The sequence below is a fragment of the Diabrotica virgifera genome, chromosome 9, assembly GCF_917563875.1.
Source record: "Diabrotica virgifera virgifera chromosome 9, PGI_DIABVI_V3a".
Lineage (NCBI taxonomy): Eukaryota > Metazoa > Arthropoda > Insecta > Coleoptera > Chrysomelidae > Diabrotica > Diabrotica virgifera.
The window spans coordinates 5,570,587-5,642,675 of NC_065451.1; positions in this window are offsets into that span (position 1 = coordinate 5,570,587).

The following is a 72,089-nucleotide window of genomic DNA, read 5'->3' on the forward strand; positions in this document are numbered from 1 at the left end:
TATCTGCGGACTTTACATACCTATATTAACAATATATAGGATCTTATAATTCGATTCCAGCAATAAAATTGCTGGTAAATAACCTTTTTTTGTACTTTACTAATTGGACCAGCGTATTATAACTATTTTTTTTTTTAAATTTAAAGATTATGCAAAAAAAAAGAAAAATTTATATTTTGTCGATAAAATATTAAATAAGCATCTCATCTTTATAATCTTTATAAGTTTGATCAATGTATCATTATTATTTTGGTTATTATTGCGATCGTAAATTGTTAATTAACAATTGAATTGTTGCTAAAATATTCGTTTAATTTTCACCAGATTCTGGAATTACAATCTATACCAAGAAAGCTTTGATGTCACTAAGTTATTTAATTATTGATTAATAATTACTTACCTAAAACTTTATTTGAAAATTAGAGTTTTTGTTAGGAAAACCCGCATTTTCCGAGGAAAATTTTCGTCGAAGCAAATCGTGAAAAACAGCTCACTATGCAAAATTCAATTGCGGTGAATTTTTATTTGGGTGTTTTTGTTGTAAAGTTAAAATCTTCGGAGTTATAGAGCAATATTTGAAAAAAATACGATTTGTCGGCGCTATTTTGTTTATAAAAAAACTAGCACACTATCTGCGGACTTTGCATATCTGTATTATTAATATATAGGATCTTGTAATTCAATTCCAGCAATAAAATTGCTGGTAAATAACTTTTCCATGAATTTTGCTAATTAGCCCGAGTGTTAGTACTTATGACCGAAGTAACTAAGGCTTCGAGGACGAGGTTTAAAACCAAAGGAGGGAGGAGAAATGAAATCGAAGGCGACTATAACGAATCAGCAGAAGCCAACAACTGAGAGTATAGAGGAAGATAAACTAATTATTAATTAATATTATTATTTTTTCATTAATCACTATAATGTTAAATATTATGTAGTTTGCGATACTGTAAACATTATTTTAAAAATAAAATTTTTTCTGGGAAATCAAATCGACACTTAAAAAGGGTACCATAAAAATCAAACTAAATTGAACATAGAAGGACTAAATATATAATATTTTTAACTGTTAACAAACTCATCTACTTTAACAGCCATATAAAAAAGTCTTAAAACTTACCTGTAATGCAAAATCTAAGTAGAACTGGATCTCCTATCCCACTGGTCTGTATCAACACCGATTGCTCGTAAACTGGCTCTTCTCTGCATCATCTCAAACCTCGTTCGCGTCAATCGCTCCGGACATCTTCTGACCCCAGCGGCGTCCAACTCATTCTAACATACGTACATACCATCACCAAACAGTTTCTATTAGTGAGCCATCCAGTTGTCTAAAAAAAGAATTTTGATGATTCCCAATCGTGTTGGATGTTTTTAGTGTACCACCAAACAAACCAAAAACGACTGGTGTAGCGTAGCTGGCGTAGCGTGTGGTAGTGAGCATATCGGAGGCTATTGAGATGCGGACGATGTTGATTCAGGGCCATCGAAATCAGAGAATAAAGAAGAAGTGAATGTTGGAAAATATGTTCTTTGACTCTGCAGTTCCTAGTAACCATTGTACTCATGTAAATATGTATGTAAGCATACATGCCAGTTATCGTTGGAATTCAGGAGACACCAAACACCAGATAAGTCACCAAACGGACGAAGAAGTATTGGCAGACCAAGAAATATATGGTGCGGTAATTTAAACAATTTAGGAGGCTAATATTGAAGAAGAAACAGGCTTTAAAGCCTTATATACAAGATAAAAGAGAAAGAGGAAGAAGAAGAGAGTGAGAAAACAGTGGCGACTATTTTCTCGAGACGAACAGCTATAATTGTGAAATGAAGTTGGAAAACCGCAAAAAACCAACCTCTCCCTGTTCAGGGTCTCGTGATGGATCAGTCTCGGAGGGTGAGGAAGGCTAACGGTACAGCCTCAAGGACGTCTTCGTACTCCCCCAAGAGTTCGTCAATGCATGTCTGCATTAGAACGGTCGGTTGATGTAATTTTTTGTTTTTGGGCTTGAGGGAGCATACGAAAGAGGTTACTCGATTGTAGACCAAGAGCCGATAAAAGAAGTAGAGGAAGACCACCCACGGGATGGACGGACGATATAAAAAGAATAACCACAAATTGGATTCAAAGCGATCAGAACAGAAAACAGTGGACGGAAATAGGGGAGGCCTATATCCAGCAGTGGCTGCAAAGGGCTGATCGATCATGATGATGATGGGAGCGTACGTAGCCGAAATATGAATAGGAACATTTAAGAGTTTGTTGAGTGTCGGAGGATGGGCCGTTGATGACTTTTAATGTGAAGGTCCTGTTCAGAGAGTTGATTCTTCACTTCTTCATATCCACATCCTTCTTCATATCAAAGTTCCTCTTTTAGACAACTTTTTGGCAGCACCCGGATCAGCCTTGAACAACTTACCCCGGCCTCGAAAGACTCACAGATTAGTTACGTTTATTGACCACTTAGAAACTGTCAATGATCCACTCTTATATCTCACTTATCAAAAGCTCGCTCTCACTATTACTCTGTGGAGTCCCTACCTCTAATAAATATTTGAATATTTGATCTTAAATAATTATATCAACAATTTTATATTTCATTATATATATTTGATCTTTGATCACAAGATTAAAACATATGGACAGAAAAATGGGTCAAATAAGTAATTTATATTTATTAAAATTGTATTGTTAAAATAAAAGTTTTGTATAATTATTAAAATGTATTGAAATGTAGATATTGAACTAGTTGTAAACAGCCCAACACCGAAAGGTACGAATGGGCTTAACTGATTAAATAAAATAAATATTTGATCTTAAATAAATATATCAGTAATTTGGTATTTCATTTTATATATTATTTAAACTTTTATTTATCTCATATCTCCACCAGATATAAATATACTCTTACCTTTACCCGATAATAACGACCCGACCACGTAAGCGACAGGGTGCGGGATGCTGTAAGAAAGAAAAAATTGTGTTAGTACAAGAAAAAAAGAGGATCACAAGACCTGCAACACCATCTGGACATACTCAGTGAATGGTACACAAAATGGCGAACAAAAGTAAACAAAAAAAATCATCTCAAATAACGTTTACCAACCGCCACAACACATGCCCACCTGTAAGAATGGAAAATGTACGAATACCAACAGTAACAGATGCTAAATACCTTGGCCTCCATCTTGACCAACGTCTCACTTGGAAGAAACATATCCACACCAAAAGAAGACAGCTAGACTTGAAATTCCGGCAAATGTGTTGGCTCCTTGGGCGCAGATCAAAACTCAACAAACCATATATCAAAGTTTGTCCGACTAGACACCCTTAAGCTATTAACAAATTTTCAGCTTGCTATTAGGGCGCAGATCCAAAACAAAATTCTTCTGTAAAAAGCAATACTCAAACCTATTTGGTACTACGGACTACACCTATGGGGCTGTGCAAAGTCAACATCACTGAATATCATCAAAAGATTTTAGTCTAAAGTTCTAAGATCAATAGTGAATGCACCATGGTACGTAAGTAATCAAACACTTCACGAAGACTTAAATATACCTTCCATCGGAGAAGAAAAGAAATCCATCGAGCCACGGAGTCACAAAATGAGCGTACCATTCACCATGAAAAAGAGTTAGTAAGGGAATTATTCCATAATGGCCCTGCAACAAGGAGACTAGATAGAACCTGGCCTCAGGACCTATTTTAAAACTTAAACATAAATAGAATAAGATGAGACATCATTGGAAGTCTCTTCTTCATGCCCAAAAACATGGAACAAATTTACTTAATACTCTTTTAATGATGTAGGTTGTAAATATTCATAATTACATAAAAAAAAGTACACAAAACAGCTGGAGATACGCATTCGTCGTACATACAAGAATTTAAAATTAAAAGATTAACATAACGAAAATAAAAACAAATGAATGAAATAAACAAAACATTCACCATCTTTTCGGTCAATATTAGGTATTTATCGCAACTGACTATAAAAAACAGCATGACTAAAGATAAAAGATATTTTCTCAAGAGTAGAGGAGAATGCGAAGAATAAGATGTTTTCGGGGAAATGCTTTTCGCCTATTAATGAATTATGCGCAGAGTGCAAATACAGATCACTATACGATCACAGTCACTATAAGACAAAATCTTAACATAAAAATGACACAGAAAAACCAACAGAAAAAAAGAAATAATGGAATGTTAAAAATTGCACTATGTAAATATTAGAAAAAGAATATGAAGAGGAAGTAACAGTGCAAATAAGAGAGAAATATAATGCAGGAGATATAAAAATTGAATAGACTATCAGATAGATCTGGATCCCGCGTATGAAAAAAAAGTTGATTAATAGCAAGCTGACAATTTGTTGATAGCTTATACCGGATTTATACTCAGCCCTGTTCGGCAGGGAATTGGACAGGGAAGTGGGCAGCGTGAATGTGTAAATAGCTCAATCGCGCTGCTGCTCGTCATGCTATTGCTATTGCACCTACATACCCCAAGAGTCGGTTTTCTGTGGCGGAAGTCAAAGGGAGGCAGCGCGAGGACGAGTGGGTATTCACATTCAACTACTCTCTCTCTCACTTGCAGCCGGCAAAGCGTCAAGTGAGTAAGGGAGCAAGACGATGCTGTCATCACATTCCTTTCTTGTAAGTCATTCGGTAATGAGTTGTGAGGACATTGACGAGGAACGGCGAGGAACTGATGTAAACACCTCACTCGCATCGATATCGTATTTCGGGCAATATTTCCGTCAACGACTGCAGCAGTGGCAATAGCTGAGTATAAATCCAGCATTAAGGGTGTCTAGTCGGACAAACTTTGATATATGGGAACACTGGAACAGGGGAAGTCTTAATTGTGGAACAGGTTAAAAATTTGGAATGGTCAGACCACGAAAACGTCACATGTATTTTGTCCGACAAAACTTCCAACTGATTTGTTACCCTTTCATTAAACTCTCATGCAAAAACCAGACTGCTATTTATCACCTGTCATAATTTTGCATGAGAGTTTAATGAAAGGGTAACAAATTAATTGGAAGTTCTGTCGGACAAAATACATGTGACATTTTCGTGGTCTGACCGTTCCAAATTTTTAACCTGTTCAACAATTAAAACTTCCCCTGTTCCAGTGTTCCCATATATCAAAGTTTGTCCGACTAGATACCCTTAAGCTATTAAAAAATTTTCAGCTTGCTATTAATCAACTTTTTTTTTCATACGCGGGATCCAGACCTAAAACCCTTAGCTACAATTCCTAAACTGCCTACAAATAAGAATAAAGTAGGCAAACACCGGGAAAAACAAAAACGACTTGTATAAACTTAAAAGTATAGAAAAAATCGCTGAAAGGTGCAAGCAAGAATTAAATACCTGAATACGGGTAAAGAGGAAGACAGGGAAATCTATGAACAATTAAGAAAGAACGCTAAGAAAATTATAAGACTAGAAAATTATGAAAGAAGATGGGTAGATGAAAAAATTCAAGAAATAGTACAGAAAGGAACGATAGAAGAAATAAAAGAGGGGAGACAATGGGAGTATTCAAGAAAAAGACAAAAATTTTACAATTAGGAAAAAAATCAATAAAAAATCAAAATAGGGAGTTCAGAATTTAAAGAAGTAGAATGTGAAGAAGAAGAAGGAGAAAAAGAAGAAAAAGTAGAAAAATATTTCCAGAAATAAAAGGTAAAATATTGTCAGCGAATAAAGCTTATTTTGCAAATAAAATATTAGTAAAAATACTGACTAAGAAAACTAAGATGAGCATATATCATAATAACACAAGAATTAGACCAAAAGTAAAAGTATAAGAACTATTTGACCCAATTGAAATTAGCAATGGAACCCTAAGTGCTCTATTGTTCAACCTGTATATTATAAAATAATAAAACATTTTAAAACGAAAAAAGGGTAGCAAATGGGAAAAAACAACTTAAAATAATCTGCCATGCGGACATAATACTAGTAGATAAATATGATTTACAACTGCATCAATGTTATACAGGGTGTTTCATTAATAATTGTCCATACAGTAACTGGAGAAACCTTAGCACAAAATACGAAGATTTAACATAAAACACTTAAATAAAATATGGTTCCTTACCGAGTTACAGGGTGATTTATCTAAAAATTTAAAAATTATTTTTGCTTAGCATTTTAAAACTATTCGACGTATCTTTTTCATACTTGGTAGAAAGAGCGACCACTATACACCCTACTAAATTATGATAAACAAACGTTTCTAGCTACTACCAGTGGCGTACGACAGGGGATGGTGAATTGTTGACGGTTCTCAAATTCTACGCCACTGGAGAAATTACTATTTTAGTGCCATTTTGAGATTCTGCAATACTTTCTACGTAAATAATATACCCTTCATTGGTAACGATAAAGTCATTAGTTTACGAGATATTTGAAGTTAAATATGAAATGGCACAGTTATTTTGATTAATTTATGATATGATTCATATGATGAAAATTTAAAAATTATTTGTACCCAGTACTTTAAAACTATTTCGCGTATCTTTATCATACTTGGCAGAAAGTGTAGGTACTGTACACCCTACTAAATTAAGATAAATAAACGTTTCTAGCTACTAGCAGAAGCGTACTACAGGGGATAGTGGCTTGGTGACCCTTCCCAAATTCTACGCCACTGGCGAAATTGCTATTTTAGTGTAATTTTTTTATTTTCCAATACTTTTTATGTAAATAATATACTCCTCATTCGTAACGATAAAATGATTAGTTTTCGAGATATTTGAAATTAAAAATGAAGCGACACAATACATTAATCAAAATGATCGTGTCGTTTAATTTTTAACTTCAAAGATCTCGAAAACTAATGACTTTATCGTTACGAATGAAGAGAATATTATTTTGAGAGAAAGTATTGGAAAATCCAACAATTGAACTAAAATAACAATTCCGCCAGTGGCGTAGAATTTGGAAAGGGTCAACCGTTCACTTTCCCCCGTCGTACGCCTCTGGTAATAGCCAGAAACGTTTATTTAACATAATTTAGTAGCTTGTACAGTACCTACACTTCCTGCCAAGTATGAAAAGGATACGTTGAATAGTTTTAAAATGCTGAGCAAAAATATTTTTTAAATTTTTAGATAAAACACCCTGTAACTCAATAAGTAACCACATTTTATTTAAGTGTTTTAGATTAAATCTTCGTATTTTGTGCTAAGGTTTCTCCAGTTACTATATGGACAATTATTAATGAAGCACCCTGTATACCACCAGAAAATTTAACAGTTTAATTTAGAAAGAATTTAGACCATGCACAGATTTTTATGAAGAATAACTTTTTTTTTAAATTATTAATAAAAGAGTTATTACATGTCTAATAAATAAAAATGATGTTCGGAATCGGTAATTTAGGAAAATTTCAGAATTTTTTTTTAAGTAGAAGGCTGTTATTGCATATTTAAATATGGTTTTTAATTACAAATAACTTTTCATAATAAATTTTTTTGATATTTTGAAATATAAAGATAGTTTGCTCTTGAGCGAAATTCATATTTTTGATATACCTCGTATACTGTTGTCAAAATTTGATATCTGATGATTGCATCTTCGGTTTTAGACTATGCAGAGCACTTTATAAAGAATAAATTTTTTTCGTAAAATTGATATTAAAAAAGTTTCCCATATGGTTCTAAGTTACGCAGACACTCTGTATAATATATAATATAATATTTCATATAATCATCAAGAGTACAATAAATAATAATATTTAGACAAGGAGACCCACTTTCAACAACTGCATTCAATCTGACATTGGAAGGAATAATCAGGAAAAGCAGAATAAACATGCAAGAAACGATATTAAAAAACAGCCACCAATGCATAGCATTTGCAGATGATCTGAAACTATTAGCAACAAGCAAGAAAAAACTACAAAAGTTAATAAAAAACATAATAGAAGTCAAAAAATTGGGACTTAAAATAAATGAAGAAAAGACAAAGTACATAATAATGACAGAGATCCAAAAAGAAAAAGAAAATAACATCATAATATAAATAGTTGGATAAAAAACTTACTCTTTAAAAAGAGCAGAAGAAATTCTTATTAATTCTTATTCTATCTGGGAGCCAAAATAAATGAAAATGGTCATGATGAAGGTGAGATAAAGGCAAGAATAGCTAAACGAAATAAAAAGTATGGAGCATTACGAACATTAATAAAATCCAAATACGTATCAATAAAAACAAAAAGCAGAATTTATAAGACTGCTATCAGATCTACAGTAAAATAAGCCTGTGAAACATGGGTGCTGAAAATGTCAGAAACAGATATTTTAGAAATATGGGAGAGAAAAAAGCAAAGAGAAATACATGGAGATGTGAAAATACAAGGTCAGTGGAGAAGAAGAACCAATAAATAATTGGAAGAATTGTATAAAGAGCCAACGATCACGACGACGATCAAAGCACAGAGAATACGATATTTGGGGCACATCAAGAGAATGGGAAGTAAAAAAATGCGAAAAATGGTACTCTCACGAAGACCAACACAAAAGAGAAGGAAAGGTAGGCCAAGCAAAAGATGGAAGGACAGTGTGGAAGAAGATCTGAAGAAAAGTAACATTGAGAGGTGGAAAGAACTAGAATTGGACAGAAGGAGATGGAGGGAGGTGGTAAAGAAATGTATAATAACACTGAAGTGTAATTAAATAAAATAAAATGTAATCAGAAAGGTAAACATTTTAGCCCCAGACCTACAAGGCCTGTTGAGCTTAATAAATAAATAAATAATGATATCAAAGTATTTATTAAACTTACCATGCTACCAGTTTCTCTGCTCTATTATCCAATAATACCCGAATTTTACATTTTCGAATCTGCGACGACACATGTCAAACTCTGCGCCTGCGTATATCTACTTCTTCGTCACGGCAATGACCCCGCACTAAAACACAAAGAAATCTATTATTCATCAATATCAAACAAAATTATTATCAAAGAGAAGAAGACGAATGAATTAACGAAAAGAAAGACAATGAATACATGTTATAGAAATTAAAATAGTCCGGAATATGTTTAATAAATATCAAACAGAAATAATAAAAGCATTTTCTAAGACTAAAAAACAAATATTTTTGATATTTGCCGATAAAATAAACAAAAACTACTAATTCTAACACGTAAAACCGGTTAATATGCCTGGAATTCACTACCATTTTATATTTAATTAGTTGCAATAACATAATACTTCAATATTTTAACAAGAAATATTCAATGGCATCAACAATATAACCGTCATAGCGTCTGTGCATTTTGTAATACTAAAAAACTAATATTTTGTTTATTTGCCGATGAAATACACAAAAACTATTCAGTCTAACATGAAAAACAGGTTAATATACCCCAAATTCACTATTTTCTTGTATTTAATTAGTCGTAAAAACATAATTATTTGATATTTTAACACGAATATATCAATGGATTACCTTTTTCACACATATCACTTATCAATCTAAGCGTATAATGACCATGTAATGACTGATTGTCTCTATCGAGAGTGCCAAAAATGCAGCCGAATAGACAACGACTATTGCCGAAGAAGGGTTTTTTGCATAAAAACCTTTTTCCTGGAATTGCTCATACACGGAGAATGATACGATTTGAGTTAAAAAGTATTTAGCTAATTTATTTTATAAATGGACGGAGAGGATATAATTTTTGCTATAACTTTTGAACGAAAAATCGTAGAGTTTTGAAAATTGGTTTCGTGTTGAATCTGCTATGAATAAAACTCCCGATTCTTCTTCTTTTCATGTTTTCAAGCTGATTATTATTTTTAAGAGAAAACCCAAAATATTTTAGTTAAATACTTGCAAAATAAGTTATTTTTGTGTAATAACGAACCTGCTACATTTAACATCAACGGGTCATCTTCTTCTTTTCATATTATCACTCTTTTTACTTTTCATGTCATGGAGTTGGATTAATTTTTGCTATAATCTTTTAAGGAAAAATCGTAAAGTTTTGAAATTTTTTATGTAGGTTTTTGTTGCTGTAAAGAAAGGCACTGTTGAATTTGAGACGAATAAATCATTTTCTTCTTCTACTTTTCGAGTTTTCATGCTATTTAATATTATTTTTAAGAAAAACCCTAAATGAATTTAGTTATGAGTGTTAAATACTTGATAAATACGTTTTTTTATGGCAGAACGAATCCTGATACATTTCAGATCAACAGATCTTCTTCTTTTTTCATATTCTCACTCTTTTTACTTTTCTTGAAGGAATTGATCTAAAGTGCTGTAATTTGTTACAAAGGTTCCTCTTGAAGTAAATAATAATTCTATTGAATCTAAGATCTCTTCTTCTTTTCATATTTTCATGCTTTTTGTATATTTTATAAGGAAAACCCCAAAAGGAATATACTTATGAGTCTTAAAATCTTGGCAAATAATTTTTTTGTTATGTAAGAATGATATGTAAGAATGATTACACTTGATACCAACAGAACTTCTTCTTCTTTTCTTATTCTCACCATTCATATTTTTTTTTGCAGATAAAGATCTATAGGGTGAAAACTTATTACAGTGGGTTCCTCTTGAAGTAAGGAAGAACACTATCAAATCTGGGATCAATACATCTTCTTTTCATAATTTCATGCTTTTTATTTATTTTAACTCAGGAAAAAACTCAGAGGACAATACTAAGGACTCTTAAACATTTGTTAAATCAGTTCTTTTTTGTGTATGAAGGAACCCCGTACATTTGAGATCAACAGGTCGTCTTATTTTTATGTTCCCCGTCTTTTGTTTTTCTTGGAGGAATATATCTATATTATCTTGAAACTTGGTGCATTGGTTCTTCTTGGAATAGGGAAGTATAATATTGGATCTGGACTTAATAGGTTTTTCATATAATGTATGCCTTATATCCTGCTTAAACTTCTTCTTCTTCCAGTACCGTCTCCTATCGGAGGTTGGCTACCATCACAGCAATCTTAACTTTGTTGGCTGCAGCTCTGAACAACTGTATTGAACTGCACCCATACCACTCCCGTAAATTTCGCAACCAGGAAATCCTCCTACGTCCCCCATTTCTCTTTCCCGAGATTTTTCCTTGAATTATGAGTCTTAGCAGAGAGTACTTTTCTCCTCTCATTATGTGGCCTAGATATTCCAGTTTTTTCGTTTGTATGGTTTTTATAACTTCGCATTCCTTCCCCATCTTCAGCAAAACATCTCGATTTGTTACTCTTTCTGTCCATGGTATTTTCCACATTCTCCTGTAGCATCACATCTCGAATGCCTCAATGTTTTTGATGTTTATCTTTTTCAGTGTCCAAGCTTCCATGCTGTATAGCAGAACGGAGAAAATATAGCACCTTAACATTCTCGTTCTTAAGTTTATATTTATGTCCCAGCTGCATAGGAACTTTTTCATTTTGACAAACGATTGTCTCGTTATCTCTATTCGCCTCTTGATTTCTCTTGTCTGGTCATTAGTATCAGTGAACCAAACCCCTAAATATTTGTAGGATGTAACTCTTTCAACTGGCTGATTATTTATGGTTAAATTCATATTGGTAGCTTCTTTGTTACAATCATAAATTTAGTCTCTTTGATGTTCGATTTTAGACCATACTTATTGTTAACCTGCTTAAACGAAAACACCTAAATCAAAAGACCTAAAGTCTTGGAACTTGGTACATAGGTTCCTTGGTGAAAAAAGGCACTCTATTGAATCGGGTATTAATAAGTCGTCTTCTTCTGTTTCTATTCTCATGTGTTTCCGTTTTCTAAAGCAAAAAAAACCAAGAGTCTTGCAACTGGAGTGGATAGGTGTCTCCTGATATAAAGAGACCTCTTACATTTCGGGGTAAACAGATCTTCCTCTTGTCATTTTCCTATAATGTTAATTTTTCTTGTTATCTTGTCTTTTTACCAATAGAGGTGTTTTTGCACAAAAGAATTTTCCTGGAATTGCTCATACACAGAGAATGACACGATTTGAGTTAAAAGTTATACTCCTAATAATTTATTTATTATTTAGGTCATGGAGGGATGTGATAGATTAATTTGTGCTATAACTTTTAAAGGAAGAATCATAGAGACTTGAAATTTGGTATATATATTTATGTTGATGTAAGGAAAGACACTGTTGAATTTGAGATGAATCAATCTTGTTTTTCTTCTTCTGTTCCTGTTTTCATACTGTTTATTATTATTTTTAAGAAAAGCCTAAAGGAAATTAGTTTTAAATAATTGATAAATAAGTTTGTTTTTTTGTGAGAACGAACCCTGATATGTTTGAGATCAACAAGTTTTCTTCTTCTTTTCATATTCTCACTCGTTTTAGTTTTCTTAGAGGAAAAGGTCTATAGAATTATTGAAGGGGTGTTAAAACTTGATACAATGGTTGCTCTTGGAATTAGGAGGAATACTACTGAATCTGGGATCAATACATCTTCTTCTTTTCATATTTTTATTCTTTTTATACGGTTTTTAAAAAAAAAACTTAAAAGAATTTAGTTGTGAGTCTTATAAACTTGATAAATAAGTCCTTTTTTTATATAAGAACGAACACTAGCATATTTCAGACCAACAGGTCTTCTTCTTTTCATATTCTCACTCCTTTTATTTTTTTTGAAGGAAAAGATCTGTAGTGTTGAAACTTGTTACTACAGCGGTTTCTCTTAAATTAAGGAATGATACTATTGAATCTAGGATCAATAAATCTTCTTCTTATTTTCATATTTTCATGTTTGTATACATTTTTTAAGGAAAAACTCAAAGTGAGATACTTATTAGTCTTAAAAACTTTCATTCTTATCATTTCATCATTTCTTAGTTATTTAAGAACGAACGCTGTTACATTTGAGATCAACGCAGGTCTTCTTCTTTTCATGTTCTCAACTTTTTATTTATTTTTTTTGGGAAAAGATCCACATTGTCTTGAAACTTGGTACATCGGTTCTTCTTTACGGGCGTAATGACGGTGAAATTTTATATGGGAAAACCTAGCGACCGGGCGCATGCGCATTATAACTTTGTTCTGATTGGATGTTCAAATGACATGACAAAAATTATCCAATATGGCAGCTGTGGCACAGCTGTGGGACTGTGCATGGTTTGGTTATAATGTATGCTTGTTGCGTTTTAAAATTTGTAGGAAGAGAAACAACAAACAAAAAGTTAGTTAATGGTTATACTGCCTTTTTAAATAGTTTTCATATTATATTTTTGGACTTATTTACATAGAAGAGATGATTGTTGCATGCCAATGTGAAAGCTCATCAAACTGTGCCTAGTATGAGTGCCGCAGATCTCGCTTATTCAAAGCTAAAGAATCTTTCACTGGTAAGTGTTTTATAAATAGTTGATCAAATTTTGTTATGATATTTGAACATAGCCACTTTGCACGACGCAAGTGATTGCGAAATTTATTAGTCGTTATACGGGCTCCGATACCTACCTTGAACCTACCAAAATACATAAGTAGTATGTAATACTTTTATTTACATAATTTGTATTTTTTCAATTCTAAATCATTTCAATTCAAAATCAAAATAATTTGATTTACATAAGTTAAAAATGTCAAAAGGTTAATCTGTTTAGTTAGACGATCTTCGCACATAATGACAAGCTGTCTCTGTGGCGAAGTTTTAATGCGGGTGAATCCCAATACAACGCAAATACCAGCCGCGTGGTAAGTTGGTTCGAATCCCAATAGAGACTTTTATTTTTTTATTTTTTTTTATACATTTTATGATTGTAAGTATATTTATTATATAATTTTATTTTCAGAAAATACGTATTTAGTTAAAAATTTTTCCGACAATTAATGTTCAGAAATCATTTGTGGCATTTTTAATGTGTTTTTTGGCACTGTTTTAATAAAAATGTTTGAGAAGTAGTAAGTATAAATTAATTTAATATTTAAATAAAATATAAATAAAAAGTATATTAATTTCGTTTATGATCATATAATCATATAATAGAAGTATAACTTCTTACGTGCGTACAAAGTACACACACATTCTTTTTTTTTTCTCAGCAAGATGATATGGTTTTTTATAACAATAATAAAGGACTGTTAAAAAATGGGTGTATCGGAGTATACACCAGATCACTGGCGTCTTTTTATCGACACTTCCAAACGAAGTTTAAATAAAGTATGTCCTTCTACATAATGGCAACAAATATGGAAGTATATCAATTGGGCATTAGAGTGGAATAAATGCTCAACAATTTTAACACAGTTGTCGTATGAGTATTAAAATTCATTACCTCCACAGCCACTTAGACCGTTTCCCAGAAAATCTTCACCAAGATATCAAAACGATTGAAGAGGGGTATCAGGGAGATGGGGCTATCACATGATGGCGGATTATTGCTGGAGTCTTCAAAGCGACCGTCCTTTTAAAGCCTTTGCAAGAAAATCATATATGTAAAAGAAAGTTTTTAAGTGACGCCGAATAACACATTTTTGTTGCGACGCTGCCGGTTAGGTTAGATGAAAAGGTAAGTTTTTTGGCAGATATGTGTGATGATTTTGTAAGTACATTATTGTACAATAAATATCTTACTTTTTATTCGTATTTGGTTTATTTCATGGGTAGCAGCACTACATATATGTAGGTAGTGCTGCGTTCTCTCTCTCCTGTCGTTTCCCCATTACTGAGGATCTTCTTCCAATATTCCTAACAATGTTTCTCCATTGGTCTCTATCTTCAGCTGCTCTAAGAGCTGCGCAGAATGAGTTTCCAGCTGAATGCTTTATTTTGTCAGACCATCTAGTTGGTGATCGTCCTCTTGATCTTCTCCCCGGAACGTTTCCAGAAACAATTAATCTCTCCAAACTGTCGTCACCTCTGCGAACTACGTGACCAAAGAATTGCAGAATTCGTTGCAGACATATTGTGGACAGCCTTTTTTTAATATTGAGTTGGTTTAGAATGGAAACGTTTGTCCTATGAGCTGTCCAAGGTATGCGTAGCATTCTTCTCCAGCACCACATCTCAAAGGCATCAATTTTTTGGCGCTCGCATGCGCGAAGAGTCCAAGTCTCTGCTCCGTATAGAAATATTGAGAATACAAGGGCATTCACCTGTCTCATCTTGATATTTTGAGAGATAGATCTGTCTTTCCAAACTTTAGTTAGGCGACTCATCGCATTTTTTGCCATACCAATACATCTCCGAACTTCTGCTTCACAGTTACCATCGTTAGTTATACTAGACCCGAGATAGACAAAGGTGTTTACTATCTGGTATTCCTGTAATATGTTAGTCAGTTGAATAGTGTCAAATCTGTCGACCACCATTATTTTTGTCTTAGCTTTATTGATTTTCAGACCAACTCTATTGCTTTCGTACTCAACTCTTCGCAGAAGATCAAACATTTCTTGCTCATTTGCTGCTATAAGTGTAGTGTCATCAGCAAATCTTAAATTGGAGATTTTCTTACCAGCTACTGTTACTCCACCGGCCCATCCTTCTAAAACCATCCTCATGACATGTTCACCATAAATGTTAAATAAGTCAGGTGACAACACGCATCCTTGTCTAACACCTCTCTCGGTCTTGAATTGGTTTGAGAACTTCTGATCTAGTCGTACTGTCGCTATATTAGACTGGTATAGATTTTTAATAAGTGTCACCAGGTGCATTGGTGCGCCCATTTCTATTAAAATTGACCACAGATTTATCCAGCTTACACAATCAAATGCCTTTTGGTAGTCAACGAAGCATATAATCATAGGTACTTGAAATTCTCTAGACTTTTCAATGAGTTGTCTCAGGTTCAGGATTTGTTCCCTTGTACCTTTACCCTTTACAAACCCCGCTTGTTCCTGAGGTATTTGGTAATGTAGATAGGTTTTTAATCTGTTTTTGATGATATGCAACAAGATTTTACTAGCATGTGTTATTAGTGACAGTGTACGGTAGTTTTCACATCTGGTAGTAGTTCCTTTTTTGTGTAGTGGGATATAAATTGAGGTACACCAATCAGATGGCCATTTTCCTGAATTCCAAACAGCGACACAGATAGAATGGATGATATGTAATCCTTTGTCACCTAGTAACTGTAGTATTTCACATGGTATTGAATCAATGCCTGGGGATTTATTTCCCTTTAGTGATTTAATTGCATCTTTGACTTCAGCGAGTAAGACAGTAGGTTCTCTAGGGTAGTCAGAAGGCCACTGATTTTCTGCTGATACCTCGTTATTTTTATATAGCTCGCCACAGTAGTTTCGCCATGTTTCGAATATTTCATCAGTATCGGTCTTTAAATTACCTTCCTTATCTATTACAGACCACGTTTGAGGTTTAAACTCTCTGGTAAGGAGTTTGATCTTCTGGAATAAGTCACTCGGTTCATTTCGACAGCCATGCTCCTCTATCTCTCTGCATATTTGAGAGATGTAATCAGCTTTATCTTTGCGGCACTGTTTTCTGATTTCTCTCGATAACGCTCTGTATTCATCGTTTGTTCCGTATCTAGTTTTATGTGCTTTTCTGTGTTGAATCACAGTCCACGTATTATCGGATATCCATGGCTTACGGCCAGTGGAAACCGCTGCCTCACAGTCTTTTGCAGCCTCGATTACCTTATCTTTGAGATAGATCCAAGTGCTCTCAGGGTCATTATCTACTTGGTCTAAAGAAAGAGCATCTTCTAGGTTTTGTCGGAAGTCATTGATTTTTGATGGACTTAGAAACATGACTTTTCTCTGGGGTCTTCTTTTGGGGACTTTAAAACGAAGTCGAACGTTCAATACCAAGAGTTGATGATCGCTTCCACAGTCTGCGCCAGGATATGTTTTACAGTTGATGGACGACGATTTCCATCTTGATCTTATTAGGATGTAGTCTATTTGATTCCTTGTTCGTCCATCTGGGCTGCGCCATGTGTATAATCTCCGTGGATGATGTTGATATAATGTGTTTGTAATTGTAAGATGTTGTTCTACACAGAACTCCACTAGACGGTCACCATTCTCATTTCTCTGTCCTAGTCCATTTTTGCCCAGCACTCCTTCAATATTTTCATTAGATGACCCCACTTTGGCGTTAAAATCTCCTAAAATTATGACGAGTTCACGATTCGGAATAGCGCGAACAGTTTCTTCTAAACAACCATAGAACCTGTTGATATCTTCTTCTTGTGCAGCTGTTGTAGGAGCGTATACCTGGACAAGGTGTAGGGTATTGGTGGATATTCTCATTTTAAGGGATCATCAATAGTATTATATCCAATTACGCAGTCGTTAAGTTTAGAGGGTACAATTATTGCGACTCCATTTGTACTTTTGTTATCTGGGCCTGAAAAATAGACGACGTTGCCAGCAGTTGTTTTAAAATGCCCTTTTCCTCTCCAGTGAGCTTCTGAGAGTCCCAGTACCGAAAGATTGTGGTCTGCCATTTCTTTTTCAATTATGTGTAACTTTCCAGGATTTTGGATCAGTCCCTGGACGTTCCATGTACCAATTCGCTGACATTTTCTTAAATTAAATGAAAATTTGGATTCAGTCGCACAATTTCTGCCAGGTGCCTGATCCCTCACACCTTGGCAGCCGGTAGCAAATTTCACACCATCCGACCCGGAACCGAGATGGCGCCGAGCGTGAGTCGGGTCGCTACACATTCCATCTTCACTTGCCGAAATTGTCATCGTTATGGGAAGAAATTCTCTTGGGAAAATAGTGCAGTGGTTTCCCTTTGCCTTCTGCACCGCTGTATATGTGCCGTTTCTGTGGCTATCATTCTCGCCGCATGGTCAGTTTTGTAACAGCCAGCTGCCACTGTCCAACCTATCACCATGTCTGGCTACCCTCACTTAGTTTAGCCTGCAGACCAATGCAGTTGCCCGGGATGTGGCACGTGGAGCCATAAGTGAGAGTTAAGTGCCTTATGAGGACCAGTTATCAAAAACCATCTCCCGTCTATGACGTTTGATGTGGTCGTTACAATAAAAGGTGCTACCTCTATAACACACTCATACACCCCAGTGCTGCGTTACATTACACTATATATTAGAAATGTGTTGGAATATGTTGCCGTATTTTCTGAAAACGATCTGATGGAGCCAATCTGGTGGAATTTTTGGATTCAGCAGACCTAAATTACCTAGAAACAGTAGAAAATTTCCGGCAGCAAATTGTGTGTTTACCAGTGTAATGTAAATTTTTCTTGGTATCTTGTCTTTTCTAGAAGGAAAAAAATATAAAGAAAATACGTGGAGTTCCGAATATTTGTACATAAGTTCATCTTGATGTAGAAAAGAATCCTGTGTTTGAGTCAATACGTATTCTTCTTTTCTGATATTCTTATACATTTCCTATTTTCTTGATTGAAAAATCCACCACTCATAAAACTTGGCACATATCTACGTTTCTACAGATGTAAAAAAATTCTATAAAATCTAATTTTAACACGTCTTCTTCTTCTTCTTATAATCTCATGCCTTTCTTATTTTTTTAAGCAACGGTCATAGAGTTATGAAACTCAGTATAGAGGTGTCTGCTAGTATAAGAGATAACTTTAAAAAATTTAGAATAAAAATTATTTCTTCTTCTTGTCGTATTGTGTTGTATTTTTTTCAAGAAAATTTTTAGTTCTTTTCTTCTCTTGAATAAATCTAACAGTATAAACTTTATTATTTAATATATTTACTCTTTCGCTTGTCCTCGTCTCATTCCTTAAATTGTTGTATAAGAAAGTACCTAAAGAATAGACCTAAAGTCTTTAGACCTTGTATATAAGTTCCTTGTGACGTACCAAAGAAACCTAGTGAATTTGGTGTTATTTGGTCTTCTATATACAATTCTCAATTTCTGTTTCAATTGGAATATACATATCTCATGGTTTTCATTTTGAAATAAAAGCATAGTTCCTCTTAAGGTACGAAAAATTCATACTAGCTTTGGAGCTAAATATTCTTCTCAAAGACCCAGACTATTTAAACTTGGTACCTACATAACTTTCTTTTGTTTTAAGAAAATCACTAAAAAAATTTAGTATTAATATTATTTCTTCTTCTTAGATTCCTATAAATTTGCTCTTCTTTTAAGTAAAACCCTTTTTCTTTAAGTGACTTGTCATACAAGAATTTTTGGTAAATGTCTTTACTTTGCCCACAGCGGACCTAAATAGCACCCTTATGCTGACTTCATAATATCATATCTCAATTTTCTTCTTTTGATGGTATTCATAACCTCTCGCTTTTATTTAGATATTGTTTTCTGTTCAATTAAAAAAATCTTTAGGTTGTCAAATACAATAATCTTTTACTATCGGCTTTAAAGTCTTGTAACTTTTCGTTATGTTTTATATGTCGAACTTTCAGATGATCTTGGAAAACCTGATTTAGATGCTGCTGGCCATATCTTGTCACTAAAGCTTGAAGAAAATAAGTATAATTGGGTGTATACTGTGGAAGAAATTGAAAGACGGTTGCTGCCTGCCTTCGAAGCAACACTACCAAGGAATCTGCCATTTGTTTTCCAGTTCCTTCATTTGTTCTAGCTGCAGCTTCGAATTGAAAAAGATAAGTTACTTATGCTGTTTGACCATCGAATATTGACGTGAAATTTTGCTAGTTCTAATTGTGCCTGGTTCAGGTATACACGATGATGAGGCTCTTTCTTCAGATTCAAAGTTATTATTATATTTTCTAAATCGGTTCTTATATCGCTCTGTTGTTCTTCTAATTTGATTATTCTACTAGTAATCATTTGACTTATTCACTTAATCATTTGACTGAACTTAAAATTTTCATAAATTTGAGATACCTAAAGAATTTATATTTTTACCTATACTTTTCTACACCTCACCTCTTTCTCTTCCTCTTCTTATCTACGGTTATCCTTCTCTTCTTGCCTACGCTTCCGATTACTGTCTTTCATTTCATGCCTACGTGTACCTTCCTTATCTTTCTCTTCCTTTTTAATTTTCAAAAACCATGCAGGTGGTTCGAACGTATCCATTTCTTTATACGATTTAGTAGATCTTGTATTAATCAATCACAATTATTTAATATCTCTTACTGAATAACAGAATTGAATGACAGAACTATTCAAAGTAATGTCAACTTTCTGTTGATATTTGGTTGATATATACATTTTCTTGACGTTCCAAATCTTACTAAATAGACATTTACGAATATTTCCATGGCATCTAGAGTTTCTATATTTTTATTACTGCTTTTTGAAGTTATACTTCTTTACGGGCGTAATGACGGTGAAATTTTATATGGTAAAACCTAGCGACCGGGCGCATGCGCATTATAACTTTGTTCTGATTGGATGTTCAAATGACATGACAAAAATTATCCAATATGGCAGCTGTGGGACTGTGGTTTGGTTATAATGTATGCTTGTTGCGTTTTAAAATTTGTAGGAAGAGAAACAACAAACAAAAAGTTAGTTAATGGTTATACTGCCTTTTTAAATAGTTTTCGTATTATAAAGCTCATCAAACTGTGACTAGTATGAGTGCCGCAGATCTCGCTTATTCAAAGCTAAAGAATCTTTCAATGGTAAGTGTTTTATAAATAGTTGAACAAATTTTGTTATGATATTTGAACATAGCCACTTTGCACGACGCAAGTGATTGCGAAATTTATTAGTCGTTATACGGGCTCCGATACCTACCTTGAACCGACCAAAATACATAAGTAGTATGTAATACTTTTATTTACTATCAATATTCACCTAATATGTTGTTTTCTTACTCTATGTTTTGTTGTATTTTTTCAATTCTAAATCATTTCAATTCAAAATCAAAATAATTTGATTTACATAGTTAAAAATGTCAAAAGGTTAATCTGTTTAGTTAGACGATCTTCGCACATAATGACAAGCTGTCTCTGTGGCGAAGTTTTAATGCGAGTGAATCCCAATACAACGCAAATACCAGCCGCGTGGTAAGTTGGTTCGAATCCCAATAGAAACTTTCATTTTTTTATTTTTTTTTTTATACATTTTATGATTGTAAGTATATTTATTATATAATTTTATTTTCAGAAAATACGTATTTAGTTAAAAAATTTTCCGACAATTAATGTTCAGAAATCATTTGTGGCATTTTTAATGTGTTTGTGTGTGTTTTATTTTTTTATTATTTTAATTTTTGGCACTGTTTTAATAAAAATGTTTGAGAAGTAGTAAGTATAAATTAATATTTAAATAAAATATAAATAAAAAGTATATTAATTTCGTTTATAATCATATAATCATATAATAGAAGTTTAACTTCTTACGTGCGTACAAAGTACACACACATTCTTTTTTTTTCGTCAAGGGACTTTTTCTATTAGTCGAGTAAATGAAGCATTTTGGCTCGCAATTTTTTCGTCCAGCATGGATTTACTTGAAATTTTCACAAAAGGTAGGGAATAGTCCAAGGATCATTTTCTATATCATGCCGTTGTACGCTAAAACCTTAGGGGTGGTTGCCACCCCATCTCGGGGGCGGGAATTTTTTATTACATTTTAAACATGTAAATCGATGTAAAAAGTAATTCTAAGAAAAAAATGTTTTTTACATTTTCTTCGAAGAACTAATATTTTTCGAGTTATTCGCGCTTGAAAGTAACAGTTTTTCAATGAAAAAATCGACTTTTTTAGAGGGTTTTTTTGAGAATACCTCGAAAAATATGCATTTAATCAAAAAAAATGTAGATATTAAAATTGTATCTTTTAGTAACACAAACCAAATTCTTCTTCTGTAATATCTTTAAAACTAATACAAACCGAGATACGGCATGTTAAAAGTTAGCCTTTTTCGTCAAATGCATAATTTGAAATATTCAAAGTAAAATAACGAACAAACTTTGCATTTTTCGAGGAAAACTTAAATAATATTTTTTTAAGCATACAGTTAGTCCTTTCAAAAAATAATACTAGAAAGTTTCTAGCTTGAAAATTAAGCGACTTATGATCAAAAAAAGGTCGGTACCTGCTTTTCTCTATGAAAAAATCAGTGAAAACAACCCCCTAACTACCCTCGTAAATAAAAATTGGTCTTCACCTTTCTGTAGTTTATTTTATATTTGTAATATCAATACACCCAAGAAGTTTGACTTATTTAACAGTCCTAATTTTAGAAAAATTGGAGTTTAAAAAAAATTAATTTTTTGGAATTTTCCATTTTTTACCTTTTACTTCAAAATATCTCCGAAAATACTGGAGATACGAAAAAAATTATGGATTACTAAATTGTAGCTTTTTAATATTTAAAATTTCCTTGTGCATGGATTTTCATTACCGTGAATATTTAGAGAGATATAGCTGTTTAAAACCTCCATTTACGAGCAAACACTCCCTTATTCGAGCCCTTTAAACCCGCCCTAATTAAAAACTAAGGGATCTTACGGAATTTAGTTTACACAGTCCTATAACTCCTCAAAAATCCTACAAAGTTGTTTTTGAAAAAACTTTTTATCGCCAATAATAAAGGAGTTATGTTTATAAAACAAATTATTCTTTCGAAAAACTCGGATAGTCCGCTTATGGATAATTTTTAATGTATAATACCACAGAACCGGTTCGTATACTGGAAGATGACTAAAAAACTATTTGTATTTGTATTTGTACATATTTTTAAATTCGTATTTTTGTGTAAATAAATGCTTTTCTAATTTTTTAATTCTACTTTTTTTCTGTATAGATCTATTAAAATATCTACTTATAAAAACTGTAATGTTATTAAGGGTGGTTTTTAAGGGTTAAAATATTATTATATTATATCCTAAAGTATAAAACAATCATTATTTAACCAATCAAAACCAAAGTTTACCCATATTAAAGTTTACAATGTTTTTATATAATTTTTGACAATAAGGGGTAGTTTACACCCCTAAAAATAATCAGCGCCCTTAAGCCTGATATAGAATATGAAGTACAGGGTGAGATGATCCTAATCCCAAATTTTTATGTAAATCGATGCTAGCCGAAATTATTATTTTAGGATAAGTATATTTTTTATATATAGCTCCAACAAGGGTGGTTTTAAGGGTTGAAATATTATGATAGTATATCTTAAAGCATAAAACAATAATTATGTAACTAATAAGAACCAAATGTTGACAATATTAAAGTTTTAAATGTTGTTTTATAATTTTTTACAAGTAGTTTGTTTAGGGGTCGTTTTCACCCTTAAAAAACCAAAAGCGTACAACGGCTCAATATAGAAAATGAACTAGAGGATGAAATGAGCCTAATCCCAAATTTTTGTACAAATCGGTGCTGGACGAAAAAATTGCGAGGTTTTGCCATTTTTTCAGCTTCATTTCCTCGACTATATGTATATGGTATAAATCTTACGGAATTGTAGCAACATCATCAAAGGCAACACTGTGTGGGATACGCAAATAATCTTGCCTTAATCACAGCAGACTCTCTGAATTAAAAGAATTTTTTAGACTACTAGCGAAAATATATTTCTTAACAGCGATATTTTCACAGTTTATGCAGTGATACTCAACCTGCGGCCCTCTTGCGTTTTTTATGTGGCCCGAAGGCTAACTTAAGGGCTCTGTAGACGATCAAATTATTTTGAACTTGAGTAAGATAGTTGGTGGTGGCCTTTAGCATTTATTTGCGATATACCAGGAAAACTTGGCGAACTTAACCTTCCGCAGCTAATATAGGTTTTCTGAACATTAAAGCTAACATCTCAGAGACCGACATAAAAAAATGTTTTTTTTTTTGACACACTTTGAATTGTAGGGTTGTGTTTACTCCTTGAAGGAGTGTAATTAAACAAGATTGATTCCTATTTTAAATTTATTAAGCCTCTTATACATTAGCACAATACCAATGAAAATAAAAACAATTATACATCTCATACTCATTTGTGAAAAACAAGCTTAATTTTTCCACTGCCGTTTTTTTGTACCTAGCTTCACCTTATACTTCTGGCAATTGAATAATTAAATTATCAGCACTTTTTTGCATGTTGTTTCGTTAATATAAATATTTTTTTCATCGAATATCGGTCTCTGAGACCAACATCGGTCTCTGAGAAAAAATTTTATATAAAAATGCCGATAGTTGCATAATTACTTGACACTAAAGACTCAAACTTCAACACTAAAAACAGACACCTGAATCAGGCAGCTACTGATGGCGGCGAAGATATATTACGAACAATTTGAATATAATCGTAAAAACTCTTAGGTGGTCCGTCTCACAGACCCAATGTTAGTCACGGAAAGTTAATTGTCGTTTACAAATTAAAAGGTAAACATAAAATTATTTTGCAGTTAAAGAATAAAGTATTTGTTTTCAAGGACAAGCTAAAGATGCAGGTACATTGAGGAAATTAATATAAAAAATCTGTATAACTTTTCGACATTGGTAAAAGGTCAACAAGATGGAATTGATGTATCTCCAGAAAACTTTGCTACTATATCTAATATTACTTAGTTTTCTTGAGCGATGAATTTCAGGAAAGATATAGGATTCAGGATTTGCGAAAAATTAGGAAATATCTTCTATTAGTGGAAAATCCCTGGCACTTAGAAGTAGCCGCTACTACATAATTTGCGGCATTGGGATTTAATAGCGCAAAGTTGTTAGCTGAACTAATTGATTTTAAAGATGATACAAATCTGGAGGAAATTTTTAAAGAAAAAAGAGACGCAAATCAATATTGAGAATTCTGGAAATTAACATCGAATAACTATAGAACTCTCAAAAGTTGCGCTTACTTGCTCTTCACGTTGTTTGCTTGAGCATGCCTGTGCGAATCTTTATATTCAAAAATAAAATATGCAAATGTTTAAATTGCTCAATAGAGCATTGAATAACCTTTCAAATGAGCTAGCACACGAACTTTATTATTATTTAAAAAGTCATCGATTACGTCATCACACTCAGATGGATGACGTCACTAGTATAACATATGTATATGTCAAAAAATCATAATTTAAAAATAAAAAATCGACCTGTTTCTGGATTTTTCTTTATAGTTGCCAATTTACGAAATAACGAAATTATTCCTTTCATTTGTATCATACTGTATATTACTTCACCTAGATTTTGGCCCGCCAAGCTGTGGCAATAGCTACTATGTGGCCCAGGAAAAAAAAAGGTTAAGTATCGCTGGTTTATGGTATCCCTTAGTGGGATCTAAAACGTTGGCTTTTTCTCCGGTCGGTTTGAGCTGGCCGGTCCTGGCCAGGCAAGCGGTCATTACTTGCAAAATAGACCAGCAGAGAATTTAGCAGGAGGCAGGAGGGTCAGTCAGTTCCAGAAATTTCTCCTCCGAATTGTATGTGTCTTTGAGGTTGCATAACGTATGCACCTGAGATCTCGGTTTCTGTTTATATTAGGAGAGTTCGGCCTTTGCACTTTGTGGACTTGACAAGAGAATATAGTTTCAAATTATTAGTACATTTCGACAAGAGGTCGTTTGCTTGGGGCTTTGGGTGGGTCCGAGTTTGCATACACAGTTTGATACTAAGAATAACAACATTTCCGACGAAACTAATGGAATATAATATAATGAAAACTAATATACGAATACGGAAAAAATTATAGTTATTATTAAAAAATTGGCGAGAGATACTAACAGAGATACTAACATTATGTTTACACAGTTTGGACGGATATTAAAAACATATTCCCCCTAGTAGTCTAGGCGCCAGAGGGGTCACCCATGTCCTTTTCAATTCTGATGGACAAACTCAATGGTTTCTTATGGATTTTTGGCTGCTGATTACGAATTTTGAGGGTAGATTTCGATCTGAGTGGCCAAAACATTGTTATAAACAATTTAATTGTTTAGAAGGCTCTGGCTCATAAACTAAAAAAAAATTAAAAAAATGTTTCAAATAAAATTTTATTATAAAATTTCATTCAAATAAATTCTTTAATAAAAAACGAAGAAAGAACGTTTACTAAACTTAAATCCAACAATTAGAACTCAAGATATTTTAAAATTAGTGCACAATGCAAATTGCAAATTGCGAAATAAGTATTTTTCGAAGCTTGGTCGATTGTAACTCGGCTAATGAGCCTTAAAAGGTCTTATTTTAAATCTTGATTAATAGGCTTCGAACCAAAGTTTATTAAATTACTTTATCTTCATTTGTTTTAAAGTTATACTCGATTAAAGTTATAATTTTCTTTAAAAAATTTTACATTAATTTGTTTATAAGGGTTTCAAGCAAATTTGAGCTATAAACATTTATACTTTAATTAACAATAAAGATAAAAGAACTCAAAAGGAACAATTTGAGCTTATGAAAATGTTCGAAGTTTATGTTTGGCCAAGATATCGATAATTTAATGGCGCGCTATGAGGCGCAAGATCGGCTCACAATCAAGTAAGCATCACATATAAGCATAATCACATATCATTATCTTGGCCAAAAATAAACTTAGGAACATTTTTGTTGAACATCTTTATCCATTTCTGTTGGTCATTCTAGCCGAATTTCTTTTGCCAAAAATAAATATTAAATTTCGAAGATAAAGGGGTATGATATAACAACATCCGTTTCATTAATTTTGTGCTGTATTGTTTTATTTCAGTGTCCATCAAGACTTGTCTAGTTGAAAAAAGTATTTTAATGTTGATGAATGCTCACTCACTAATTGCTTGTGCTGCAATTTAATTTTACAAGATTTTACTACTCTCCAACGAACTACAAACAAGAAACTCAAATACAGAGATATCCAAGCAAAGTCATTTTCTCCATTGTTGCTCAACATTCAACAACCTCGTTGATAAATACGCGGCTTTTAACCGTACTCCAAACAGGCCGAATAACAGCCACCCTGAAAGGACACCTAAACGCCCTTATAAATCACAATGAAAAAGAATCCATTTGTGTAATGCAAGCGCCGGCCAAAGAAAAATATCTGATATTTCACGGTATTTAGACGACAATACGTTGGCCCCAAAGACCCTCAATTAAAATGATGAATCTCGACTTTTACCTAAGTCCTGAAACAAAAAGAGGAGCGCTCCCTGATTTCATTGTAAACGTCAGTTAAGTAGTCAACCGAAGTCGCTATCTCTCATCCAGTGTTTTGGTTAATGTTTAGTTATAAAAAGGGGATTTTAATGCAAAAAGTTTGTAACTTAATGTGCGATTTTGGTTCAGAACAGAAAACATCTTGTGTTATTGACAAATATTAATATTGAGGTATTAAAAAAGTCGTTATTCACATAAACTTGGTATAGAATGAACCCTCCTTCTGTGTGATTGCGACTTGTGAGCATAGATATAATAACACAATAGATTAGGCCAGGTCCGAAAAATAGCGTAACGCGGAGCAGTTCGGGTCGGTGGTCTATCTCTCTCTACCGGCGCTTAGCCAGAGAACAACAACCACATGTTCTCTGGCTTAGCTTTCTCTCTCTAGCATATGATGGCTGCCGCCTCTGTGTCACTGTCCTCCCATTACTCCCACCTCTTGGTAGATACGCTCACACTGGCACGACAGACAAAGATAGCTAGACCACTGTACTTGATATTGGCACATATTGGCGTTACACCCCATGCATTGAGTGGCATATCCCTGGCCTGATCTATTGTTGACATATTTTTGCTTGTGAGTCAGTCTCGCAGAGGTAATTAAAAACAATTATAAACATAACCCAACTTTTACACGTTTAAATTCTTGTTGTAATAAGCTTACTAGAAGCTGTTGGATGATAGTTTCCAGCAAGCTTTGATTTTTATATGTTATGTATTAATACTCATTTCTTGTTTTACTTCTTCATTTCTCTGTCAATCAAGTGACGGTCTGACAAACAAAACTTCATCATTACAGCTGTAGTGGTATGGCAAAACTAGATAGGTATAGTATTTTTACTATAAAAGCGATATTACGTAGGTCAAAATTTTTGACGTAAGAGAACTGTCAAAACATTAGAATGTGACTTAAAAGCGATATTACGTAGGTCAAAATTTTTGACGTAAGAGAACTGTCAAAACATTAGAATGTGACTTTTCATTATTGCCATGTTTATTATAAACATTTATTATAAAATTTTTGATGTAAGAGAACTGTCAAAACATTAGAATGTGACTTTTCATTATTGCCATGTTTATTATAAACATGGCAATAATGAAAAGTCACATTCTAATGTTTTGACAGTTCTCTTACATCAAAAATTTTGTTTATTATAAACATGGCAATAATGAAAAGTCACATTCTAATGTTTTGACAGTTCTCTTACATCAAAAATTTTGACCTACGTAATATCGCTTTTGTAGTAAAAATACTATAACTCCGATTTTTGCCAAAATGAGATTATTTGCTTGATGCTATTTACTCGCCCTGACGCGTGAGACAGGGCGATACCACCTCGTCAAAACTGTTCAATAAAGCGCTGGAAGTAGGGATGGCTGTTTTTGACAAAACACCGGTTTTCGGTTATACCGGTTTTTTTTGCTTACGGTTTAACCTGGCGGTTATAAACGGCCAAAAAAAACCGGTTTTTTCAAAAACCGGTTTTCGGTTTTTTTAATCCAATAGGTTACAATGTTACATTTACAATGCACTTTAGTTTGCGATACTCCACTCGACTCGATACTCGATATCAATATGATCAAAATTAGTACTGTCGAAATAACATCAATATCAATATAAATAAAACACAATTTTTAATAAAACCATTTTATTCTATTAATTATTATATTTATTTATTATTTTATTATTATTAAATATTTATTGATTATTATTAAATATAATATAGCGTAAGATTAAATATATATATTGCAATAATATAAAATTTAACCCAACCATTTCAACTTTCAAAAATTTCCGAGACTCTTTCAAATGGAATTTAAAAAAATAATATCAACACAAATATTTTACTGAAAAATAAATTGAATAATGCAATTTATCTTTTATTTTTACTACCATCAAAAAAAGTTTATCATGTATTTCTTTTAACACGTTTGTATATTTTTGTATAATAGGTACACATTTTAACTCATTTAATACTTCCTGTATGGGTGTATCGTTTTGAAAACGTAGGAAAATCCTTGGAGATTCGTATTCGTAATCGGTAATTCGATATTCATAGTCAGAACATTATTTTTGGTAATCAGAAAAAGTCATTCACCCACTTTCAATGTCAAGAGTCAAGTGTGAAAAATAGATGATGTTTGCGTCTTCTTCAACCAGATCACTTCTTATGTAAATATTATGATTACAAATACCTTTTCAGCGAAATATTATAATAAAACTTAATTGTTTCTGGCTGATGTGAGTTTGCACTTTCAGTTTGCTTCTGTATTTATAAAATAAAATTGGAATTATGGTTTTGTTTGGAATAAATACTTGAGAAAAATAATTATGATTGGGATGCAAAATGATACCTAACCTAATCCTAATGACCGTAAAAACCTAATAACCGGTTTTTACTTGAAAAAGAAAAAACCGGTTATAACCGGGACAAAAAAACAACAGGTAAAACCGGTTATTGCGAAGTAAAAAAACCGGTTTTCGGTTAAAACCGGTAGGTTTTTCCCATCCCTAGCTGGAAGACGTGTTTAAGAAGTTGAAATGGGGAAAAAACAGGAATTAACATCAACTGACAATTCCTGAATCACTTTCGCTACGCAGATGACATTGTTTTGATAGCTGAAGACAAAAATGAGTTCCAAAAATGCTGAAAGAGCTTTATAGAGAAGCGAGAAATATAGGGTTAAAAATAAACTTTCAGAAAACAAAAACAATGACTAATAGCAATAAAAACTGTACAATAACTATTAAAAATGAAGAAATTCAAAAAGTGTAAGAGTATACTGAGTCAAGTATTTAGGCCTAGCAAGGAGAACCAAACATCGGAGGTGATCAGGAGAATCAGAGTGGCATGGGTACACCGAGAGAAAAAAATTCTTGACATAAAGAAACTTTATTAATATTTAAGAAAGATCGACTTGGCATATTGCCTAAGAAATATATCTTTGTATGTAAGATATAATTTTCTAAAATATTTCAAATAAATTCTACTATAGCCAAAGAAATATATCTTAAACATGATTGAACTATCACTTTCTGGCAAACTTCAAACCCATTTATCAGAAAGAAATTACACTTGATGTTAATTAATTTTATTAGTCATAAAAATATATTTTCTACACATTACAAAACTATTCTTTCTGAGCAATAATATTTCTTAGTAAGGAATATTATTATTTTCTATTAATAATTAATGTATTTAATGTTAAGAAATATATTTCACAGAGATAAACGTATATTTAGAGTTAAGTTAATATTTCTTGAAAATAAAGTGATATTACATACGGCGAAATAAATCATTGTGTTAATGTAAAATCATTATTTATTAATAAAACAAGATATAAAACGTTATTATTACATACAAATATTTTCTCCACTCTTAAACCACTGGCTTCTACACAACAATAAAAGGATGGAGAGGCAAATCCAACTTCCTCAAATTTTCCTTCTTTTGTTAATACATATAGCTCCTTGTACATCAGCAATTCACTAAAACAAAATCGTTATGTAGAAAGAGTAAACTTACTTTAATAAAATTTTTTTATAAAGATATAGATATTTATTTTGACAAATTTAGGAAATACAAAAAAACAAATACACGGCCCCACATAAGAACTATTAATACTAATAATAATCAATCATATTTAGTTCAAACATGGCATTATTTAACCTACACATCTTTGATTATTTTTTTCTTTTTGTTAATGAAATATTAATTATTTATCTGTATAATATTAAGTCACACAATAAACATTGTTTAGCTAAAACAAGACAGAAAATACAACCAATGTAAAACATTGAAGCAGACATAATTATATGTAAATTTCTTAATTTTTATAATCTAAAAGAGACAGCATACCTAATCATTAAGAAATTTTATTACGGGAAAGTATTATTAGTTTACATCTAAGTCATTTAATACATATTAACTAATTCACGGTTTTCGGCAATAACATTTCTTAACCATAAACATATATTTCTTTTAGACTAACTGATTTCTTTATCTCAAATAAATTAACAGAAACATCCTTAGCGTTGCACCCGCCATGTTTGATATAGCGTTGTATTGTATATTTTTATAGAAGACGATACATTCAAGAAACCTATTATAGTTGATACTCATAAGTATACACATTTTTAAAAAGGTACTTACATGTATGAAGTTCTACCATTTCTGGCCCCGCAGTTGGTTAATAACTCCTTTCTTATAATTGTTCTGAAGCTATATATTATATCATTCTGTCCCAGCTTTAAATTGTGACATATTTCCTAGTTAGAATAATAAGCTCCTTTATTTCAGAGTCGTCCATCATTATACCTAAAACTAAAAAGCATATAAAGATAATATTATGTTTCTTTTTCAACCATTCGGGTACGAAACAATATTATTATTACATCTTAAATTACTCAATTTACTTTTATTTAATACCTATATATGTACGTACCTTCAAAATATCCGTTAATTTTTAAAGAACACCAATAAATCAAAAATCCATCTATATGAACATGAACATATCACGCCATCTTGACAAACACTGACGACTAAATCATAAATAGTTAATCTGCGCAATTCTTTTGTGAAAGAAAATCTGTTTGCAAGTAACATTTCGTCATTAATGACAAAGTTTTTATTTTATAACCACAGTTACTACAGAGGGTATTTCTGAAGAATTATTTCTTGTGGTTTAAAATATTTATTTGATTGCAAGAAAATTTCTTGTTCACAAATATAACTATGGATTAACTTAACATTATATTTCTTATACTGCAAAATATTTGTAGTTTTCAATTTAAGAAATAAAAACTTTAGGATAAGAAAATTAAAGGTAACTATTAATGCATTTCTTAGTATTGAAGAAATTATCTGTAAGAAATTATTCAGTTGTGTTTAAAAAACTCGTTTCTTTATATGTGAACCGGTATGTTTAAGTTAATAGGATATGTTAACTTTTAAGAAATATTGCTCAAAGAAATCGGTGTTTTAGGAGAAAAGAAATTGTTCTCTCGGTGTAGCATTTGGAAAGCTCAACTACATTCTCAAAAATAAGAGATACCCGCAATACCTAAAAACAAAAGTCTACAACCAATATGTACTGCCTATATTTACATATGAAGCGCAAACATGGACACTGACAAGAAATAACGTAATGGATAACGTAAGTATTAAAAACACAAAGGACCATCGGAAGAAAAATGTTGCAAGTAAATCTGAAGGATAAGGATAAGAACAGAAACGAATGGATAAGAAAAATCACTAAGATCAAAGATGTAAATGAAAAAATAACAGAACTGAAATGGAAATTCGTTGGGCACAATGCAAGGCAAAAGGACGACAGATGCAACAACCAAATACTACACTGAAGACCCTGGGAATGCCGAAGATGAAGTGGAAGACTTCAAATGAGATGGATCTCCAACATAAAAAAACACGCTAGTTTCAAATGGATGAGTATAGCCCAGGACAAAGAATCCTGGAAAGAAAGAGGGTAGGCCTAGGTTCAAAAATGGGCGAAATAGGCTATAGGATAGATAGATGTTACTTAGTAATATTCTTCATGTTGATAGAGTTTAGTATGTCTATGATGAAGGTAGAATCCTTAAAAGTAAGTGTGACAATATATGATATATCCGATGCAGGATGTGGTACTTAATAGGTAGGGCAGAACTTGTATATTGTTATCTAACTTGATTTCTTACGTTGACAGTTATTGATATGTCCGTTTTTCGTTTTTGGGTTGGCAAAACATGATATTATCTTGTATTAGTGTGTATTATGAAGAAAAACATTAAAAAAGAGATATTCATTAAATAATTATCTAATACCAGTTAATAAATTTCGTTACACAGGTAATGTGATAAGTTGAAAATCACATTAGCAACTCGTTTTGAAAATTTCAAGAATTGAGCAGGCCTTTCAAATTTTCAAAATGCTCTACTGAAAAATTAGATTATATGCACATAATATCAACTCTTGCCAAAACACTACAGATAAGGATAGGATAAGACAGGATCTTCCAGATCTAAAAACTTGTTAATACTACCCTTAGTATTGCTGTGCCATGAAAAAATATCTGAATCCAAATATTCGTCTTTTACCATCAAATTAAATTAAAGATCTAGGCCACATAATGAGAGGAAAAAAGTACTCTCTGCTAAGACTCATCATCCAAGGAAAAATCTCGGGAAAGAGAAATGTGGGACGTAGGAGGATTTCCTGGTTGCGAAATTTAAGAGAGTGGTATGGGTGCAGTCCAATACAGTTGTTCAGAGCTGCAGCCAACAAAGTTAAGATTGCTGTGATGGTAGCCAACCTCCGATAGGAAACGGTACTGCAAGAAGAAGAAGAAATTAAAGATCAGTTAAAATCGTTGTAATAAACAAGAAGCGTAATACAAGCTCGGTTTTCTTAATTGACAAGAGAATAAAATACGTTAAATAACAAAAAAGAAAAGAAAAGAAATGTTTAAGCCATTAGTCAACAAGTGGAATTCCTATTTTAAATAATAACCTTCCTGCAAGTGTAGTTTTTCTTCAATAGTATTAATTTTCTAAGAGGCAAACAAACAATATAATCTCATTAAGACTGAATATTCATGAAAATTTCGTTCAACCGATGTTGCGAGATGCTCGTTATTTTCATTTTAATTTTTAGGAGAGAAGTGGATGTTAGTCTAGGCGCCAATAATAGAAGTCGTGAACAGTGGACTTTTTAATTCTGAACATTTTTTTAATTCTAAAATTTTTGAAAATTTTTCGAAAAATTTGAAAAATTCTGAAAATTCTTGAAAATTTTTTTCCTAAAAATTTAGATTTGCCAAGTCTTTTATATATTTTTGTCTACGGATTTTGTCTTTAAGAATTTCTAGGGTGGATTTCGATTTCGGTCAAACAATTATTATAAACAATTTAATTGTTTATAAATTGTTTATAAGGCTCTAGCTCGTAAACCAAAAAAACTAAAAAAAATTTTGCAAATAAAATGTGTTCCGTAATAAAAAAAACAAAGAAAATGGCGCTTAATAAACGTTATAATAAATGAGTGCAAAATGGTTACCAAATAAATATTTTCGAAGCTTTTTCAATAAAAACTCGGCATTGGCGATAGCAAATAAGACGTATTGAATTCAAACTTCTCCTACCACAGTGGCAGTTGTCAAACTCCCCCGATACGTCTAAAAATGGGAAACCATCTATATAATGTAAATTTATAGGTATCTTTTGATAGATAATTTCCCACCTTAGATAGTTGTATCTCTTTTTATTTCACAACGTATTAAGTTTTCCATGTTTTGGGTTATTTTTCTGGTTCTTAGTGCACTTATCACTATATATAAAACCAGTTCCAGAAAAATATTGTATAAGTAAATATCATTCAATCTGTAATGATATTATAATAAAGACGATAATGACATCTTCCAATATATTATACCAACAGTTCTACTTTCTTTTTGTTGAAAATAAAAAAAAGACTATTAATCAGACAACAGATGTTAAATACTTACATTAAAATTATCTTCACATACATGAAGTTCTTAAGAATGAACTAAAATATCTTTAATATCCTTTCAATATGCATGTAACCACTTTATTGAACGCCGTTTCTTATGGAATGATAAACATCAGTATAAACAAATTGGTTTATACTTTTTTAGGAGACAGGAGATCTGTCATTACAGAATATAACTTTATGACGTCATAAGTATTCTCCCGATTTTTCTATCATTTGAAATGATTTAAATACACAGAAGATTTTAAATTTGTATTGCTATTATGGAGGGTCCGGATAGCTCAGGTGGAGGATGTCTAACACGCAGGTAGGCCAAGGTCCGATTCCCAGCGCCGGCGAGGACATCTAGACATTTTTAAAAATGTCTATAGGCCCCAGGTCGACTCAGCCTGAATAAAATGAGTACCTTGGGTAAAACCAGGGGTAATATTAGGCGGTTAAAGCGCAGCACTGACCATGTTACCTTCCTTGTATACGCCCTAGAAATAGCAGACTACCCTGCCGTAATCCCAAAGCCGCATTAGCGGTATAAAACGGGAGACTATTATACATATAATATATTGCAATTATTAGTTTTTGAGGCGCGAACTTTTCGAAAAAATCTTTTTTTTTTAACGAAACTGAATATTTTTATGTAATAACAAGTAATTGGTCTTCGTAAGTCCTACGTTTTCATCCAAAGTAGTTGCTTTTCTTAAATCGGAAGTCCTAGGTCAAATTTCTCACCTTTAGTGCCATCCTTGGATTGTAAGCTTTCATTTGACACCTCATTTGTCATTGTACCTGGTATAATGAGGGAGGAGTTATATTCGCGGTCGGACGGAGAGACGGACAGGCAGCCTAGGTCAAATTTCTCATCTTTAGTACCATCCTTGGATAATGACGGAGGAGTTATATTCGCCATAAAGTATGGAGGACAAGACCTGACCAAACAATTATTAAAACTAATCCAAAAAATAATAGAACAAAACAGAATACCACAAGAATGGAGATCAAGCATCCTAATACCTCTCTTCAAAAAGGGAGAAAAATCGGACCCGGAGAATTACAGAGGAATTAATTTATTAAACACAACACTAAAATTAACGACCAAAGTGATAACAAACAAACTGAATAAAATTATAACATTAGCAGAAGAACAACAAGGTATTAGGTCGGGAAGATCATGCACCGACGCTATATTTCGGTATATTGTGATTGCGCGCAGCGGTCAAATACCTCCTGGGGTACTCTACACTCCAATACCCGAAAGTTAGGTTTGGACCGAAGGGTTAGGTCTTCCTCCTTTGAAAATTGGACTGTATAATATATAATATATATAATATATTAATTTTTTAAAATTAGCAAAATTTCCGTTCAAAACGAATAAGAAGTAAATAAAACTTAGACACCCTGTTGAGAACCCTGACCGCTGCGCGCAATTACAATCTGCCCCTATATTTATAATGAGGCAGATTCAAGAAAAATCGTTAGAATACAACAAACCGGCATACTTATGTTTCGTGGACCTTAAGAAGGCATTTGACAGGCTAAAATTAAAGGACGTTATCCATTTATTGTACACAAGAGAGGCACCTCTAGGAATAATTAAAACGATCGAAAATATCTACCAGAACAACACAATAAAAGTAAAAGTAGATGAAGAACTAACTGAACCAATTAAAGCTGGTAATGGGATAAGACAGGGAGATTCCCTAAGTCCTCTGTTGTTCAACCTGATCATGGACGAAATAATAAAAAAAGTAAGAACAAAAAAAGGATATCAAATGGGAGAAAAACAACTTAAAATAATCTGCAATGCAGACGACGCAATACTAATCTCTCAAAGTGAAGATGATTTACAACGTATGCTGCATGAATTTAATATAACCGCTAGAAAATTTAACATGTTAATTTCCCCAAAAAAGACTAAATGCATGGTTATAACAGCAGATCTAATAAGGTGTAAATTAGAGCTGGAGGGTCAAATAATAGAACAAGTCATGGAGTTTAAATATCTAGGCATCACACTATGCAGCTACGGAAAGCTCAAAACAGAAGTGGAAGATCAGGTGAATAAAGCAAACAGAGTCGCAGGTTGTCTGAATGAAACAATATGGAGAAATAAAAACATCGGAAAAGAAGTTAACCCTTAAGTACTAACACACCGTCTCTCAGACGGCATCGTTTGTTGAAAGTGGGATATTTCCCTTCCTAGAAAAATTTGAAGATCATCCGTTTATGACTTTTCAAGTTGGGTTGTTATTTACTAGTATTGAACTCGGCAATTTGCTGCAGGTTGTTATTCGAAAGATATTTAGACTCAAAGTGTGATTTCCGTCTAATAGACGGGGTGTTAGTGTTTGTGCCCAGTTCATCATTAAACATAATGTGCCCCAGTTCGTCAAAAAGTTCAAATAAGGGGATAAAGACTATGAGGAAACTCTTTTGAAATGACTTGATGAGGTAGAAGACGACGTAAGCGAAGTGGGATCAATTTGTGATGAAAATGTTGCCACTGACTACCATTGCTACACTGTACAAATTTTAGTGCCTGTCAGTTTTTTTTTGTTTTAATATTTTTTAAATTTTTTTTTATTTTCATGTTTATTACTCTTTCTTTAACTCGATTATAAATTTTTATCAAGATTCTTTAATTTGTTTCATTTTTATCCCACTTTTTTTCAGGAATAAAAAGTCACACAAACAATCCTTCCATTCTTGTTATAATGTTTTGTATTTTAATAAATACAGAAAAACTAGATCAATTACTGTGTTTTTTAGATAAGTAATACTTTCAGTAAGTCATCGAAATATTTTTTTGCATTATAATATTTAACGAAAGAAAAATAACCAGTAAAATGTGAAACCCGTCTGTCAGGCGGTTAGTTAGTGTTTGCGCCATTGATTTAAGATGTTAGTACTTAAGGGTTAAAGGCAGAATTTACAAAACAGTCATCAGACCAATAATGACATACGCGGCAGAAACACGACTTGATACAGAAAGGACAAAAAGAATGCTAGAAATAGCAGAGATGAAAACATTGCGAAAATCGATGGTAAGACGCTGTGGGATAGAGCTATAAATGCAGATATACGAAGGAGATGCAAGGTGGACAACATTAATAACTGGGTGAAAAGCAGAAGAGTAGAATGGAACGACCACATAAGCCGAATGACAACAAATAGAGCAGTAAGGACGGCGAGAGACGGTTCCCCAATAAGAAGGCGATCAGTGGGAAGACCACGAAAACGATGGAATGACAACTTACTGGAGGCACATTGAAAAACAGACAGAGTAATGTCTATATAAGAAGAAGAAGAAGAAGAAGAAGAAGAAGAAGAAGAAGAAGAAGAAGAAGAAGAAGAAGAAGAAGAAGAGTTATGTTTGCGGTCGGACGGACAGACGGACAGACGGACAGGCAGCCTAGGTCAAATTTCTCATCTTTAGTACCATCCTTGGATTAGCTTTCATTTGACGCCTCATTTGTCATTCTATCTGATATAATGACGGAGGAGTTATATTCGCGGTCGAACGGACAGACGGACAGACAGCCTAGGTCACATTTCTCACCTTTAGTACCATCCATGGATTATAAGCTTTCATTTGACAGCTCATTTGTCATTCTACCTGGTATAATGACGGAAGAGTTGTGTTCACAGACGGACAGACAGACGGACGGACAGACAAACGTGCATATTTTAAAGTTTCCACATTTTTTCAAAATTGGGTGAAAACAAAACAAAAATTTGCAAGTTCCCTATTGAAAAGGCGACAGTGACCTTCATTTGGCGCCTAGACTATTATTTTCATTTTAATTTTTAGGAGAGAAGTGGATGTTGCCTCCTTCATTCTCTATTTTTCTAGTTGTTTATTTGCATTACTTGGCCCAAATACAACCGTGCTCCCACTGGGTTTTGGTTTATGAACGTTGATAGTAGTAATTTCGTTTGCATATCTGCTGCCGGGAAATAGTTCTGTTACTTTTCTTGTTATTAAGGATTTAGACTATGATTTGTAAGGAATATGTTTTACGAACAAACGCAGGCAGTAGCGCCCGTTAAGGAAATTTTACCATAAATTTGATTAATTCTTCTTAGTTTCCCAATTTTTTAATTTCCAACTTGGTGAAATTTTTAGCGATGGAGAGATAACATTTGGTCAGATTTAACCTTTGTCGAGCGGCATAATTTTACACCGGTAACAGACGGCATAGGTACAATTGTACCTATAACATATTTTCTTAAAAATTCCTTAATCTAAAGGTAATATTTGTTAGTTTTAAGATAATATTATTTATTGCTAGCATAACTGGTAAAAAATTGTTTATTATTGCAATAAATAAATAATAATATTCGGTAATTTGTCCTTGTATGGATTTACAAACAAAGATTGAAAGCCGTTTTTAAGTTATCCCTGTTATGTATCGTAAATTATTGAAATTACTGCAACAATAAACTTTTGGAAATAGTGGTCGTAAACAAATTCTAGGAAGAGTAGCATTGTATTGTATTTCAACTGGAAACAGATTTCATCCACATTTAGTTGTTTGGTGTTTGTCAATATATTTATGTTTACCTGAAAATTATTATTAGTATTAATGATTCTACATCTAGTTTACCAAAATGCCGACAAAAGAGGTATAAATCGAATCAACGAAGAAAACTTGTGGGAGATGGGGAATAATATGAAGTCTCTGCCACTCATACGTGCAGCTATGTCTCGTGATAATCTCAAGACTATGCTAATATTTATAAGATTTGGCAACGAAAATACCCCTTAATAACGCAAAAAAGCTGATACTGCACTCATACGAGATATCTGAATAATGCTGAATAGAAATGTGCAACAAGACTACAAATCATCCCAATGAATAACCATAGATGAACAATTGTTTCCGTTTAGAGGCCATACCTACAAAATGTACACAATATATATATCTTCCAAACACACTAAAGATGGTAATACATCAAACACCTTATCCCATACAAATTCATCTTTATATTTAAAAAACAGAATATGGTTCCCGACAAGTTAACGTTGGCAAACGAACAGTTTTGGATCTGGTCACGTCTTGTAAAGGTTCTGGGCGAAAGGTTACCACAGATAACTTTTTACCAGTTTTGAACTTGCTAAAGTCTAGAATTCGTGTCACATGACGTTCGTGGGCTCATTTAGAAAAAAAAAATAAGAGATTTTTGCTCACCAATATGAAAGCAAGCAAGGAAAGGCGTATTTTTCCACAAATCTGGCATACAATCATGAAGCTACAGCATGCAATTATTTGCTAAAGAAAAACAAAGCAGTAGTGTTACTCTCGTCCATACATATGACAGGACAAGTAGCCTGAAATGATTAAGAATTAGAGTAAAACTAAAGAGAGGTTGATACGATGGATAAAATGCTGGGTGAATGTACGCTCAAGCGTCGAACATTGAGTTGGTACTTGACCTTTTTTGTAATCTGATTTACGTCACTGGCTTAGCATCCTACATTATATCCAGACCACAATCCATTACAAAAAAAAAGGACCAACGCAAGAAGTTTTTGAAGGATCTTTCTAAAGATCTTTGTCTTGCTGTAGATACTCCTCCTCAAGTATTTCACAGCATTCGTGGATCTACTTCAGTAACCGGAAGTTACCATGTTTGTCGAAACGAACGGAAAAAAACAGCGTAAAACGAGAAAAAGTTATGTAGCATGTTTTCTACCTGTGTGTGACGAACATTCTTTGTCTAAAACGACATGTAGGTTGCGAAAATCCACACTTAAGGTAGAATTCCGCACCAAGCGACCGAGACAGGAGACCGCGACAGGCGACAGATAGGTCGCGATAGACGATAGTTGGTCGCTGGTCTCGGTCGCGGGCTGCAGAACTACCCTGATATAATTGCATTGAGAGCAGTCGTGGGGAGACCTCGCCTATCTGTCGCCTGTCGCGGTCTCCTGTCTTGGTCGCTTGGTGCAGAATTCTACCTTTAACCCTTAACTTGACAATGTGTATTTTAATACACACCTATTTTAGATTTTTTTTACAAAGTTTAAACCTCCAAATCTGCGTAGATATAGCAATGTGTATTTCGATACACCCCTGTTCTTTGTACACATAACTACACTGTTGCGATTTTTATATTTGGCGGGAACAAATTTGTCAACTATTATAGGTTAGTTCTGTAACGAACGTTTGCCGGGTTCAATTTACCAACTTTTCCCAAGATAAAGGTAGTTTTTGTGGTAACTTGTAAAGTTATTTTAATTCTGTGAATAAAATCGAATAAGGTAAGCATTGTCCTTTAGTAATATGTCAATAGTTTCGTAATTTAGATGTTTGATAAAATGTGAGCTTCGTCTAAAGAACATGTGTATCTAAATTCACATCGCCAATAACACGAACAACAATAAATGTGAATTTGAATACACACTGCCCGTTTTAGACCACTTAAATAACAACGATGAGTAACAGGTGTCCAGGGTAGTACTCGCTGAATTGTTAACTGTATAAAATTAATATATTTTGTGATTTTTTTCAAATGTATTCCAATAAGTTTTGGTAATGGGCGCTGGGTATTAGTTTCAAGTTCGTCTTTGTTTCAGATTATGACGTCCAACAGAACAAAGAGAATATTACAATTAGCAACTCAACAAATAAATAATGAGGAGGATTGTGAATATATTAGTTCCCAATAGAAATATTGACTCCGATATTGAAAGTGATAATGAAGAGTATATGTTACCGTCCGCCCCTTTAACATATCCTGTAATAGAGGGTGTTGATGAAGATGAATTAGTCATCTAAGTTTACTATTTTATCGAATGTATTGCTCAAAAACGAGGATATCTTGGAAAACGAAGCAAACAATGAAGAGGTAGAAAATGCAGAAGGTGCTAAAAACAACGAGCTAGATGAACATATTGGGTATGTTGTAGATGAAACCTTAGCAGATTAGCTTGATGATACACCTCTCAATTTAAAGAAGAATAAACAACAACAAAAAGTTCAAAAGAAAAACAAATCCAAGAAAGAAAAAATACAAAACTGGACAGAGGAACCTTTTGGCTACCCGGTAGATATTGATGAGGATAATTTTCAAGTTCCAGACGAGATTTTATCTCCAATTGATTACTTTAAAATGTTCAACATCATCCTGAGGTGGGTTAAAGGACACAACAGAAATAAAGGCAACCGCATTGCTGACCAGCTGGCTAGAAGGGCAGCAGGCCTAAGACTCTTAGGACCTTGTGATCTTTTTGGCTTGTCGACTACAACAATCGCGGAAACTGTCAAATGTCACTCCCACACGCAAACCGTAAGAAGATGGGAAGAAGGGCCAGGATGTAGACTTGCCAAGGTAACACTAAGGAACCTTGGGAAGTCAGCATCAGAAAAGTACTTGAGAATGACCAGGAAAAACCTACGCTTGACCATTGGTTTTTTAACTGGCCATTGTCAACTAAGAAAACACCTCCACACACTGGGGCTAGTAGACACATCTCTATGCAGGAGGTGTGAACGAGATGACGAAACTGTCTAGCATGTCCTATGTGAATGTCCGGAGTTATCGTCAATACGAGAGTATGCGTTCGGCGAGCCTTGGCCTAGACCTGCCGATATAGGGGAGATGTCACCAGGTGATTTGTCCACCTTCCTGGAAGTGGCAGGATGGATAATGAACTAAGGACGACAACCCCCTGGGAGGATGTACAATGGGTCAATTGTGGCCTAAGTGCTGTGGGACTTGACTCACACTCCCTACTCTACAGATACAGAGAGATCTGTCGCCTGTCGCGGTCTCCTGTCTCGGTCGCTTGGTGCGGAATTCTACCTTAATAATTCATTTTTGATTTTTTTTGTCTAATAAACTATCATTTAAATACAAAATGTACTGATTGTTTATAACATTTATTAAAAAAAAATACAAGGTACAAATGTACCTATGCCGTCGTTTATGGGGGTACCTTCCGGGAACTGAATAAAAATTTATTTTGTTACATTTGGCTCACAGAATCTACTGGATAAATGTAGAGATGTCACAAAAATTCAAGTCTCTATCTCTTTAACAAAAAAAGTTAGCACAATTTAAAAACTCAAATGTTACAATTGTACCTATGCCGCCCGACAAAGGTTAAGAAATATGGGGCTACTTTGCCACTAACCATAACGACCGTTTTAAACTAAACAGAAGCAAATTGTGCAGTCAGCCAAGGACCAAGATCCACATGGATAGTGACCACTTTCTTGTAATAGCAAAAATCGAAAAGAAGGAAAGAAGAAGGATATGTATAATAAATGGCTAGCAATACAGGAACTTTACGGTCAACAAAAGTGTAACAATTTGAACGAAAAAGCAAAATAAGAGGTAATTAAAGCTAAAACTGAGAGCTGGAATAAATTCTGCGATAACGTAGAAAATCTTATGAGCAACATAAGAAATAAAGAAGCCGGAAAAACAATATAAGGGGTACTAGAAAAGAATAATTATTTCTAAGGTATTTTATTTCCAATACTTGTTCAATACTGATACCATAAATTTCCATTTTATATCTGATTGGTTCTTTACTGATTACTAATGTTTTATTTTTCTGATGGCTCAGTGTAACGAACTCAATTTAGTTTAAAAGCCAAATTGAAGATTTTTGGGAAGAAGCTGAAGATCAGAGTGTCTTTTATGCTGGTAATTCTTGTATAGACAATGAGTTGTCTAAAACAAACCATAGAAAAGCGCTTGGAAAGCAATATGGAGACACATATGGTATTTATTGATCTTCAAAGACGTATGATAGTGTTCTATAAGCTAAGCTGTGGCAGGAGTCAGGAACCAAGAAGATTCCACTTATTTACATTAATGCTGTGAGGGAGTTGTATGAGGATAAAATATGACGAGTTCAATAAAGATTGGACAAAAAGTGACAAAAGAGATAAAGCGTCACCCTAATTAGCAAAACTCCAAAAAGACAAATTGTTCAGGAGACGCAAAAAAGCTGATAGGGAGTTACAAGATTTTCTTTTTCGCTTATATTTAGTGTCTGTATTTAGGTGGAGTAACAGGATTTAGTTAAAATACTTAATTACTTAATTTGGTTAAAAAATAATTAATTTACAAACAGATGACGCATATATTCACAAATTGAGTAACAATGGAGTTACGAGGTTTGCTAATTAGGGTAACGAAAGGTGATCGAATGACTTCGTCAAGGCTGCTTAATTACACCTAGGTTCTTTAATAATATACTAAATGGGGTTCATTAATTATTGTTAATTATTAATGCATCAAAAACATACATCTGATTATTCAGTAGTGGGAGATGCAGAAAGTCACTTAAAAAAACAACTAAGAGACACACAAATCTAAAATACTTATAGCTATAAATATCTCAATGTAAGCATTACAAACGATGTTCAGTATACAACAGAAAAAGCTACTAGAATTGGTCAAAGTAATTCAGCAACTGGTTAGTATACTCTCGAATAACCACATCACTCGAAAAACAAGAAATAGGATATACAAAAGTATATCATAAAAATATTGGTACGCATGGTTCAGAAATTTGGGCAGTAAATAAAAAATACGCATCTAAAATAAAAGCTATAAAAATGAAGTATTGACGTAGATGTTATCAAATCACACCAATTAATTTCCTTCATTCTTAAATTTATTTTACTGAAGATTACCTGGTTAGTCTATTAAATAATAGTTTTTTCCCTTTTATTAAAAGGTATCTCCCACAGGAAACCGCAGTTTATCCGTAATTCAGTGGTTGCAACGAAATAATTCGTTTGGTATTATTTCCACACAGTGGTGCGCCAGTTGTTTAAATGCGTTTAAAGCTTTTACAACTTTTATTTTCAATTTAGTTTTTGTCTGCATAATCGTAAAGTGATGCATACCGGAATATGATTTTGAATCGCGGAGTAGTTTACAAAAGGGAAGGAGGACAGCTGTTGAATTTTTCTCATTACCCTTAAGCGCACTGGCGCCCAGCGGCTTCAAAGCGAGTCGTTCTATTTGGTAGGGATATTCAACATGTATTTCTGCTAATTTTGATCCAATCAATCCGAAATTTTTGAAGAGGTTTCTTGAAGTTGTGTACTTTTATTTAAACTGATAGGTAATCCAAAATTTCAAAATATTCAAACCATATCACCCTCTTAAATAACAGTTTCTTCTGCCTTTTATTAAAAGGTTTCCCTATTTCCCACAGGAAACCACAGTTTATCTGTACATGATTCAGCGGCTGCATGGAAATAATTCGCTCGGTATTATTTCCACACAGCAGATATACTTAAAGTTATCCAGGTTATTAAGAAACAAATATATTTTCTGGACGTGAGTGCGCCGGTTTTTTAAATGCGTTTAAAGCTTTTACAACTATTATTTTCAATTTAGTTTTTGTCTGCCAAATCGTAAGGTGATGCATACCGGAATATGTTTTTGAATCGCGGAGTAGTTTACAAAAGGGAAGAGGGACAGCTCTTGAATTTTTCTCATTAAGCTTAAGCGCATTGGCGCGCAGCTTGTTCAAAACGAGTCGTTCTATTGGGTAGGGATATTCAACATGTATTTCTGCTAATTTTGATCCAATCAATCTGACATTTTTGGAGAGTATTCTTGAAGTTATGTACTTTTATTTAAACTAATAGATAATCCAAAATTTCAAAATTTTCAAACCATATCACCCTCTTAAATAACAGTTTCTTCTGCCTTTTATTCAAAGGTTTCCCTATTCCCCACAGGAAACCACAGTTTATCCGTACATGATTCAGCGGCTGCATCGAAATAATTCGTTCGGTATTATTTCCACACAGCAGATAGACTTAAAGTTATCCAGGTTATCAAGAAACAAAGATATTTTCCGGAAGTAAGTATGCCAGCTCCGGTCGTCGTTTTTGAATCCCTGTAACGAAACTTTATCGAAACTTTATCTGGAAACATACTCTAGCAAGAAATAGTTGGCTGAATTTCTGGCTTAAGCTCTGCAGCCGAGCCGGCTAAAAGTTTTAAATACACAGTAAAATCTTGAAGTATACCTTATTAATAATAATTTCGGATTTTCGAATGCAGCTGCGCCATTTTCTGGTTCGTTTCTGGTTCAATAAAGGTCGTCGTAGCCGAGGCGGAAAGTATAAAGAGAGTAGGTTAAAAGTACTCTTAAAAATATAATTAAAAATGTTCGGAATATTAAGCACTAACTTTTCTACAACAGTAACTAGAAAACTTTTTATTTTCTACAAACTATTGTCGAAAAATCTATTATTTTCAGGTGTTCCTAACGAGACGCGAACAAAAAAGTGAATTAAATAATTAAAGTAGAAAACAATAAAATGAAATATTAAGTAAGTAATAAAAAAATTGATTGGCGTAACTCATAAATCACTATCAATTCAAAAGAGAAGCATACTAATGGAGATACACCTCCATCTTCAAAATGTAGAAGTACCGGCACTCAAATTTATCTGTTTTCCCTTCGTGCAGTGTACGTTATTATGTGTTAATTTAAGTTGACACCACTCAGACAATTAATGACATATCAGGATACCTTCCTTTTCTTGGCGAAATGCTCCTGAAGATGCTCTAGGAGCGAAAGTATACTTGGGCAAGATTAAATAAAACTCAGTGCTCGATATCTGCCTTTTATTTCCGTAAAATTCATACAGTGCGCTGAAATAAGTGTTACCCCCTTATTAACTTATTTATTTTTAGCACATAAGCAAAACGCTTGGATAGGTCGATTGTTAAAATAATCATAATATATTATAGCATCAATGTTTCGAACTTTACATAATCCCTTTTCAGGTGACAGGTATAACTTTGATTTTTTTAAATGGGAGAGTGCATCATGTGACACCTCATTTAAAAGCTTTTTAAAATAATGATTACAAAAATGTATAACACTTTAATCCTTTTTGAAAGCGTAGGCGCAACATTTCGGTTGAACTCTTTTTAAACGCATTCATTTTTTTCGAATCCTGAGAAAACTAATAAGTATTTTTGAAAAATTTAAACGCAGAATTATAGATTACATTATTACCGAGGGCTGACAGTCCCTTAGAATAAACAAAAAGTTTCTTTTGAATAATATATTGTTATGATCTGCTTTCTATTATTTTGATATTAATTATTATTTATTTGATTAACTATTTAATTAGCGCAAATCATACATAAAAATATCAAGAAAAAATCTCAGGGTGCCTCTTGTCAAAAAAAAATTTAACTAAATTCTCTTAGGTTATACTTATCCTTTTTCGTGGCTTCAGTATCTCTTAGTTGATCCTTATCGGGATAAAATAGGAAAAGGAAATAAATAGAAAAATCATAAATAAACACATACAAATACCTTTATTATCAAAAGCAATGCTCTATAAATTTATCAATTAAATGCTGTGTCCAAACTGGAATTACTGTCCAAAAGAAACTTTTACCATATAAATTAATCTAATTCAAAAAAGTATTTATCGCTTTGTTCTTGATACCATTAATAAAACAAGCTAAACAAACAAATTTGGTATTCGCAAAATTACTTATACTTCCTATTAAATTTTTGAAATGTTGGAATCTTAAAATGCATATGCTTTTACGTAAAAAAATTAACTTCTGATTATAAAGAAAATCTATCACATAGGTTATTGACTGACCTTTTTGATTCACACACAATGATGTCTCCTCTTGACCCAAACAGCTCCTCCTTGTTGATTATGTTAGGCTACCAATCAAAGCCCTCTCCGTTCTCAGCAAACAATCCAGCAGGATACCAGCAACTATTTCTCCAAAAACACAAGCAAGGCCTCTTTTTTGCCAGTACTCGTTCAATAAACTCCAAAACTCTCTCCTCTCTTTCTCTCAACAATAATCTCCTGAGACCCAAGTATCTTTTTTACTTGGTGTCACAAATAATTTTAATAATGATAATTCTTGTAACTTACTCACTTGGATTTTACAGAATCAAAGAGATATTTCTTTTCGATTTGATTTGTCTCTCGTTCCACTTTTCAGCTACTCTCACTATCAAAACAAAACACTAGTACTTGCTTCTGAACTACCCACGAAAACATTTGACTGCTCCTTTCGGATGCCGGTAACACAATACTTCCTCTTTCCAGAACTATCTGAATATTCAACCTTCTCTCCTTCCCATTCCAATTTGCGAAACCAATCAGAGACATTTCTTCTTCCCCACTTTTTTTTCATTCGAAACACCCACTCATACTTTCAAAAATATTCCTACCATCATAATAATTAATTTCGGGAAATTCTACAAAATTTACTCGGGGTTAAACAAAAAGAGATTAAAATTCCAAACTTTCTTTACCGTAATTTTCTAAGAACTAATTTCCTATGGCTTCTACCTTTCCCGTAATAAACAATCGGTTTAAAATAATAATCCTAAATAACTTTCACTTCACTTTTATTTACAAATTTCTGTAAGTCTTCATGGAAAAATTCATTAAGGAGAAACCACCTTGCGTGAAAGCCAACTTCTAATAAATATTTACAAATCAATATACAGGGTGTATCAAATTTATGTGCCCGCGTTATATTAAAAAAAATAAAAAAATTTTATTATATCTTTGATTGATAAATTGAAACACAGTAATATTTAAAATTGAAAATCAGACTAAATTTTCTATTTTTTTCACCCGTGTGACTTATTAAAATAAACAATATAGGAGATTTCAGGGACTTTCGACCATCGAGAATACTGTAATATCTCATTCTGCGTTTAAATTTTTCAAAAATATTTATTAGTTTTTTCAGGATTCGAAAAAAAATTGCATTTAGAAAGAATTCGACCGAAATTTTGCGCCTACGCTCTCAAAGAGGATTAAATTATTATACATTTTTGTAATTAGTATTTCAAAAGCTTTTAAATGAGGTGTTACATGATGTACTTTCCCATTTAAAAAAATCAAAGTTGAGCCTTTCACCTGAAGAGGGATCGCGTTAAGTTCGAAACATAGAGGGATGCTATAATATACTATGATTATTTCAAAAATCGACCTGTCTGAGCGGTTTGCTTATGTGCTAAAAATAAATAAGTTAATAAGGGGGGTAACATTTATTCCAGCGCACTGTATATTCGAGCATTCAACCACTTCCTATTTTATTCAGTTAGAGACTTTAAAGTGCAGACTCATTAAAATAGATTACTTAAGAAAGGCGTTCTGCTGAAACAACTGTATGTAGTGACGTTAACTTATAATAATTAATTTTGTGGAAATATTGAAAAACAAAAATATTGACAGTCGTTATTTAAAAATTATATCTAATCTATATTGGAATCAAACTGCCAAGGTAAGAGTTGAAAACCAGGACACCCAAGATATCAAAATACAGAGAGGAGTCCGTCAGGGTTGGCGCTCTCAGATTCAATGGAAGGTATGTATATCTATCAATGGAGACGTTTTGATCAACTTACGTTTTGCAGACGATATAGTAATAATAACGGATAACAACAATGATTTACAGAACATAATGCAACGCCTTATTGAACGTTGTCATGAGTACGGACTGAAGATGAATTTATAGAAAACTAAATGCTTGATCATGACTAAATCAGCACACGCAAGCAGCCAATTGACTATAGAAGATACTGTAATTGAGAGTGTGGATAACTACAAATACTTAGGAACATGGATAACATCAAATATTTAATGTAGAGCAAACCAAAGAAATTAAGACACGTACCTATTAGGCCAGGGTAATAAGACAAAAATATACCCTGTTCGTCACTTCAGCAGCCAGGGTACTGAAGCGTTTTTTCGACAAGTAATACCTACAGGAACAAATTGTAACTATTTCCTGCGTAGGATCTGGCGGCCATTTTTAATTTATAAACAATTAACTGGCAAAAATGGCATTTTTTCCTTTTTTTTTCAAATCAATGGAAAACAGTGAAACATGATTTTTTTAGTACAAGTATCTGAGATTATGGAAAAAGCATTAAAATGACATATTACAAAGTTTGATATACTCATTTTTTGTTAATATAATTGCGAAAAAAGGTCGGAATTGCAAAAGAAATATTTTCGCAATAACTGTTGTAAAAATTAGTGTACAGGTTTCAAATTTTTGTCAAATGAGGGGTCTTTAGTGCTTAATATGTGATAAAAATTTCAAAGCGATTCATTCAATTGTTTAAATTTTATTCAAATTGTTTTTCTCAGAGAGCATTTTTTTTGCAATAACATAAGTCAGAAAAAAATGTCGTTAGAACCATTCCACAGGTGCCAAATGGAAGAGCATGAGCTATGTTTTCAACTTGGTTAAAAAAAAACGAATAAAAAATGCATTTATTAGTAATAAATAATTATGCAAAAGTATCGTAAATCTTTCCTTATAAACTTTTTGGATAACTTTTTCCAAAAAAATAAACTTTTTTACCCTGTTTTAAGTGCACAACTACCAAGTAATGTTATTTATATCATAATTGATAAAAAATTGTAATAAATATATATAATTTCTTATATAACAAAATAAAATGTTTATAAGGAAAGATTTACGTACTTTTGCATAATTATTTATTACTAATAAATGCATTTTTTATTCGCTTTTTTTAAACCAAGTTGAAAACATAGCTCATGCTCTTTCATTTGACACCTGTGGAATGGTTCTAACGTCATTTTTTTCTGACTTATGTTATTGCAAAAAAATGCTCTCTGGGATAAACAATTTGAATAAAATTTAATCAATCGAATGAATCGCTTTGAAATTGTAATCATATATTAAGCACCAAAGAATCCTTATATGACAAAAATTTCAAAGCTGTACAGTAATTTTTACAATAGATATTGCTAAATTAATTTTTTTTGCAATTCCGATCTTTTTTCGCAATTATATTAACAATAAATAAGTATATCAAACTTTGTAATACTTCATTTTAAAGTTTTTCCATAATCTCAAAGATATTTTTGTAATAAAAAAATCATAAGTTTCACTGTTTTCCATTGATTTGAACAAAAAGGGGAAATGCCATTTTTTGATATTTAATTGTTTATAAATAAAAATGGCCGCCAGATAGCGGCCAATTAAATAAAAATAGGTATTACTTGTTGAATAAACGCTTCAGTACCCTGGCTGCTCGAGTGTCATGGGAAAAACCTTATTACCCTGGACTATATTGAAATAGCACGTGCATTGTGCATCATTCATTAAACTTAAAAAGTTTCTTTGTTGTCGGGATATATGGTTAGAACTACGCCTAAGGATGTTTCGGTGTTATGTGTTCTCTACTCTTCTTTATGGCTTGGAAGCGTGGACATTAAAACTAGTCCATCTGAATAAGTTGGCCGCCTTTGAATTTTGGTGTTAGAGAAGAATCCTACGAATATCATGGGTTAAAATAATTTCAAATTAACTATCGAAAGACGAAAACTTGAATATTTGAGACATGTGATGAGAAGGCAAAAATACTCATTATTACAACTTATACAGGGCAAAATGTGAGGAAAGCGAAATGTCGTGGGAAGACGACGAACATCCTGGCTTAAGAACTTAAGGGAATGGTTCAAATGCAGTAGTGCAGAGCTATGTAGAGCGGCAGTCAACAGGGAGGAAAAGTACAACTTTGCTCCCTACAATCAGGTCTGGAAAAGTATATTTTCGGTAGAGGTAGGTGGAAAAATATATTTCCATCAAGTAACAGTGGACTCCATCACACATTTTTTATTACGACAATAACTGCTTCTTTAATTTCTTTTATTAATATTCATATTAGCTTACTAATAAAGAAGCAAAGAAGCGATGAAGCTCTAAAAAGCAATATGAAGGTACGGCTTGCTGTCGTTTTATGTGTTGAGGATGGTGCCCTCAGGTGTAGCTCAGGTCTATTAGACTTTATTGCTACGAGCTGAAACATACATTATCTAATTTACATGTCATGTATCGCGTTCGTCAACGCGAGTGTGACGGCTCTGAAACAACCGAGAGACGCCATTATGTAACTTTTAACAACGACTTAATTACTTTTTACTATATTAGGATTTCGAGCCGGTAATAGACTTGAATCTTTTATTATTCCGTGTAAACACTGCAATTTTATGAGGTTTTTAAGGAGACATTGTTAATGAAAAACGGCATATATAAAATTTTATCGTTTGAGGACACAAGACTAAATTTGCAAGATAGTATTGCAGAGGATCAGGACCAAAGGACCACGAAATAAAAAAAGAATGTGTGTGTATTTTGTACGCACGTAAGAAGTTATACTTCTATTATATGATTATATAATTATAAACGGAATTAATATACTTTTTATTTATATTTTATTTAAATATTAAACTAATTTATACTTACTACTCCTCAAACATTTTTATTAAAACAGTGCCAAAAATTAAAATCATAAAAGAATAAAACACACACAAACACATTAAAAATGCCACAAATGATTTCTGAACATTAATTGTATACGTATTTTCTGAAAATAAAATTATATAATAAATATACTTACAATTATAAAATGTATAAAAAAATAAAAAAATAAAAGTTTCTATTGGGATTCGAACCAACTTACCAGCGCGGCTGGTATTGGCGTTGTATTGGGGTTCACTCGCATTAAACGCTTCGCCACGGAGACAGTGTGTCATTATGTGCGAAGATCGACTAACTAAACGGATTAAACTTTTGACATTTTTGAATTATGTAAATCAAATTATTTTGATTTTGAATTGAAATGATTTAGAATTGAACAAATACAACAAAACATAGAGTAAGAAAACAATATATTAGGTGAATATTGATATAAATTTTGAGGGTATCAAATTATGTAAATAAAAGTATTACATACTATGTATTTTGGTAGGTTGAAATAGGTAGGTACCTAAGATACATTTACAATTATTACGTACCTGTTGCTTTAAAAACTATTTAAAAATCACTACAATTATAAACTTTTTTGTTTCTGTCCTCACAACAATAAAACTAATATATTATACATTTGTTTACCTTCATATTAAACAATTATTTATTTTTGACAGATCATTTCAACACCCAATCAGAGCCCGTATAACCACTAATAAATTTCGCAATCACTTGCATCGTGCAAAGTGGCTATGTTCAAATATCATAACAAAATTTGATCAACTATTTTTAAAACACTTACCAGTGTAAGATTCTTTAGCTTTGAATAAGCGAGATCGTAGATCGTCCCGGTTGATTGTTGTTATCCACAGTTCTCTACACCTTCGAGCTAATAGGTTTTTTATTAGTAATTTTGCGGCACTCATACTAGTCACAGTTTGATGGGCTTTCACATTGGCATGCAACAATCATCTCTTATATGTAAATAAGTCCAAAAATAGAATATGAAAACTATTTAAAAAGGCAGTATAACCATTAACTACTTTTTGTTTGTTGTTTCTCTTCCTACAAATTTTAAAACGCAACAACCATACATAACCAAACCACAGTCCCACAGCTGTGCCACAGCTGCCATATTGGATAATTTTTGTCATGTCATTTGAACATCCAATCAGAACAATCCTATTAAAATTCACCCTCATATCGCGCGTAAAGAAGTATAACTTCAAAAATCTTCAGGTAAATATAGCCATAATAAGTAAAACAAAAATCAAACATCGAGAAACTAAAATTTTTATCGATTGCACAGTGATTTGCACAGAAATAGGCAAATCGAGGGCACATATATAATAGAAAAGTTCTCATATAACGGATATATGGTAACGGATAGTAATATTACCTTCGCAATGAGCAAGCAATAAAGAGCATCTCTCTTAGATGTCAGATCATGTAGAGGTGAGCAGCACGCGAGTGTTGCTTCCTAAGTAGTTCCTTCTCTGTCATTTTTGTCCTGTCTTTGGTCTATTTTAGCTCGCAGTTTTCGTATCAATTCTCTTTACAACAATAAGACGTAAAGAGAATTCATACGAGAACTGCGAGCTAAAATAGACCAAAAACAGAACAAAAATGACAGAGAAGAGAAGGAACTACATACTTAGGAAAAGTTAGATATATGCAAGCGAATAAAATTGTCAGAAAGTTAGCAAAGAAAGACAAATTCACAACCACTCATCATCTACCAGAAAATATCAACCACTTCCTCTCTTAGAGCATTATAAACCTCCACAGACATTCCATCAAGTCCTACTGTCTTACCATTCTCTATCCTTTTTAACGCCTCGTCAACCTCATCTTCCCGCTATGCCCGGTATTACATTCTCATTTAGGACCTCCATCCTCTGTCTATTCTTTGGTGTTCTTCGTTTAGCAACTTTCTAAAGTAGTCATAGTACTCATACCATATTTGTTTACTTCATCATCGGTTCTTCACACTCGTCTATCCGCACTCTTCATGTGCCGTACATAAGTTAAATCTTTGATGACTTGCCGCTTGCTTTAGCAGTGCTTTGTAACCTTTTCATCCCCTGGAGTGCTTCAAACTCTTCATACAGTTATGCAGACGATCTTTCTTTAGTAATAGTAGTCTAGTAAAATAAAATTACACTACATGTAAATCAAAATGTAAATTCGTACAGATTGAAACAAATTTTATATCAAAGTTTAGGTGGGTACAAAAGATATTTTCAAGAAAGTATCCAAATTATACAAGTAGATCATTGTTTAAATAATTAAAAAGGGGTCATTTTTACAAAAAACTTACTTTTTTAACTGCTGAGGTCATTCAATAACTAATGAAGGTATATAAGATTATTTTCTGCAAAGTTGAAGGGTAAATTTTTCAAATAAGACTTACAAAATTAAATTTGACCCCCTATTTATTTAAATAATTATACATAAATCTTTAAAAACAAATTTGCAAAAAATTATTTTTAGCGTTTTAAATAAGCACTATAAAATACCTTATTTTACAGGAGAAGTTGCGCTATGTTATCAGTATTAACAATAAAAAATTGGTCCAAAAATATTTAATATTTTTTGAGATATTGAATTTGTATATTAAATGTTACTCTATTTTCAATTGCAAAAACGCGGTTGTTTCCAAAGAAGTATTCACCTGTATTAAATCTTATTATTTTTATTTTTTTGTATATTTTCGACAAATGTACCGATAAATTCAAATTTCAATTAAACTTCCCCCTAAAATGGAATTTGAAAATTATTCAAATTTGTTTATAATTTGTTTTTTTTTTAATAACGTCGCGGGGATTAAGCATTTTGAAATACCGTTTCGATAATTGGATTCCTGGGAATTTTTCACTAATTAACAAATTTTTTTGTCTTTTTTTCCTCTTCTTTTTTTTTCTTGGAGTTATATTACTACGGGCCCTTTTAGGGTTAAGTTTCATTAATAATGTTGAATCTCTAAGTTGTAGATTCTTGACCTAAAAATATTAAGATTGGTCTAAAATCACTTAAATAAAATATGGCTACTTACTGAGTTACTGAGTGTTTTATTTAAAAATTTAAAAATTATTTTTACCAAGTACTTTCAAACTATTTGACGTATCCTTATCATACTTGGCAGAAAGTGTGGCTACTATACAGTCTACTAAATTGTGATAAACAAAAGTTTCTAGCTACTACCAGAGGCCTACGACAGGGGATAGTTAATGGTTGACCCTTCCCAAATTCTACGCCACTGAGGGAATTACTATTTTAGTGAAATTTTTCGATTCTCTAATACTTTCTATGTAAATAATATACTCTTTACTGGTAACGATTAAGTCATTAGTTTTCGAGATATTGGACGTTAAAAATGAAACGGCATAGTTATTTTGATTCATTCATTCATTCATTTTAAACTTCCAATATCTCTCAAACTGATGACTTTATCGATACCAATAAAGTTATTTACATACAAAGTATTGGAGAATCGAAAAATTCCGCTAAAATAGTAATTCACTCAGTGGCGTAGAATTTGGGAAGGGTCAATCATTCCTTATCCCCTGTCGTACTCCTCTGGCACTAGCTAGAAACGTTTATTAATCACAATTTAATAGGGTGTATAATAGCTACACTTTCTCCAAAGTATGATAAGGATACGTCAAATAGTTTTAAAGTACTTGGTAAAAATAATTTTTAAATTTTTAAATAAAACACCCTGTAACTCAGTAAGTAGCCACATTTTATTTAAGAGATTTTAGTTAAATCTTAATATTTTTAGGTCTAGAATCTACAACTCAGAGATTCGACATTCTTAATAAAATTTAACCCTAAAAGGGCCCGAAATGATATAACTCCAAGAAAAAAAAGAAGAAGAAAAGACGACAAAAAAATTTTGTTAATTAGTAAAAAATCCCCAGGAACCCAATTATCGAAGCGGCATTTCACAATACTTAATCCCCGCGACGTTATTAAAAAAACAAATTATAAACAAATTTGAATAATTTTCAAATGCCATTTTAGGGGGGAGTTTAATTGAAATTTGAATTTATCAATACATTTATCGAAAACATACATAAAAATAAAAATCAAGAGATTTTAAGCAGGTGAAAATTTCTTTGGCAACAACCGCGTTTTTGCAATTGAAAATATAGTAACATTTAAAAAGAAATTGAATATCTCAAAAAATATTAAATATTTTTGGACCAATTTTTTTTTGCTTAATACTGATAACATGGCGCAACTTACTCTGTAAAATAAGATATTTTATAGTGCTTATTTAAAACGCTAAAAATATTTTTTTGCAAATTTGTTTTTAAAGATTTATATACAATTATTTAAATAAATAGGGGGTCAAATTTAATTTAGTAAGTCTTTTGTGAAAGATTTTCTCTTCAACTTTGCAGAAAAAAATCCCATAGACCATCATCGATAAGTGGATTACCTCAGCAGTTAAAAAAGTATTTTTTTTGCAAAAATGACCTCTTTTTAATTATTTAAACAATGATCCCCTTGTATGATTTGGATACTTTCTTGAAAATATCTTTTGTACCCACCTAAACTTTGATATAAAATTTGTTTTAACCTGTACGAATTTACATTTTGACTTTTTTATTTTATTAGGCTATAGCTACAGTGCGCTTTGTTTTCTTCTTTGGTAATTTGCATATATCCTTAGCTTTCTCTCTTTTAAACCTGTCATACTTTTTCTAGTCTATTTCTTTTCTCTTAGCTTCTGTTGCAATTCACCATTCCACGCAAGTTTTTTTGTCCCTAAGAGGCCTCCAATTTGTTTTCCTAGTACTTCCTCTCCCACTCGTACCACAACTTTGCTGTTAGCTTTCCACCAGTCATTGACCGTATCTTTTTCCTCGAGCTCTTCCAGCACTCTAGTCTTAGACATTCTTGCCAGGTCCTTATTCTTAAACTTCCACCACTTCACTTTCTGATGTCTTACTTGCTTTCCTTTCTGATTCACTTTTATCTCCACAGCCACTATCAACAGTCGGTATTATCTAGCTACGCTTTATCACTTTGCAGTTAGTAATATCTTTTAGCTGATTTTACTACACAGCACAAAATCTACTTGCATTTCCTCTACTATAGGTCATATACCGGTCTTCAGTCTTCGTAAAGAATGTATTAACCTGAGACAAATCCTATACCACTGCAAAATCAATCACACCATTTTATCATCCTTTTTTATTTCCATCCCAAAAACTCCATGAACTAATTCTATTCCCACTCATTCTTTACCAATATGTCTTTTCACATCACCTCCAATAAAACACTTTTCTAAAAGAAAAGAAAATATAAAAAAAAAATCAATGGGAAAGTCCCCGTAGCTGGCTGTATACCATAGTTAAAAAACCATACAGAAGTAAAAACTTCTTTTGTATATTGGTATAAAAAGTTTTATTAAAAAACATAAAAGTCCTCCAAAAGGATTAGCAAAACGTTTTCAATCTGAATCAGATCATCCTCAGTGCCTAGAACGAAGTATTTCCACGTTAAAATGAATGCAAAAGGTTCAAATTGTGACTAGGTTAAAGAAAAATGTGGCAATACTCACGTTCTGCTTCGTAAAAGAAACTAGCAACTTTTTGAAAAAGGTTACATCGATATTAATGGTTTACATAATAATTAAGTGGTATTTGTAGCGACTCCAAGTCGATGTTACAAGATGAAATGTGCTAGGAGTGCTCAAAGGGCAACATGGTTCCCCGCTCGTTAAGAACTTGTGGTTCTTGCCAGTTCAATGGACACAGACCAACAAAAGTGAAGGAGATGACAATCCAATTATCAGACCGAAGTGACATGACAAGATAGGTAGTCAATTTTTGGTTATGAATTTGAAATTATTATTGTTGTTTAAAAAATTTGGATTATATATTAGTAACTATATAAAATTGAAATTTAAATTATAATAATTAGATTTTATTGTAAAAGTATATAAGGCAACTCTCTACTCTCTGTTACAGAAAGAACTGTTGTTAGTGTTAGGTAGATAAAATGCTAGTCAGTGACGTCATCGGTGATTAAATTTGAGAAAGAAGGCAAACATTTTTATTTAGTTTGAAAGAAAAGAAAATTAGTTATATGTGCACCACCTATATAGGTACCAAGATAAGGTGTATATTAATGTTGTAAAAATAGCTAGGTGATGTTGGTTGCCTATGTATATGGTTGTAATGGTTATTGACAAATTGAAAATATTAAAATTTAATTGGTTGTCTGAATTAGAGAACTCAAAACTAGAAAAGATAATGGAGCAAACAGACTGATGTGAAAGTAATGTATATTATTGTGAAGCTTCCCACATAGGCGAGAAAATTGTTTAGCAAAATCAAGTTGAGAACGAGTGATGGTGGTTGCCTGATATTATAGGTGGAAATTAAAATTGTTTAATTAAAATTACTGAAAAATATTAGTTATTTAATGATAATTACCTAAAAGATGTTGTCAGAAATTTTTTTTTTAATTTTAAATTTTATAATTATGATTTAAAAGAATCCAGTCAAAGATGAAATAACCTGAATGATAATATCAGAAATGCAAAATGAATTATGTGTCAAACAATTGTTATTATTAAACTGAATGGATGAAGTTAATGAGTTATAACATAAGAGGCAACCATAGGAATTAGTTAGGGTGTGAGTGTATATTGGAATGATATTTATATAATACAGGCTAAAAGCCTGTATTATAGCAAACGAACTCCTTTTTCACACAGAGTGGGAAGTCGACGAAGAGATAGGCCAAAACTTCGATAGAGGGATGGTGTAGATTGTAGATGAGGATGTCAGAAAAATTGGTGCAGCAAAGTTGGCAACGGTCCACAATGCCTTGAGTTGACTGGCGAAATAGACTTGAGAAGGGTGAGGATGTACTATAGGTTTGTAAAAAAAATGATGATGATTAATTTTATCGATTCTTTTTGCAATTCCCTCATTTTAATTTAATTCAGTTAGAAAGATGAAATAGTTAGACTCTAATGGTCCAAACTGAGATGGAGACAAGTGGAAGAAGACTTAAGAAGTATGAAACTTAGGAAGTACAATCAGACAGAGAACAGAATGGAGAAAAGTAGTGAAAACAGGAAAGCCACACCAGCAACTGTAAAGGCAAATCCAGAATGGAGTGATCCCCCACACAAAAAGAATCTTGAAGTAAAAACAGTTTCAGCTTCTTCGCGAGCGTGTAGCTTGTAAAATATATAAGACTAATAATTCAACAAAGGGTTTTATTATTCATATGTTTGTTCTTCTGAAAGACATTTTGCACTTAATCCATCGATGTATTATATTACTATTAGTCAAATAACATGCTGTATATATTCAATTTCCATCGTTTATCTAATAAGCGTTGGCATTCACAAATTCATCTAATAAAGGAAAAAGGAGCAAAAGCTCGTATATCCACACACGGCGTGATATTCACTCGCTGTATAGAAATGTTAAACTAACCATCAATTCCAAAGAGTTCCCCAAATCCGTAGTAAATTTGGTAAATATTCTGGAGATAAGATTTGAAAAGTAGATTTTAAATAAAATATACCCTAGATGGATGTAACAAGGTTGCGTTCAACGAAATATGAACGCTGAACGAAATATGAAATATGCAACGGTGAAAAATGCGGGAAATGCAACGAATATCCCTCTCTCAGGCTCCGGCACGCTGCTTTCATACTCTGTAACTATGAAAAGCGTGATTTGAGGAAAATTGAATGCTCGCAGTTCTCTAGGATTTTATCTGTTATTGGTTTTGTGAGATATCTTGTTATGTAATTTGCATTTTGTACACTGACACATTTTTTGAAAGTGTATCGGCAAATAAATGGCAAACAATTTAGAAATATGTTTTGATTCAATTTGGTTGTTATTGTATTGAACATACGGTGCTATTTTATCCAGAGTTTTTATTTATTTATTTCAATATACACTCTACTCTAGTATAGAGATCTCAGAAGCGTTAATTTTTGTAATATACATAATCGAACACCCCCCATTTTATTACCTACTGTGCTTTTTGTCGAGATGACACACGACGTCAATTTATAAGTTCTTGAGTAGTGAAAAAACCCACAGTCTGTGGTAAGTTTAATTATTCATTTTTAATTCATTTAAATATGATATGCGAAAGAAAGTTACTTACTTCTTAATAAGGTTTCTCTCAATATCTGTTTCAATCCCCCAGTCTTGCTTAATTGGGGAAAAATGACAATATAACGAAATATGCAACAGTGAAAAATGCGGGAAATGCAACGGGATATTCGTCTCTCAGGCTCCGGCAAGCTGCTTTCATACTCTGTAACTATGAAAAGCGTGATTTGAGGAAAATTGAATATTCGCAGTTCTCTAGAATTTTATCTGTTATTGGTTTTGTGAGATATCTTGTTATGTAATTTGCATTTTGTACACTGACACATTTTTTGAAAGTGTATCAGCAAATAAATGGCAAACAATTTAGAAATATGTTTTGATTCAATTTGGTTGTTATTGTATTGAACATACGGTGCTATTTTATCCAGAGTTTTTATTTATTTATTTCAATATACACTCATAGGGATCTCAGAAGCGTTAATTTGTGTAATATACATAATCGAACACCCCCCATTTTATTACCTACTGTGCTTTTTGTCGAGATGACACACGACGTCAATTTATAAGTTCCTGAATAGTGAAAAAACCCACAGTCTGTGGTAAGTTTAATTATTCATTTTTAATTCATTTAAATATGATATGCGAAAGAAAGTTACTTACTTCTTAATAAGGTTTCTCTCAATATCTGTTTCAATCCCCCAGTCTTGCTTAATTGGGGAAAAATGACAATATAACGAAATATGAAATATGCAACGGTGAAAAATGCGGGAAATGCAACGAATATCCCTCTGTCAGGCTCCGGCACGCTGCTTTCATACTCTGTAACTATGAAAAGCGTGATTTGAGGAAAATTGAATGCTCGCAGTTCTCTAGGATTTTATCTGTTATTGGTTTTGTGAGATATCTTGTTATGTAATTTGCATTTTGTACACTGACACATTTTTTGAAAGTGTATCGGCAAATAAATGGCAAACAATTTAGCATTAAGTTTTGTTTCAATATGTTTGTTGTTGCCTTGAATATACAGTGATATTCTTTCCAGATATTTGATTTATATTTTATTGTCGATTACTACGCATCATTTTCAAGTTTCTCGTAATATAAACTTAGCTGCACTTTCTTATAACCATATCCATCAAATATGTTTATATTGCTCTTCAATTGCTAATTAGTCTGGCTAAAGATAAATAATCGCACACCCCTCATTTTCTTCCATTCTGAGTTCTTCGCCGAGATGGCACCCGACGTCGTTTTTGAGTAGTGAAAAAACTCACAGTCTGTGGTAAGTTTAATTATTCACTGTTAATTCATTTAAATATGATATGCAAAAGAAAGTTACTTATTTCTTAATAATGCTTCTCTCAATATCTGTTTCAATCCCCCAGTCTTGCTTAATTGCGGTAAAAATGACAATATAACGAAATATGAAATATGCAACGGTGAAAAATGCGGGAAATTCAACGGAATATCCCTCTTTCAGTAAAATTTGAGTCAAATTGAATGCTCGCAGTTCTCTGGGATTTTATCTGTTATTGGTTTTGTGAGATATATTGTTATGTAATTTGCATGCATTTTGTACACTGACACATTTTTTGAAAGTATATCGGCAAATAAATGGCAAACAATTTAGAAATATGTTTTGATTCAATCTGTTTGTTGTTGTATTGAATATTGAATATACAGTGCTGTTTGTTATGTAACGTAACGTGATGTACACTGCTATATCTTAACTGGTTGATGAAAACACTGGTGTGAAAGAATAAATTTAATTCAACTAAATAGAATAGCTACACGAAAATATTTAAAGGGTGGCGTCCTTCCACTTAAATGTCTGTTTAGATAAAGTCTGTAACATAAACCGAAAACAGGCAATGATTGGGATGTTTTATGATGCAATCAGCAATGTTTCAGCTCTGCGCTAATGCATCTGCTAACACGTGATGACTATTTTACACTAAGGCTACGGCCATACAAGCGACAATCTACGGCGCTGTAAGAGCAGTAAAATGAAGCGCGAAAATGGGTCCTATCCTATGTTGCTGCGCGATATTTTACAGCTCAGTCTGGCCATTCACTATAGTACAGGATCCGAATATAGGTCGATCTGTACCTATCTACATAGACAAATATTTCTAGCATAGGTTGCCTATCAAAAGCGTGTCATAGGTATTATTACTTTGCTGTTCTCATTTGCTTTTGTAAATTACTCCGCGATTCAAAAAGATATTCCGGTGTGCATCATTTTACGATTTGACAGACAAAAAAGAAATTGAAAATAAAAGGTGACAATACATAGTTTAAACGCGTTTTTCTCAAAACTGCTTTTTTCAAAGGCTGTAGACGTTGTAACTCAAAAACTACTTGACCGACCCACCTGGAATTTTGTATATATTTTCTTTAAACATTTCTTGGGGTAGTGCTGTCGAGATCTTTTTTGTTTTATGCTTATTTTTTGTTTAACAATAATAAATATGTTGATTTTCACCCTTTTTTGCAAAAAAATTCGTTGTTTTGACTTCTGAGTGATATTAAAAAATCAAAAGTCGATAAAACTAAAAAAACTCGACAGTGTTACCTTGAAAAACTCATAAGCTAATAAAATCTGTTTGAATTTTTTGTTTACCATGATCCAATGATAAGTTCTGATGTCCACCGCAAAATTCATAATATTTTGAGGTGTCTTCAAAAATTTGCTACCGTGTTGGCTTATTTTTCAATATTTTTCCTTAAATTTTTTCTTGAATAATCTATGAATTATACTGAATGTGCATATTTAATTTAAAAATAAATTAATTCTACAATACGTTAAAAAAAAATGTGTTTAAGGATAGCTATGACACGATTTTGATAGGTAAACCATGCTAGAAATATTTGTCTATGTATGAAATTGAATAAAAAAAATGTTTCATCCGGCAAGTAGATGGGTACATTTTAACCTCCTATTCGGATCTTAGACTACTACACTCATCGTGGGGCCCATTTTCGCTCTTCATTTTACTGCTCTTACAGCGCCGTAAATTATCGCTTGTCTGGCCTTAGTCTAACGAATTGAAGCGACTTTCTAAGGTTTTTTAATATGCTGCATATAGGTATAACCCTAAAAAAAGGCTACGTTGCCGCATCACAAAAAATGTATTAGTGTTAATTAGGACACATGAGGGTATAAACACTATTCTTTTCAGTTTTTCTAATTGTTTATTACAATTTACAATATAATTTACCGAAAAAGAGAAGCACTGCTATACTTATACGCCTGAGTTCTATCACATACCGAACGGAAATGAACTCGCAAATAACATTGGTTAAAATAATTTATTTCGGCCTATGCCTATGGATAAAGTTAAGCAAAGAAAATTGGTAAGTATCTACTGCTACTGGAGACAGATAAAAATTAATTCGAATTATTGGAAATATTTTTAACAAATAAAAATTAATTTTTACAACAAATTAAGGATGTTACATTAATTGTAACGTAACTCTAATATACTGTTTAAAACTTGTCTCTCCCACTGATTTAAAGTTTTGTATTCTAGTAACCTTCAAATTTGACAGTATAATCTTTAGTTATTGAGAGAGTTTATGGAATTCCCATGCGTTCTCTATCGGTTAGAGAGGTTTACCTCGTCAAAGAGCTAACCTTTTAACTTCCCGATGACAAATAGCCGGTCCAGATTCGCCTGGAGACTCGGAAAACGCCACTAAACGACCAATACCCGTCAATTCAGCGTCAAGTTAAAAAGAGCGACGATCTGCCAAACTAGTAAGTTAGCGCCCGTGTTAGGCCGCTGTATCGGCCTCGGTCGCTGGGGAAAACAGCTCTAATGAAAGTTTCAGTAAAGTTTCCCGTGAGATGTTGAGTTCTCGCTGCTCTGCTGTTTCCCCTTCTACGGAACTATATTACAGCCATGTTTCTAGACTTTGCTACATCAAATATACATACCGCACTCTTATTTCGGTTCTTTTCTTTCGGTGTATAACTTTTGTCTATAGTCAATCGACTGAGCGATCCATTATTCACTAGTTGCTTTATTAAATTCTCGGAGCCAATCTCTGAAAAAGCGATGATCGATAACTGAGAGATTGCTGGCGATTTTCCTACCTACAATTCGAGAAATAATCCCGCGACTTTTTGTTGACAATAAAAGCATTTCTTAAAGGAGTGAATATCAAACGAAAATAGTAGAAAGTTTCCAATATTTTGTTCACGAACCTCTTCATCCTGGTTTTACTGTTCTATATAAATTATTTTTAGTCCAAAGAATATGGTCTAAAGCTTTTTTCCAGCATTCTTTTTATTTGGGCCGTTACAATTTAGATAGTTACGAAGTGAAAAACAATGACGTATTTTTGTTGCAATTTTTGGTTTTTGACGTATTTTTATTTTTCTATACAGCTAGCTAATTCTATTCATGGTCCTTCGAGCCGGATTTGACATTAGCAAAAACAACAACAACTACATTTTAAAAAGCTTGATTTACAAGAAGTTACGAAAACTCTCACTAGATTTTTCTCGCGTCCACTGCTGTACGTAGCCATTATCCTGCAGGAAATTATATTTTACATTCAATTATGTTCAATTCTTTGCATGTAGTCTATCCATCACGTCAGTTGATTTTCCCGGCTTCTGTTGTATTCGCTCCATTCACTCCATACGCCAGTTATTTTGCGCAAGTGGCATCCAGTTATGCTCTATTGTCCGTATATCGTCTCTCCATCACATCGGTGGTCTTGCGATACAATATCTACAATATAACAATATCTTAGGTCTTAGACGATTTATCATCGTTGAGCCATGCTACATCGCTGAGACATGTTCTGCATAGCTCCATTTTAGCCTTGATATTTTTTCTATGATGTTTTGTGTTCCCGTTTGTGATTGGAAGACAAAAGCGTGAAAGAATAAGGTCGAACTGGTCCAATGACGAATAACACAAGCAACGCAAAGATAAAATCAAGCAGATACAAAGCCCAAAAAACGACACAAGTAGAAGAAGAGTAGTTGAGACAGGACGAAAAATAATTACTAAAAAGAAAGAAAAAGGAGCGTGTGACAACTGAAAGAACTGTATAACACGCAAACAAAAACACAAAAATTCTACAAGAAGGTTAACCAGAGCAGAAATGTAGGTATTCAAACCTAGATTATCAATAGTTAGAAACAGAACAGTAGAAATCATTGGTGATCTGGACCAGATACTAGAAAGATGGGCAGAAAAATTGGAAGATAGAAATAAGAAGTAAGATTAGATTTCAAGAAGCAGAAATTCATCTGGAAAGCATAGAAGACGATAGAGAAGAAGATAAGGTCTCAAAAAAGCACCTCAAATATACGAAATTCCTTTTTCTGAGCTTTTAAAACATGGCGAAAAAAATTTGACCTGTTGTAGGCTATTCACACGAAAGGAGGTCAAACAATTTGTGATAACTAAAGAGGAATTACACGCCTAAACGTGACCTGCAAAATATTGGACTTCTGCCTTCATTTTTTACGATCGACTATTAGTCCATGTGGTGAGACCGCTCCCGTCTAAAAAAAATTTCTGATTCGGTTTCTTTGTGGATTCCTCTTAAAAAAATGTCCCCTTTAAACAAATCTGAAGGGTGCCGGGCGGAATTTTTGGGCAGAAATTGTTTAAACAATTTTTTAAACAAATACAAAAAATCACCTTTTTTGCCCTGTAGCATATATTTTTAGATTTTTTGAGTCATTCTAAACAAGAAAGGTATCTCGTAATATTTCTTGAAAATTGATATTTTTCGAGTTATGGGCGATTTAAAATCTGAAAAATGCGAAAATACGCATTTTCGAGGCTTAAAAACCAATATTTTAATTAGAATTTTGGAGGTTACCAGATACTTATATTGAAGATTAAACATTCAGCTTCAAGATTCTGAAAAGTGATCTGGTCTAACCTTAATTTATACCTTTGTTTTTGAAGTTATACTTCTTTACCGGCGATAGAGGGTGATTTTTTTATATGTTAAAACCTATCAGCCCGGCGCATGCGCATTATAACTTTGTTCTGATTGGATGTTCAAATGACATGTCAAAAATTATCCGATATGCAGCTGTGGTTTGGAGGTAAAGGTAAAGGTACACAAATGTATAATATATTAGTTTTATTGTTGTGAGGACAGAAACAAAACAGTTTATAATATTGTAGTGACTTTTAAATAGTTTTTAAAAGCAACAGGTACGTAATAATTGTTAATGTATCATGGGTATAAACCTACCTATTTGATCTGCCAAAATACATAGTATGTAATACTTTTATTTATATAATTTGTTTACCATCAAAATTTCTATCAATATTCACCTAATATATTGTTTTTTACTATATGTTTTGTTGTATTTTTTCAATTCTAAATCATTTCAATTCAAAATTAAAATAATTTGATCAATTTTCAAAATATCAAAATATCACAAGTTTAATCCGTTTAGTTAGTCGATCTTCGTAAATAATGACACATAGTGTCCGTGGCTAAGCGGAGAAGGCGAATGAATTCCAATACCAACCGCTCTTATCAGCAATGGTTCGAGTCCCAATAGAAACTTTCTTTTTTGTTTTTTTTAATACATTTTATGATTTTAAGTATATTTATTATATAATTGTATTTTCAGAAAATACGTATTTAGTTAAAAAAATGTTCGACAATTAATGTTCAGACATCATTTGTGGCTTGTTTAATGTGTTTGTGTGTGTTTTATTCTTTTATTATTTTAATTTTTGGCACTGTTCTAATAAAAATGTTTGAGAAGTAGTAAGTATAAATTAGTTTAATATTTTAACAAAATATAAATAAAAAGTATATTAATTTCGTTTAAATCATATAATAGAAGTATAACTTCTTACGTGCGTACAAAGTACACACACATTCTTTTTTTAATTGTTAAATATGCGTGCCGGTTAAATCTGAAGGGTGCCGGTCGAAATTGTTTAAACAATTTTTGTATCTTGATAAAAAGTATCTTGTAATTTTTCTCAGAAATTGATAGTTTTGGAGTTATAGGCGATTTAAAATCTGAAAAATGCGAAAATGCGCATTTTCGAGGCTTAAAAACTCATATTTAAATTAGTATTCTTGGGGTTGCCAGATACTTAGATTGAAGACTGAACATTCAGCTTCAAGATTCTGAAGAGTGATCGCGTCTAACTTTAATTTATACCGTTGTTTTTTAATTGTTAAATATGCGTGTTTATCCGATTTTTTTGCCGGTGCGGCGCGCTCCATGTCAAAAATCTATTTTCATGCAAAAAATATTTTTTCTATATCAATGACAAAAAACGCATTTTCGGATTTTAAATCGCTTATAACTTTATAACTATTAACTTTTGAGAAAAATGTCAAGAAACTTATTTTATTTAGAATGTCCCAAAAAATCTAGAAAAAATATTTTTCGGAGGAAAATAGGAGATTTTTGAAACGGAGCGCGCCGCACCGGCAAAAAAATCGGATAAACATGCATATTTAACAATTAAAAAACAACGGTATAAATTAAAGTTAGACGCGATCACTCTTCAGAATCTGGAAGCTGAATATTTAGACTTCAATTTAAGTATCTGGCAACCTCAAAAATACTAATTTGAATATGAGTTTTTAAGTCTCGAAAATGCGAATTTTCGCATTTTTCAGATTTTAAATCGCCTATAACTCGAAAACTATCAATTTTTGAGAAAATTTACAAGATACCTTTCTTGTTCAGAATCACCGACAAAACTCAAAAATATATGTTCCGGGGCAAAAAACGTAATCTTTTGTATTTGTTTAAAAAAAAATGTTTAAACAATTTCTGCCCAAAAATTCCGCCCGGCACCCTTCAGATTTGTTTAAAGGGGACATTTTTGAATAGGAATCCACAAATAAACCGAATCAGAAATTTTTCAAGACGGGAGCGGTCTCACCACATGGACTATATCGGGATTTTGTGAAAACAGATACCAGTGTGGGTTTCGCAAATAAAATTCAACTTTCCATCAAACATTCCTTCTAAGACAAGTTTTGGCCTTCAGGAGCTGTCGAATCTTATAAATATATGAATATTTTGTACGTACGTCACTTTCAAATTTTAATAAAAAATAAGAGCATCAATGTTTTTTTAACAAATAACCTTACTGTATGATTTATAGCTCCAGTGTTCCTTTCCGATGAACCTTCATAAGTTATTTAGCAACAAATAGCACATTCCATATTTCATCAAAGGAGTATCACCTGAAAAATCCCCTTTTGGGGAATGTTCCAGCAACGCAGATCGATTTAATTCCCGGAAAAGTCTAAATAGTCCGGGGGCCAGCTCGGTTACCGTGGCCTTCTCAAATTTGGTGATTCATCTAAGTTTTTTTTAAAGTATTTTTGGTGGTACGAGTGGTGATACGAGTGGTCAAACAACTGTTATAAACAAATTGATTGTAGGGCTCTAGCTTGACAACTAAAAGGAATAAATTGTTTCAAACAGATTTTGTTCCCTAATAAAAAAGAATACAAAGAAAATAGCTTTTACTAAACTTGAATCCAATAATCAGAACTCGAGATATTGTAAAATTAGTGCAAAACGGTTATAAAATAACTATTTTTCTAAGCATTTTCGATCGTAACTCAGCTTCTTCGAATGCAAATGAGCTTTACAAAGTCTCGCTTTAGCTTAATTTATAGACTTTAAAAAAATTGTTAGATTACTTTATCTTTATATACAGGGTGTAACAAAAATACAGGTCATAAATTTAATCACATATTCTGGGACCAAAAATAGTTCTATTGAACCTAACTTACCTTAGTACAAAATGTGCACATAAAAAAAGTTACAGCCTTTTGAAGTTACAAAATGAAAATCGATTTTTTCCAACATATCGAAAACTATTAGAGATTTTTTATTGAAAATGGACATGTGATATTCTTATGGCAGTAGTATCTTAAAAAAAAATTATAGTGAAATTTGGACACTCCATAAAAATTTTATGGGGGTTTTGTTCCTTTAAACCCCCCCAAACTTTTGTGTACGTTCCAATTTAATTATTATTGTAGTACCATTAGTTAAAGACAATGTTTTAAAAACTTTTTTTCCTCTCAGTACTTTTTCGAAAAATCAGTTTATATCGAGATATTTTGAATATTTGTCAATTCCACCACATATTTGTATATGGTTAATGATTATGGAGACTTGGTAATAATATGAACATTTATTAATGATTTACATTTTTAGGTATATTTTGAACCATATTAAAAAAGAAGCCACATCTCGATAAAAGAGGCCTTATCGGAAAAATACACAGGCAAAAAAGTTTTAAAAACACTGTGATTAACTAATGGTATCGCAGTAATAGTGTAATTGGAACGTACACAAACATTTGGGGGGTTTAAAGGAAGAAAACCCCCGTAAAACTTTTATGTAAACATATTAAAAAAGGAGCTGCAACTCGATAAAAACTGCCTTATCGAAAAAATACTAAGAGGCAAAAAAGTTTTAAAAATATTTAGTTCGACTAATGGCAACACAAAAATAATCTAATTGGAACGTACACAAAAGTTTGGGGGGGTTTAAGGGAACAAAACACCCATAAAAGTTTTATGGGGTGTAAAAATTTAACTATAATTTTTATTTAAGATGTTCCAGCCATAAGAATTCCACATGTCCATTTTCAATAAAACATCTGTAATAGTTTTCGAAATATTCGAAAAAATCGATTTTCATTTTGTAAGTTCAAAGGGCTGTAACTTTTTTTATGTGCATATTTGTACTAAGGTAAGTTAGGTTCATTCGAACTATTTTTGGTCCCAGAATATGTGATTTAATTTATGACCTGTATTTTTGTTACACCCTGTATTTATGGGTACAACTTTATACTAAAGTTATACCCATTTGAATTTGTAATTTTCTTTAAAAAATTGTAAATTAATTTGTTATGAGGGTTTTAAGCACATTTGAGCAATAAAAACATTTATACTTAAATTATATAACAGTAATGATAGAACTCAAAAGGAACATTTTGAGCTTGTAAAAATGTTGGTAGGTTTGTTTTTGGCCAAGATATCAATATTTTAATAGCGCGCTCTGAAGCGCAAGATCGACTCATACCGAAAAGATACGCGCGCTAACTGCTCGTACAAATTATATTTAATATTATATTTTATTTTGCGAGCTATAACTTTATAAATAAACAATTAATAACAATTTTTTTACCAAACGTTCTAAATGTAAATAGAGACAGCAATTATTTATCAACTATAAAATAAAAGATAAAAAAGGGTTCAAGGCAGGTTTTGTTTATATTCGATTCAGAGTTGGACTACCATCTCCATATAGCAGCTATTTCAGCATCCTTATGCATCATCAGTGAAGTTTATGCAGTCACAACTCTGAAGGGAATATAAACATTCTGTCTCTTTTAAGGCAAACCATCGCGATGCAATGAACCCACCTTTTGAGACGCAATCTAGCGACATCTCTCATATTACGGGGAAAACAACGAAAAGCCCCAGATACAAAGTTTACTACTTTTTAAACAATTAGAATAATTGAAATAAAAATATAATAAACAATATTTTAAATCTAAGACTTTTCGTTAATAAACTGCTTTCTGGCTGCATCCCATATCTCCGGATTTTACAATATATAATCACGTAGAGACGACGAAAATAGGAGAAAGCAAATAGAGGACACTTAGGCCACGCATTTACCTTCTCTTCGTCTAGGAAAAGGACCGAAAGACAGTTTCTAAATACTCAAAAACTGAGTAAAATGAAAAAGATAAAAAAGGGTTCAAGGCAGGTTTTGTTTATATTCGATTCAGAGTTGGACTACCATCTCCATATAGCAACTATTTCAGCATCCTTATGCATCATCAGTGAAGTTTATGCAGTCACAACTCTGAAGGGAATATAAACATTCTGCCTCTTTTAAGGCAAACCATCGCGATGCAATGAACCCACCTTTTGAGACGCAATCTAGCGACATCTCTCGTATTACGATTGTGTTGAAAATAAAAATTGATTATATTGTGTTTCTTACGTTTCTATCTCTAGGAACACGTCATTTATACAATCTCGATTCGACAACAAGAAACAGATAATATCGCTGCCTACACCGTCCAAATTGAATTGCGAATATACTTTGTGTTCGTCACAAAAACTTTCAGGCCGTGGTTAGTGACGAATGACGAATGAATAGCTCGTAAGCAGTTCGTCCTGGCGTACAAATTATATGAATACATAATAGTTTTGTTCTAGCAAACAGTCAAACTCTTCAGAAACCGTCAATAAACAGTTGGTCAGTGAGAGAACATAATACAGTCACCAGTGCTATCCCCTCTACTCGCGCTGGTCCACTATTCGCTGATGGTTTCAAACCGTTTGAAACTGATGCTAGAACAAACCTAATATATCGTTCGCATACAGTTCGGGTCGCATATGTATACCGAGCTTTACAATGTGCAATCGATTGGCCTTGATTGGTAATCGTTGATGAAACTTGGATCCACTCAGTGTGGTTAACCACACGGATTTTTCCGTAGATCTACGGATTTTCGAAATTATCTCGTATTTTCGGATATCGACCACATTTCTACGGATTTTTCAGCTGCAGCCATCAAAAAGCTAAAATAAGGATTTTTTATTATAGTTTAATCAAACAAAACTACATTTTTGGTTGAATTCGCCACTTTTATTTTGACATATAACATCAATTTTCTTTCTTGGTTGTTAATGGACAGCATCAAACTGTCATTCTTCTTCTTTTTTGGTCTGTCAAGTGTCATTCTTCTTCTTTTTGGTCTGTCAAGTGTCATTCTTCTTCTTTTGTCGTCTGTCAAGTTCTATTCTTCTTCTTTTTTGGTCTGTGAAGTGTCATCCTTCTTCTTTTTGTCTATCATGTGTCATTTTCTGTCAAATTTTTGAACTACGGATTTTTGAAGCGCCCTCTACGGAAATATTCAGTTGCGTATTTAACAACACTGGATCCACTATTACACACCAGAGAACAAAATGAATGCACGGCAGTGGACTGAAGCCGACAAAATTGCTTCGAAGCGCCAAGAATCGATCTATAGATCCGAAAGCTCATGGCCACTGTATTTTGGGATTAAAAAGGCATAATTTTAATTGACTATCTTGAAAAAGATGAAACTATTGTAGCCAGCCTAGACCCGTTAGATTAAATAAACAAAAAAATATTTGCCATAACGCCATTTGTGTACCCCCCACTAATGGGAGCCATTTGTGTAAAC